At 58.2% G+C, this 68,225-nt stretch overlaps 3 protein-coding genes across 4 annotated transcripts in view; all 3 read left to right on the plus strand.

Annotated features, from left to right (window-relative positions):
• Window positions 1-23,047: 23,047 nt before the first annotated feature.
• ELN (elastin) lies at window positions 23,048-45,656 on the plus strand (the record flags this gene model as incomplete). The annotated part of the gene is made up of 34 exons (XM_080629914.1): window positions 23,048-23,709; window positions 29,569-29,658; window positions 30,259-30,291; window positions 31,670-31,714; window positions 32,272-32,358; window positions 32,750-32,809; window positions 32,924-32,989; window positions 33,079-33,126; window positions 34,184-34,255; window positions 34,498-34,524; window positions 34,721-34,792; window positions 37,832-37,858; window positions 38,319-38,387; window positions 38,664-38,708; window positions 38,837-38,920; window positions 39,002-39,061; window positions 39,917-40,009; window positions 40,099-40,149; window positions 41,288-41,476; window positions 41,557-41,620; window positions 41,679-41,947; window positions 42,071-42,112; window positions 42,555-42,677; window positions 42,862-42,915; window positions 43,085-43,219; window positions 43,403-43,450; window positions 43,865-43,906; window positions 44,086-44,145; window positions 44,572-44,613; window positions 44,727-44,753; window positions 45,024-45,065; window positions 45,278-45,307; window positions 45,426-45,476; window positions 45,607-45,656. The coding sequence occupies exons 1-34, from the start codon at window positions 23,631-23,633 to the stop codon at window positions 45,654-45,656; spliced, it is 2,376 nt and encodes a 791-aa protein (XP_080486040.1). The 5' UTR covers window positions 23,048-23,630.
• Window positions 45,657-46,965: 1,309 nt separating this feature from the next.
• LIMK1 (LIM domain kinase 1) lies at window positions 46,966-55,726 on the plus strand. Of its 2 annotated transcripts, XM_080629941.1 has the most exons (16): window positions 46,966-47,164; window positions 48,939-49,035; window positions 50,779-50,917; window positions 51,279-51,388; window positions 51,472-51,663; window positions 52,586-52,691; window positions 52,767-52,951; window positions 53,036-53,219; window positions 53,338-53,424; window positions 53,644-53,775; window positions 53,883-53,942; window positions 54,025-54,090; window positions 54,189-54,345; window positions 54,463-54,518; window positions 54,637-54,794; window positions 54,897-55,726. In XM_080629941.1, exons 1-16 carry the CDS (start codon window positions 47,107-47,109, stop codon window positions 55,045-55,047), a joined length of 1,938 nt encoding a protein of 645 aa, XP_080486067.1. In that variant the 5' UTR covers window positions 46,966-47,106; the 3' UTR covers window positions 55,048-55,726. The 2 variants fall into 2 exon arrangements, with proteins under 2 accessions (XP_080486067.1, XP_080486068.1); XM_080629942.1 differs by lacking the exon at window positions 53,644-53,775.
• Window positions 55,727-64,255: 8,529 nt separating this feature from the next.
• LOC308227399 (septin-5-like) overlaps window positions 64,256-68,225 on the plus strand; it is a gene marked incomplete at both ends in the record, with an annotated part of 8,670 nt that continues 4,700 nt past the window's right edge. The window contains 4 exons of the mRNA XM_080629955.1: window positions 64,256-64,291; window positions 66,069-66,362; window positions 66,591-66,684; window positions 66,814-66,900. Of these exons, the coding sequence (XP_080486081.1) occupies window positions 64,256-64,291; window positions 66,069-66,362; window positions 66,591-66,684; window positions 66,814-66,900 (511 nt within the window). The remainder of the gene's footprint in view (window positions 64,292-66,068; window positions 66,363-66,590; window positions 66,685-66,813; window positions 66,901-68,225) is intronic.

Genomic DNA, 68,225 nt, shown 5'->3' on the forward strand with positions numbered 1-68,225 from the left:
CTGCCCCGGGGCCAGGCAAGGTGGCTTGAACCACCCTTGAAGCCATGCAGCCAGGGCACTGCCAGGGGAAGGTCGCAGCTGGGGACAGGCAAGTTGCGCACTATGGGCCATCTCGGGGGGTGGCAAGGGCACAGCCCTGCCCCAGCAGTACCCGCTTCTCCTACAAAAGCTTCAGCCTTGCTCCTGGGTCAAGATCCCACCCTGTCCTGTCACCTCAGATATCAGTGGTCTGTGCGCTGGGGATGTGAAGAGCAGTAGTGCGCAGTGCTTGCTTTTGTGCATGCTCGAGGTCTGTGCCATCCCCTGCCATGGCTCTTCCCTGGGACACGGCAGCTCCTGTCCCCACATGCCCTGAGATCGGGCACAGGGGCCACGATCTGCTGGTGCTCACACCTCTTTAACCTGTCAGTGCCCAGGCTGTGCATGCAGCACCTCTCTGCTCAGAGAAGTTGTCTGGCTGCTTGATGCCAACCCACTTTTGTTGTGTGCTAAGACGCAAAATATTTTAGTCCACATTTCTCTTTCGTGTTTCTTTCCTTTCCCATGCTAGATTCCTAGAAGACAGGGAATTTATGGTGTGAGTCTGCTCCAGCCGCACAGGAGCCTCAGCCAAGGTCAACACCACGAGACAGGCAGCTCCTGCCAAGGGGGGAAAGAGCGATCGCTTAGTGCTTGGCCAAGGAGGAAATCAAACCAAAACCCTTCCAAAAAAATCTAGATATAAAACACCCCCCACCCAAAACCCTATGGTGGAAAAAGACCAAAAGCCGTAAGGACTGTGCCTGCACTGTTTCCCCACCTGGCCCTGGCCTGGCCCTGCTTCGCCTCTGCCCCAGCCCTGTGCCCTGTCCCTGGGAGGGCAGTGAGTGGGAACGCAGCCAGTGGCACAGGGTTGTCCCTGCCACCATGCCCAGCTCCATCACTTGTCTGGAGGTCATGTCTGACCAGGCTACCTAGGCCAGCTTGTTGATACCCAGTTTCCAGGCTACCTTTTTTATTTAGGGGCCATTCCTGTGTGGCTGTTTGGTTTAGCATCGCTTGCCATCATCCTTCCCCTCTGCCTGGCACTGAGAGACGCTGCTCTGACACCCGCCCTGTTCACGAGGACCAGAGATTTTGACTTCTCATGGCATGTATGTTCCCAACCTGGTACTGGCAGCCGTAGGGAATTCAAGCCATTTCATCACATTGGATAAGGTGCTTTGTGGTGTTCTCCAGCAAATGATCTCTGTGCTCTTCCTGGTGTATTTGTGTGTCTGTGAGCACCCATGCCAGGCTCTGCCACACAGACCTGTGCACACATCTGTAGGGCTGCAGGCAGGACAGATGCCAGGGCACTGCCCACTGGTGAGGAAGAGAGGGAACAGAGCATCCGTCCATGGCATGAGTGGCGCTGGGGATTAGGATGGGGCTTGCAAAGCCTTGGCAAAGCAGACGTGCTGGTCCTTTTAAAGACGTAAAGCAACTACAGAGAAGAAGGGAACAATCTGTTCATCTCGCTCGTGGCAGGCAGGACATCAAATGGGCTTAAGTTTTATAGTGGGGGAAATTCAGGGTAAACACTGGGAAAAGCTATCTGAGCAAAGCAACCAGTGCACATCTGCCAGCGTGGAAGTGGCCAGCCCTGGAGCTGGGGCAGAGCATGCAGGAGCCCTCCCAGACTCTGTGTCATCTCTCTCAGATCCCATGGGCAACCCTGGGCACTAGCTCTGCCCACATCCCAACCCGGGCCAGGCTCTCTGCTCCCCCTCTATCTCTGCTCTGCCCACGTTTTTACTCTGTCAACCCTTCCCCTCATCCCAGGAGCTGGGATGGGGTCCCTATCCGAGCCAGGGAGCTGCTGGAGATGCCGTTTCAAAGGGGAGGTGACAGGGTGTGGGACGAGGTGGGCTGGGGAAACAGAGAAGTCCCATGGCCAGACAAGCGGTGGCTGATCCCATGTGGTGAGTGAGGGTCACTGCTGGCATCACACGCTCCTCCCAGCTCCCCTGCCTGCCTGCCTTTACCCCTTTGCTGATGTCAAACCCTGGATTTCCATCCTGGTTTTAGGCATCACCTGCGCAGTGGCCTGAAGCCACTCTTCATCTCTCATATCTTCATTGTTGGGAAGGCAAAGCCTTGCTGAGGCAGGGCCAGCCCCAGCTCAGCTCCACAGGGAGTGGAGCCTTAGACATTTCTGTGCCTTCCACATCTGCTTGCTCAGGGCCCTTGTCACAACCAGGAGGAACTCAGTCAGGTGGAGCCCACACCTTGGTGACCCCCTGAGTGCCCCCAGCCCCTGGAGGGGATTCCTGTCCAGGACAGGGGGCTCTGGTGAGATCCCCCTGCAATCCTGATCCAGCTCGGGGGCAACAGCACAAGAGGGATGTGGAGCGAGTCCAGAGGTGGCCATGGAGCTGCTGCAAGGGCTGGAGCAGCTCTGCTCTGGAGCCAGGCTGAGAGAGCTGGGCTGGGTCAGCCTGGAGAAGAGAAGGCTCCTGAAGGGGAGACCTGAGAGCAGCTCCAGCGCCTAAAGGGGCTACAGGAAACCTGGAGAGGGGCTTTGGGCAAGGGCCTGTAGGGACAGGACAAGGAGAATGGCTTTAACCTGCCAGAGGGGAGACTGAGATGAGCTCTTAGGCAGAAGCTCTTCCGTGTGAGGGTGCTGAGGCGCTGGCACAGGGTTCCCAGAGAAGCTGTGGCTGCCCCATCCCTGGCAGTGTTCAAGGCCAGGTTGGACACAGGGGCTTGGAGCAAGCTGCTCTAGTGGAAGGTGTCCCTGCTCGTGGCAGGGATTGGAGCTGGGTGAGCTTTAAGGTTCGTTCCAAAGCAAATCATTCTGTAATTCTATGATTCTGAGAGCCCTGGGTTACCCAGACTCTTAGTGTGAAAGCTACACCAAACTAATGACCAGTGGTGGAACTGTCCTCTGGCCATGGGTCTGCTGGGAATAGAAGGGATGCTGCAGGGACATCTGGGCAGATCTCAGCAGACAAAGGTGCAGCAGATGAGCAAAACCATGGTCTGGGTACAACATGCCACTTGTAGGTCTGCTCTGCACCCAGGGATACCCTGTGCTCAGGACAGCCTGTACCCACCGGCTGGTGCCAGCTTGTCCTCTGCACCTCATCCAGAGGAAAAGGTGTTTCCTGTGGGTGTCCTGCCCTTCGGCTGCCGGCCGCCACAGTGACTTACGCAGCCGGTTTCCTCTCCCAGCCCCTTGCACCTCTCCCTCCTGCTTCCACCTTTCCTTGCCAGGGAAGGGTGTGAAATACCCAGCTTATCGCGGCCCCATTCACCAGTGATTGCTGTGCTTCTTGTGTGCAGGCACCTCCCTGCTTCTCACTACCCACGCCACAGGGCTGGCAGGACCAAGGTCATGGGTCTCCAGCCAGGTCACAGCCCTCCTGCTGTTCCCTGAGCAGTACCTGAGCACCCTCAGTAGCCTGAGCACAGGCATCCACTGACAGAGAATGGCCTCCAGAAATTCTCAAACCTAGAGTTTGCCTTGGCCATCTTCTTAGGGAAAGCACCATGGCACAACCCCACCACCTCGAGATGCCCCATGTCTGTGGGGTGGGGATGATGACTGACCCCCCCCAGCTGACAGCTCAGCACAAAAGGGCAGGTATGGTGGCATCCATACACCACCCATCTGTGGCCCCTTGTCCCAGGAGCTACCATTGGTAGTCTTGTGGTAACTGCTCATCATCATCATGACTGCCCAGCAACTGCATCAGGGCAGCCAAGGAGGGGAAGGCAGAAATTTCCAGCAGCAAGATTCATGCAGTCTTGAAACAATTCATTAAGGGAAAAAGGAGTTTGTGGTTAAAAGTTTGGTGTCTAAGACACTGGCTTCTGTTCCCGCCTCTGCCACGCTTCAGTCCCAAGCAAGTCACACGAAATCCTAGGGGAAGCTCTGGAGCAAATGTTGTGGAGCAAACTGCTCCCCACTGCTTTGGCCTGCAACGGGGCTGGTTAGACCAGTGCTGTCCAAGCTACTTGGCCATTTGGGGTGACAAAGTCCCCTTACACTTGTCCTAGACCGAGAAAGGGACTATTGCCTGTGTTTACTCTGTTTGACTTCTGAAGCTGACTGATGTCTCCCTGTTTAAGGCCCCCTCAGCTTGGCTCCATTTAAGGGGCTTAGGAAGAATTGAACATTGCTGGAATTCTTCTCTTGCTAACTTTAAACATTCATTACTTTAAATTCTAATCCCCTGAGATTATCCCATTGGAGAAAGCAATGTAAAGCAACGGGGGAGAGAACAGCATGTCTTCTTGCCCATTGCACTAGTCGATGGGTCTTTTTGGGGGGGGAAGTATGAAAATGCCAATACAAGCTTCTCCAAACCTAGCTTGATTTTTACACCTTGGCGTGGACTCTCAAACAAGCCAAGTCTGAAGTCTCTTGCTCCAGCTGGTTTTGAGTTGTACATGTCCAAAGTGTCTCCGTGGAGCACGAGGGGAAATGTGTATTTTTCCATGTGTGTGACTCAGAAATGACTGAACCCAGTTGGTTCCAATTTCTTGAAAAATCTACTTTGGCTTGAGCCCAAGAATGGAAAATTTCAACCAAAAAAGTGTTGATTTGAGCTCTAAATAACATTTAAAAAGGTTTAGAAGGGAAACTGGATTTCAACCATCACTAGGGCAATCACTTCTCACAGCCTTCTGGCAGCAACAGCAGAGCAAGTAGTGAAAGTAATTCCCAAGGAAAATTCACTAGGATCCCATGGGCAGATCGGGATTCAGCTGCAGACGCTTTGTACCAGCCGTTCACTAGCAGGAGGGAGATCAGCCCTTGGAACAGCAAAGAAACAGAAGTGCTCACATCCAAAATGCATGGATGATGAAGGTCAGCCTCAGGCCTTGGCACTGACCAAGAGCAGGGCAAGTGCTTTCAGACAAAGACACCACTCTACCCAGGGAGATATTTCTCTCTCCTCCCTGAGTTGTGCCTTTGCTGCAATCCGCTTTGTTCAGTTGGGCAAGATTTATTCCCTGAGAAGTGCCTGAATAATTTGAAGCCACAATTAATTAAAGACCGCTGCAGTCTGCTTGCAAACAGGAAGCGAGGCAGAGAAAATGGCATAATCTCTAGAAAACTGATGTGTTGTGAATTAGCTCTAATCAGACTAACAATGATGGATGCACTCCCTCAGTGGCTTTCATCTGAAAGCTTATTACGCTGATCATTGTGAGGGCCCTGCGCTGGATTAGGATGAGATGGACCGGGTTTCTCCTGCATTTCGAGGATGCTGGATCTCATCACAGAGATGCTGTCCAACTTGGCCCTAGTCACACTAGTAAATCAATGGCCGGGTTATAACCGGCAATGTGGCTCCCTGGCTCTGATGAAGAGAGGCCGGCAGGTTTTCCTGAACAGAGCAGGCTGTTTATAATTGTGGAAAAAAGCTCCATTAATTGGAAAGAAAGCTGAAACTGTGCATTGCTCACTAAAGTGCTGAGGACATTGTAGTATGGCACAGAGCTGCAGGCTGGGAGGGATCACTGGTGCCTTGAATCCAGCCTCCTCCTCAGAGCAGGGCTAGCTCCAAGAAGAGACCAGGTGGCTTTGAGCTTTGTCCAGGCTATTTGTGAACATCTCCAAAGAGGATTTTCACCCTCGCTGTGAAAATCTTTTTCTTCATGTCACTCTGGATTTTCCTTTGCCGCAACTCATTCCTGTTTCCCCTGGATCCTTCGTCACACACCTCTGACAGGAGTCTGGTTTTGCCTTCATAACTCATTAGGTGTTTGAAGACAAAACCACCATTAGGTTATGAAAGCAAAACTATAAATTTTATAGTCCCTTGCCTGAAAAAACCCATTTCCCTCAGCCTTCCCTCATGCATCAAGTGCTCCAGCCCCTTATGATTTTTGTGACCACTGGACTCACTCCAGCATGTCACTTTTTTATAGTCACCCCAATGCAAATGCAACACTAGGTCCCACCAAGATCTAATCTGGCCCAAATCAGTGAAGGTTCAAACCACTGTGACTCTACCCCACCAGTGTCACCGCCTGATGTTCACAGGTTTCTGCTCACAGCAAATGTTATCAACCAAGGCCACAGCTCAAGGGGAGGAAAGGCTGGGCAGGTGTTAAGGAGAGGACAATGCTGTGCTCATTAAGCCATATGCCTGAGGGCAAAGCTATGGAGACATGTGCTGTGTGGCAGGAGCCCACATAGCTCATCACAGGACATACGTTATGGGATGTGGCTGTGGTGAAGGGTGCACACAGGGGATGATGAGTGAGAGGTATGGGATGACCACTGTGATGGGAAGGGCCATGCAGAAACCTAACCTATCAGTGTGGATATGCCAGAAACCTGCTTAGATGAAAGGGCTTTGAGGGTCGATGCAGTTGAGTTTTGACTGACTTTGGCTGCAGGCTCTGCTTTGGGAGGAGAAATATCTCCAGGACTCTGTAGAGAAACAGGCACCTCCAGAGCACTGTGCTGCTTCCAGAGTGGGAACTGCAGTTTATAAAAAGCTGTCTGTGGACTGAAGCATTGCATGGTCGTGGTGGTGCTCAAGTATTTCTGGGTCAACTCAGAGGTTTCTTGTGCTGGAGTCACTGCAGCTACCACGGAGGAGATGTGACAGGCAGGATGGGGTGTTTGTCTCCATCCCCTGGGGACCTGTTGCAGAGGTACCCTGTGGATAAGCTGGGCTTCTCCTAACACGAGCCTGTGGAGCAGAACCGCAGTGTGGCCTGGGGTTTACTCACTTCAGTGGTACTCAAGTCCTTTTTAGGCACCAGAGCAACCAGTCTGGATATGTTCCTTAATCACAACTGCACATAAATCTTGCTGTCACAGTGGGAGCCTTTCACTTCCAGATATAGATTGGAGAGCAAGTGCTACCAACTATTCTGGGATGTGGCAGCTGATAAATGGCTCCAGAATTTACTATTTTAGACTTGGTCTTTGCTGTTGGGGAGACACGATAGAAAAGTCAGTTGCAGAATGTGCACGTTGACCACATAGGCTTCATCTAAAACAAACTGAAGAATAACCTCTGCCAGATTAGTGTTGCGGGTGGAATATTTCTCTTTCCTGTATTGGGAGAAATTTAGGGATCCAGCCGCTGAGCTCATCAGAACTGAAGAGCTCAGAAGCTGAATGTGCCAGAGGACAGCAGAGACCCTTTGCAATAGTGGCTTGCCCACCAAAAATCATAGTGAGGATGAACAGCTTAAAGAGACCAGACAGATCTTCAGCGAAAAGTGGGTCTGAGGACCTGGAAGTGCCAGGCATAAATGAGAATTGCCAGAAGTCAAGCTGAGCTGGACCTTGCAAAGGCAGATCAAACAAACAGCAAAAGACTCTCTATCTAAGTCAATAAAGAGAAAGGGTCAGAATGCAGGAAGAGGAATGGAGATTAATCTCAGGATGGCCCCCATCCTAAATGCATTGCATTTCTGGTGACGTCAGCGGTGCATCCTCTATGAGGTGGCTTATGGAGATGTCTCCAGGAAACCAAACCCAGTGGTGGTATCAGCCCAGGCAAACACACCTACCCCAGTCCTACAGGAATTGGCTGCAACTCAAAGCAGCTCCCATGGGGATAGGTCAGTGTGGACTGGGGAGGGCCAGCAAGGTTGAGGGGGCTCATCAGCCACCCCCAGCTCTGGAACAGGTCTCCCTGGAGCTCTAGGAGCCTCCTGTCACCGTGAGAAGCTTTCTCAGGGCAGCACCTTCTGCGGGTGGTGCAAAGGGCACCACTGTGTGGTGCAAAGTGCAGAATTCTTACTGGGAGACCAGCAGGGAGGATTTTTAACGTATTTTATCAGTTGAGAAAGGCAATTACGGGAAAAGGCGGGGCAGGGGAGCAGCACAGTGGGATGTTGGCTAATTGCACATGACAGCAGCAGGTACAGGAAGAGTCAGGGCAGAGGGAAAAAGCAGTGAATTGTATCAGGGGTTTGTGTGGAGCTGTTCCGGAAGGTGTGATGTCCGACTTAAGACAACAGCTCTGCACTCCATCAGACATGGATGGGGCCACCAAGAAAGAGATTGCTCCCCCCAAAGACTTGGGAGACTGGAGGATGATGGCTTATTGCAGAGGATAGGGGAGATCAGACTCTGGTCTGATCACAGCAGCAGGCAGGCGGGCTCTGCAGCAGCTGGAGGATGCTGGTGGAAGCGGCGGAGAATGGTTGAAGTTGGTGAAGGTCACCTATCTGCTGCCTCAGGACTAGGGCCAAGGAGTGGAACAGACCTTCCAGGAGAGTGGTGGGAATAGGGAGGACCATAAGATGGAGTGAGCTTGGTTTATGAGATACTGATGCTGCTGGGAGGCAGCAAGGTCTGGGCCGTGAGACTGTGGTCCTTATAGTGTGAATACTAAATCCACAGGTGCTACAGCTTTTAGAGGTTTTAGTAGTGTGGATCTGCCCTGTAGGACACATGGAGGATGTGGAAACACTGACCTGGAGGAGCCATTCTGAAGGAGCCAGCCAGTAATGAATTTTAACTGTTAAGGCAATAAACAGGGATACTTGCACGTCCTCGGGAAATTCAGGCATTGCCAGGAGCAATGTACATGCTGGGAGGAGGAAATCTCTTTTCAGTGTGCAGCAGGAGGCTGAATCCTGGCTCTAGGTGTAAAGGAGGAGGACCAGGAGGTGCAATCTGCCCCTTCTCCTCTTGGACCAGGCTCAGCTTAGCTCTGTCCTCAGCTCTTAGCTCTGTCCTTCCAGCACCCCAGCAGGGCTTTTCAGTTCAGCAAGACCCTCACTGCTCTCCCACCACAGCTCTGCTGTGGGACTCGGCCCTGAAGTCTTCAGCCCTTAGCAGAGCAGAGCTTGCACCAGGGTCCAGGCTTAGTCCCATGTGGCCCTGTGCACATGCACATTGCCTCCAAGGAATGTGCTTGCTGAGTGGAAACTGTGTCATCGGAGAACTATTCCATATTTTTGTTCATTCGCATTCCCCAAATGAAAAATGAATCGTAATGTCTCATAAATAAGGGGCCAAGTTTCTCATTTACATATTTCTGTGGTTGTTGGAGCAGGGGTGGCTGTGGCCCTGCCAACCATGTCCTAAGCCTTCCCCTCATGCACCTTCACTCCTGCTGGCAGCTGCCTGCGCTGCCTGGAACACGGTGCCCTGAGACCTGTGTGCTCAGATGGGCTCTGCATCTTTTAGGTCACCCTGACTCCTGCCAAGCACCTTGTGCAGCCACAGGCTGCTGGCACAAGCATGATGGGGAAAGCATGGGTATGAGGGAGCCTCAGAGGAATCCCAGCCCCAAGAAGGTTTTGAGGATTCAAAGAGGGGTTTGCAGAGGCCTGGAAGGTGTGATGGAGAGGGGAAACCCCACAGCCTGACTCTGGTGACAGGGCACTGGGGTGATAACAGACAGCAGTTATGGAAGGGGTGGCTGGAGAAGCACAAGTGGAAGAGGGGAGGGAAGAAGGAGGTGAGTGAAGGGAAAAGGGAAGATGGGACGGGCAGGCACAGCCCAAAGCAGGAGGCAGATGAGCACAGGCTGATGTTGCTTTGCCGTTGCACTGGAAACATATGGCTGTCCCATGGCTCCTTCCTGGGGCACAGCCAGCCGCTCTGCCCTTGCTCACTATGCCCAGCTGCACCACCTCTCCATCTTTACCCCTCACACTGACCCTCCTTCCATGCTCCATGGCCAGGACCAATTTACAATTTGTCTTCTCCTTCCTACTTGCCCTCCCAGTGGGGACTTTTCACCCTTAGGGTCGGATGTGGCACCCTTGCCGAGTGCCTTGTCTGAGGTCCAGCACTTGACATGAGCAGGGTGGAGAGAGGAGCAGGGTTTTTGGGCATCCCTTGTGGATCTCCCAAAAGTGTTCATAGCCAGGTGTGTTGGGACTTATATTGGGGGCATGTTTTCCTTCCAGTTCCTTCAAAGAGATCTGTAGGTTCTCAAGGGGGTCCAGCTGGTGCAGGGCAGCAGGACCCCTTCTGGGTGCACAGTGGGACCATCCCAGGGCATGCCAGGGCTGAGAGCCCTTCTGGACTGGGAAATGCATCTCCCCTTTGGGATGCTGCTGGCAGCAAGCTGTGCACTCCAGTGACCTGACCTTGTCCTGGTGCACACCTGGGCTTGGGCATGGATGGGTTTGATAGGTGGAGCTGCTGCACAGATGCCAGCTGTGGCCACAGCTGTCTTCTGGACCTGGTTTGGAGTTTCAGGTGGGACACTGTCTCCCTTCGGGGGGTCTGGTTTGTGCCACCCAAGGGTTAATGGCTATAAACTGTGCTGCTAAAGCCATCTTCTGGTTTCAATTTAACTTTGCATTTGCGTGTGGATTAGTCTCAAGGATGCTCATGTTCACTTAATAATCTCTTCACTTAGGCACTGCAGAGACGAGCTCTTAGCTGCCAGAGCCAGGGGAGGAAGTGGAATGTTTTACACTTGTCTCCCTGAAGGTGACCCCACTTTCCCAGGCCTCAGCAAGCAAAGACTGCCAGACACCTGGCTATGAAGCCATTAACAGTGATCGAGGGGCAGACATGGGCTTGGCAGACCCCTTATGCAAGAGTTCGGGAGAGATGCACCCTTGAGCTCTCCATCTTACTCTTCTAAGGGTGCATCAAGAGTAAGGGACATGGGGCGGCCACAGTCTCCCTGTCCTCCTACAGACCTCCATCCAGCAGATCATGATAGGATTCCCTGAGCCCTGGCAATGCCATGTGCGAGGTGGTTATTATCCACCCAAATCCACTGGGAGAGGATCAAGCCAACCGAGGGCAGCCCAGCTCCAGCATTACTTACGCTGTCTGCCTGGCCCAGGCACACAGAGCCCAGGACTTTGCTTTGGCTTCTGGCTGCTCCTCTCTTGTCAGGCTTCAGAGTTGTGCTGAAAAAAGATGTTTTTGGAGAGGGAGCAAGTGTGTCCTGCAAAGTTGTCTAAACATAGCACAGGGAAACAGGAATGCAGGGCAAGGCTCTGAGCACAGCAAAAAAGCCACGGGGCTCACTGCTCACAGCTCAGCATCCTTGCCTTCTCTGCAGCCAGCTCGCAGGGATGCTGAGAAGGCAGAGCAAGCCAGGGCTGTCCTGGAGCCAGAAAGCATGCCAGGTGCCCAAAAGGGCAGGATCATAGTGTACAACTTTCCCCAAGCCTCCTCTGCCATGCTGGGGCTGAGGACACCACTGGCCCTGGGGATTCGGAAATCCACATCAAAAGGGTTTGCAATGACATCAGGAATGTGATGAGGCTCTGCTTGGCTCCTTGTCTCTCTGTACATCTTCCCAGCAGGACTGATGCTGCCACTGACCCTGTCTTTGGAGGAGGGCAACTGGTAAAACCCCTTGTCCAGAGTCCTCCCCAGCAGACCAGTACTAGGGACGTTCTTGTAGACACCGATCACGGTCGTCATGCCACATCAGAGGGAAGTCTTGGTGCCAGAGGATGTTGTCCTGGCCTTTCTGAAGTATCCCATGATACAGCTCCTCTCCACTATCCATCTTAGCATTGGAACCTGGACATTTTCCAAGTCATGGACACAGAACAATGGACACGGTCTGTGGGCAACTTCCTCTAGGTGAGACCTTACTTAAGCAGGAGGTTGGACAAGAATCATAGAATGGTTTGGGTTTGAAGAGAACTTAAAGATCATCTTTGTTCCCAAATGAAGCCTGGAGAATGGCTGGGCAAATCTGATGTGGAAGGAGAGCAGGACATGCTCCTCACTGGGACTCTTCATAGACTCACGAGTGGTTTTTGTTGGAAAGGACCTTAAAGCTCATCCAGTTCCAACCCCTGCCACGGGCAGGGACACCTTCCACTAGAGCAGCTTGCTCCAAGCCCCTGTGTCCAACCTGGCCTTGAACACTGCCAGGGATGGGGCAGCCACAGCTTCTCTGGGCACCCTGTGCCAGCGCCTCAGCACCCTCAAAGGGAAGAAGCTATGACCTATAGAGGTCCCTGCAACCTCAACCAGCCTGTGATTCAGTGACTTTCCCTCTCTTCAGCTATTGAACATGATCTTCTTGGCTCTATCTCCATCATTCAAGACCAAATTCCTGAGAGGACACAGGGACTATGTGGCCTGTGGTGGACCCTTGCCAAGGTAGCCCTGCTGTTCACCCCAGCATAATACTGGTGAATATCCACAAGTCTGGGCTTCTTGGAGCAGCACATTGGCTTTCAGGATGCTGCAGGGTCTCCTTCTGCAGCCCCATAGCTCTCCTGCTCATTACTCAGGCACAACCCCATGGCTCCTTGCCAAGGGCTGTGCTCCATCTCATGTTCAAATTTGGGCTTGATGGCAGCCTGGATACACCCTGTGCCAAAAGGCACCTGATCAGATTAGGTGGTCCTCACTGGAGCAGATAGAGTCCTCACCTCCCTGTCTGAGACTCTTCAAAGAAAGTGAAAAGAAGAAAAAGGGAGCTTTTAACATAAAATGTCTGGCATGTTATTCTGTCTTGCACATTAGGATGGGAAAGAAACATGTTCTCCAGGCAGAAGGGAGGAAAGAGATCTCTGGGTATATGCAGTGACTGGTACAAGAGCAGCTGAACCCGCCATCTCCAAGTGGTCACTGCCCCGTGCTCCCGCATTCCCCCAGGATGTGGTCAAAGCCACAGCTCAGGGGCTTGCCCTGCACCTCACATGTCCCAGGGAAGGGCAGGCTGCAGGGTTCACAGCCATCTGGAAGAGCCTGAAACCATCTGAAGACCAAAACCAGGGACAGACCTCCTCACCACTACCATGAGCCAACATCAGGCAAGGTCCCAAATTTCCTTTGGGAGATGGAAACTTAGTACCTGGAGAAGGTGAGAGCCAGGAGTGTTAAACAGGGACAGGCAGGCTGTAGGAGCGTGTTAGAGAACAAGCCATGGCTGAGAGAGTGCTGTAAAATACTTGGGAGTCTGTCAAGCAGGCTGGCAAGAAAGTGATTTTAACATCGCTTCCACCTGGTCTGAGCACAGTGCAGAAGAGCAAGGAAGCATTTGGAGCTGAGCTGAGATCAGAGCCTCACGGTGACCCAGACCAATGCTCCCATTTATCACCTGGCTTTAAACACCCACTTTTATGATGTGTGAGGAAGGGGAATCTGGTTTTCTAATTAACTCAGGAGTGATGAGTTGTGAAGTGCTGCAAGAAAAAGCAGCTACCACAGAGATAGCAGAGTGCACCGTGCCAGCACAGCCCGCTCCCGCTGCTAGGCAGCTCTCCTCAGCTTGGAGGCAAGATGCCTTCGTCTGAGGGCACTGCCTGCTCCGGCACTGCCTGCTCTGGGCACTGCCTGCTCCAGTACTGCCTGCCCTGGGCACTGCCTGCTGCAGCACTGCCTGCTCCACCTCTGGGCACTGCCTGCTCTGGGCACTGCCTGCTCCAGCACTGCCTGCTCCGGCTCTGGGCACTGCTTGCTCTGGGCACTGCCTGCTCCAGCACTGCCTGCTTTGGGCACTGCCTGCTGAAGCGCTGCCTGCTTGTGCACTGCTTGCTCCAGCACTGCCTGCTCCAGCACTGCCTGCTCCGGCTCTGGGCAGTGCCTGCTGGGGCACTGCCTGCTCTGGGCACTGCCTGCTGCTGGCAGTTTGTGTCTGGAGGGTCTCAGCCAGCCATTCCCCAAGTGAAATATTTGCCTTCAAATGTACCACCAGAAAACCTCTGTCTGATGAAGATGGTTGGGGTTGGAGCAATCCCAGGCACTGCTACAGGTTGGGCAGAGAAGAGATTCAGAGCTTCACTGCAAAGGATTTGAGGGTGTTGGTTGATGAGAAACTTAACATGACCTGGCTTCAGTGTGCGCTCGCAGCCCAGAAAGCAACCGTATCCTGGGCTGCATCAAGAGGAGCGTGAGCAGCAGGTCGAAGGAGGTGATCCTGCCCCTCTACTCTGCTCTCGTGAGACCTCACTTGGAGCATTGTGTGCAGTTCTGGTGTCCTCAACATAAAAAGGACATGGAACTGTTGGAACAAGTCCAGAGGAGGCCACGAGGATGATCAGGGGCTGGAGCACCTCCTGTATGGAGCCAGGCTGAGAAAGTTGGGGCTGTTCAGCCTGGAGAAGAGAAGGCTGCGTGGAGATCTCAGAGCAGCTTCCAGTGTCTGAAGGGGTCTACAAGGATGCTGGGGAGAGACTCTTCATCAGGGCCTGTAGGGACAGGACAAGAGGTGATGGGTTTAAACTGAAACAGGGGAAGTTTAGCTTAGATATAAGGAAGAAATTCTTCCCTGTGAGGGTGCTGAGGTGCTGGCACAGGGTGTCCAAAAAAGCGGTAAATGCTCCATTCCTGGCAGTGTTCAAGGCCAGGCTGGACAGAGCCTTGGGTGACATGGTTTAGTGTGAGGAGTCCCTGCCCATGTCAGGGGGTTTGGAACTTGATGATCGTAAGGTCCCTTCCTAACCATTCTATGATTCTATGATGTTGACACAGAGGATGTCCTAACACAGTAGTGCCCTGGGAATTTCACAGTGTGGCTGTTTCTTTGTCTCATTTTGCTGGGACTTTGCTCTTCCCTTTTGCATTTGGATGCTCTTTTGGATTTGCGTGACCTTGTTAACACGCGACAGCAGTGCCGTGACCTTGGCCCTGTGGCATCTGCTCTGGTGGCCTCTCACTCATCACATCAGCAGGCATGGTGCTGGTGGGCACCTTTCTGAACCCACTGCAGAATTCACCTGCTCATGCTGGGGCTCCCCATACCAGGCACTGGGGCACCTCGGGGACTGGAAAACACCTTTGGTGTTTCAAACAGAGCTAAAAGCCTGATGTTAATCTGTTTTACCTAAAGACGATACTTCTGTGCTTTCTATTCCTGCAATCAAAACTAAACCCCTAATGAGTTTGGATTCAAAGCGACATGCCTGTTTCAGTCCGAAACGTGATGTCTGGGTTTGCTTTGTACGTTCAGCCATGAAATATAACCCAGTCCCATGCTAGAGTGAAAAATGCTCCAAATTTTGCATTGAAGTTGTGAAAGATTTGTCAATGTTCTCTTTGAAACCTCTTCAGTGAGCAGCTCACGTGGCCCAAAGCAATGTAGAACCATAGAATGGTTAGGGTTGGAAAGGAGCTTAAGATCATCCAGTTCCAACCCCCTGCCATGGCAGGGACGTTAATTAAATTGAAGTGTTAGCCAAGTGCTGGTTACAAATGTTATCTTAACTGGCCAAGTTAAGCTAGAGCATTACTATGAGCAGTGGGATCTGGGTGGCAGAGCAGAAATAATCTTAAAAGCCATTCAAGAGCTTCAACAATGTACATCCCTGAGGCAGATGGCCCCTGTTTTTGGCATGTGGCTGATGCTTGGGCAGTGGTGCCATGGGGAGCGAGTGTATCAATCAGCTGTCAGGAGCACATGGCAGGAAGAATTGTCTCTGTTCAGACCCTGCTCCTGGGAATAAAAGAGATGAAGACAGTGAAGCCTCTGTTGGCTTAGTGGAAGTAAAAGACTTGAAGAATGAAGCCACCAATGCTTGAAGTGACAGGTGAAACTTTGAGGCTGGGAGGAAAATTTAGTGATGTGACCCCGAGCAGAGGGAGTGATGAGAACTAACGGATTATTTGTAGCTGAAAGTGAGGAAATTTTTGGCACTAGAGTAAAGCCCCAAACCCCAGGGGCTTCTGATGGAAGCTGGTGAAGGACCAAGCCAGAGATCCCAAAACCTGGAGGAGGAGATGAGCCACATGGCCAGCACCAGGACCCACTGGCATCAGTTCCCACTCATGTTTGGTGAGGGTTATCACTGGCATCGTCCAGCTGCCGAATCCAGCCCAGTGCCCTTCGTTACCCCTCTTCCCCTGCACTGCCTGCGCTGCAGGCTCCTCTCATGTCCTCATCTGACTCCTTTTAGCCAGCCTGCCGGGAGGAAACAGCGTGCGTTGGTGGAGGGCCAGCGCTCCGCTTGTGCTGGAGCTCGCTGCCAGACTGCAGCGATCGGCTGATCCCCCTGGGGGGCTGCGCTCTGGGGCTCACTCCTCAGCCCAGACAGGCTGATGTGAACCAAAAGATGTTGAGACCTGCCAGGTCTGGGCAGCAGCTCATAGGGCTTTCAGGAGGGGAGCCAAACCCCAACAGTCAGACAAAATCATGGCTTCCCCTGTAGTGGGGCTTGTTGGAAAGAGAGAAGCAATTCATTCAAACAGCCCCAAAAATGCAATGCGTGCTGCCCAAGCTGCCCATCACTCCAAACCAGGGGTCTAGCAGTGTTTCTCACCATCACCTCCAGGAGAAGGTATCAAGAGGAAGCTCTAGATTATCCTTCACACGTCCCTGGGAGAGATTCAGGGGCAGCACCTCAACGTGATCCCTCCCAGGTGTGCCAGGCATCAGTGGTGGTCTGGAGACATGGGGGTCTGCAGGTTGATGGTAAACTGGCTGGGCTCCCCCTTCCCATCCCAGAACTCAGAGGGAAACATGGGGTGGGGACCTCTGGGAAGGAATGTTTCCAGCATGGTCACTGGCTGGAGAAGAGTGGAACCATTGCACAGCAATGGGAAATGGCAGCCAGGATGGGCTGCATAGAGCCTGTCTGCAGGAGGATCTGGTTACTGCTGCTGCTGCTCAGAAAGACTGAAGAATAGTGTCGAATGGGCCAGAGAATGGCCAGGAATGCTCTAGAAGAGTCTTACAGGGATGTAGTTCTGGAGAAGTCACAGGGGAGAAGCCCTCACACCTTCCCAGGAGGTGTGAGGAAGTCCTGGCTGGTGCTGGATTGAAGCATGCCCCTGGTCCCAGCACTGACTTCCATACCTCCTCTGCCCTGTCACAGCTCCTATCCCTGATATCTCTAACCCCAGCTCAGCTCTTGCAGGAACTTCTGGGCCCCTTTCCAACCTTCACCTCAGCCTTGGTGTCACCAGCCGTCGCTCAGACCCTGACCCTACTGCTGTCTCTGGCACCTTGCCTCCTTATGGCAAGGTCTCAGCCCTTCTCGCTCCCCCCAGAGCTGGACCCTTTCATCCTGCATGGTGTTTGACCTCTCCTCTTCACCCTTCACATCTTGGGCCAGACCCCTATCTCCTCCTTGGCCACTGCTCTGCCACACTGGACCACACATCCCTCTTGTCATCCCTCCATAGTGCTCTCCATCTTTCCCCTAATTTTGGCCCCTGGTTCCCCTCAGACACCTTCTCAGCCCACTCATTGGTCCCCTCTGTCCTCTCCTCTTGCCTCCACAGCTACATCGCTGTGGAATCCCCCCAGCATGACTGTCCCATAGACCCATGGCCTTCTCCATCACTTCCCCAGGTTGCTCAGCATGTTATTTTGGTAGAGCCATCAAACCCCAGACACATTTCCAGTTGCCCAGGCAGAGCTGGCCCAGCTGTGGGTGACCACCCTGCACAGCAGCAGGAGCTTTCCAAAGGGACTTATGATGGGAAATCCTCCATGGGGGAGCCACAGATCCTTGGGCAGCCCAGAGAGGGTGGCAGAGGGACCGAGTCACCAGCCTGCACATACAGAGCCAGATGCAGCCCTGCTGGAAAGCACACTTTTAGCTTTTTGGAGGATGTCTGTAATTTCCCAGCAAGGAGATCACAAAATGCCAGATCTCAGGATGGCAGGGCTTTTAATCACACATGTGGAGCCTCTTTGGGAGTCAGACAAGAAGGCTGGAGATTACTGCTGAACCAAATCCACCCCCTTGCCAAGTGTTTTGGCATGGGGAACTTATCTCAAGGTCACCCCACAGCTGAGCTCGTCTGTCCCAGCGCCCTGGTCACCTCGAAGCAGGACAGGCCGGTGTCATCCAGCCTCTGTGGGGAGGTACAGTTCCCTTCAAGGGGACATTCTTGGAAAGGACATCCCCAGGCGCTGACTCTGTGGATCCATCAGCAAATGCATCACTCACCTTGCAGGTTTTTTAATTCCCACCTCCCAGAGATATGAGCCTGAGGGATACTCAGATTTCACTGTGCTAAAATGAAAATGCTAAGCCCTTCTGGCTGCATGGAAACGCTGGAGGCGTAAACCTCATGGTTTAAAAAGCAGCACACAATAAACTATACCCAGTATGTGCTTTTTTCTTTTTAATAATTCCTAATTTGAAGCTCTGCTCTTGATTTTTGGGCTCTGACTCATGCTCAGGATTATCAGGGCTCTGGGAGCCATGGACTGGCATTTGCAGGGTGCATTGGGAGGGGAGGGATACAGCCCAGCCCTGCCTGCTATACATTTCCCCTCAACACCACAAGTATCTGGCTGCGAGATAATAGAGCTCCACCGCCTTTTCCTTAGGGCCCCTCTGTGCTACAGACACAAAGTGGAGCACAGGCAGTGTCTAAAGTTCATGTTCTGGCTGAGTGTTACCAGCTACACCTCTCTGCTCAGTTGCCCACAACTTGCTTCAGTTTTCCCCTCTCTGGGTTGATATTTTCCAGCCACAGTCTTTGCACAAAGGCGATTTGAAAGTCTCTTTGAACACGCTTTGGCCATTTCAGAGTACACAGGCAGTGAAAAGCAATATCTCCATAATAAACATACTCTTTTTTTTTTAGTTTGAAGAATACAAAACAATCTTCCAATTTTTAAGCAGCTCTACTGCTGAAACTGCTGGGGGTCAGAGCTGACATCTGGCAGGGAATCAGTCCTGACCGAAAACAACCGTGGTGCATTCCAGTAAACACTGAGCTTCAGTTGCTGAAAGCTATGTCCACCCAGGCACAGCACGTTTTGCAGTGACGGTACCTTTTAATGAACACTTGGAATGCTCGCAAGCAGTCTGGAGGACAAAACCAGACTCTTGAATGATGTGACTGAAGGTCGAAGGCAGTGGGGATGGACAGATGGATGCAGGCAGAGGACAGGTTTCACAACCAAGGTGGGAGTGGGACAACAGCACAGCCTGGAGTTACCTATGGGCAGCAGATGAGCAGCTGTCCTTGAGAAGAGCAACATGAATGAGATGTATGCTGCCAGGACCACTAAATCCCTCCTTGGCCAGCATCAGGCTATAATGATTCAATGATACATCACTGAAGGCTTCCCAGAACTACATAAATCCCAAAGAGAATTTGATATAAATTATAGAAGGGTTTAGGTTGGGAGGGATGTCTGTAGGTGTCCAGATCAGCCCCTGAGCAAGTTAGCACTCCAGAGCTGGGTCAAGCTGCTCAGGGCCTTGTCCAGACATGTTCTGAACATGTCCAAGGATGGAGATCCCACCATTGCTGTCCCAGGGCTGTGCCAACAATGCAATACAAGCCTCACAGATGCTGCACATCCATGTATCCTCAACACAAGGAAAGCTGGTTATCTGCAGAGGAAGGAAAGAGAAGAGGATGAGAAAGAAAGGCAAAGCCTGCAGAGAAGACACCATCACAAACATCACCTGGCTCATGCATGGCAGAAACCAGAAAACTGGGTTGGGTGTCCATAAACTAGGGGCTGGGGATGGTGTCACCCCTTCTGTCTCTGAAGGGACTCCAGTGACAAATATTCCCCAGAGATCTTGAGGTCCCTCTGTGGCCATGGGACAATGACACTGTTTCTGTCAGTCATGCCAAAGAAGAGCATTCCACCCCTGCATGTGGCTGCAGCTCCAGCACTGGTCCCACTGAACAGCATCCTTGTGTTGGCAAAACCTTTTCCCGTAACAACCAGGAGAAGTGACTGCCAGAGAAGGAAGAGCTGATGGAAAGTTAAGATTGGGAGGGGGTACAGCTGGGGTCACAATCAAACCCAACAGACACACGTACAATGAGACCTGACAGTGCTCTGTGGCTGGCCAGGAGAGGCTGCCTAAGCCCCTGTGGTCTCCAAAGAGTCCCTGCAATGCTGCCAACCCCTCTCCTGCTTCGAGAAACGTCCCAGCACCAAGTGTACAGAGACAGCTGAGAAGATCCTGATCATGATGCTGAGTCGGGTTTCTGTGGTGGCTTCCAGCCTCGTGCCAGGGACAGAATGGCTGCCTCGGCTGCCAGAGGGATGACCTGTGGAGCTGTGGCATGGACTGCAAGCAGGGTGGTTCAGTGTTTCTCCAAGGAAATGTGCATGGCTGGAGCAATGGGATGCATGGATGGTCTGCCGACCATGCACAGAGGACCCAGCAGTCCTCAAAATCCCTTTCAATGTTTTAGCAGCCACCCATCCGGCCCTGTCTCAAAACCAAAGCTGTGACTCTTGTGTGGTTGCTGTGAGCAGGCGGTTGATGCTCCCCAAGCACATGGTCTGGCCTGGACTCCCACTGATGCCCTCCTGTTGGGCTGTCCAAGGGATTGTCCAGAGTTTTGGCAAGAAAACACCAGAGCTACAGCCGCAGCCACATGCTGGGGTGTTGGCTGGTCACCTCGCTGCTACCCACTGCTTGGACCTGGCTGCAGATGTCAGAGCTGGCTCAGCAGGGAGCCATGGAAACAACTGAGAGCTGCTGAAAATGCCTCGAATGCAGGAGTTGACAAGCCTGAAGGTTTTGCTTGCAAAAAGTAAAACTGAGAAGAGACTTGACTTGATTCCCAGGTACTATGAGCCCCATCTGTGCCTCATAACCTACCTCTCCCCCACTCGATGCCCTGGAAGGCATTTATCTGGGATGCTGTAGCAGGCAGACCTACAGAGGTCTCTATTTCAGGCAATCTCTTCAGTGCTTTTTTTTTGCAGCATCTACAGGGATGATAATGTGTCAGTTAACAATGAACTGCTGGTGAACCAAGGCAGGAAAACATAAGGATGTTCAACCATGGGAAGGAGCAGCTTCCCTGTCCCTTGGTGCTTTAGATGAAGACTGTGAGCCTATCTGGAAGACACACCGTAGCCAAACATGAGGCACTTGCCCAGCAGGTGACATGAGAAGTTTAGCTCACATGCTGCCCGGTCAGGCTGGCTGCACCAACCCCCCAGAGCAGACTCAGCTTCCCTGAGACCATGACAAGTCCGCGCCCTCCCTGCGACCTGCCCCTCACACATACCTTTCTTCTGAGCCCATGCCGCACAGGTGCCGTTAACGCCCCATCACACTCCATTAGCGTTGGTCTCCTATGACAACGCTGTCAACAGCACATGGGGCAGGGTTGGGGTCCCAGCCTGGGATATGTAGCTATAGCAAAGGGGTGTTTACTTGCGTGTTTTGTGTGTGAGCGATACCCCTGGGTCAGCTCTGTGTGTGTGTGTGGCACAGGGGGTACGCATTTGGCATCTCCCCCAGCAACTATGTCAGCATTGAGGGGAACTGTGTGCGACCTGCATCTGCCAGTCACCACAACAGGAGCTGTGCTGGGGACCGGCTGCAGGGACCCTCCTCCATGGAGCTGCCACAGCCTCCAGGAAAGTCCCCAGGTCCTTCATCCTCTGCACCAGTGCTGGATGTAGTCCCTGGTGCTCTCGCTCCTGCCCTCATGGTGGGTTTCCTCACCTTGGTATTGCACTGTGCAGCAAACACATATGGCTCTCCATTTTCTACCTTCTTCCTTTCTTGTCAGGCCTTACCCAGATCCGTGCCTTCCCAGCACCGGCCAAATAGCACAGCTTTTCCCCAACACTTTGCAAACTCAAGGGAACGCTTCCAGCCCTTTCCCATGGGCAGCTCATGAACAGCTTGGCTCTGCCCTGGCCAAATCACAAAGGGCTTGGATCCCGTTCCCCGTCACAAGTGCCAGGGGTGGGGAGATCTTGCCTCACATATATTCTTTCTAGATACAAAACATGCGTTCAAAAGTCGGAGCCATTTCTGTGGCAAGGGGCAGAAGCTGCTAGAGACAGTCAGCTGTCCATTATGATTCCCAGCAAGGCCATTTTCCCAGCCCTGCCCTCTGCATGTTTTGCAGACACACACATTGAGGATGCATCGCCTGGACACCCAGCCAGACCTGACTGGGGGTCTGCATCCCACGAGCCACAGCATGGCCCTGAGGCCGCTGGAACTGCTGCAAAGCTGCTGGAGCCCTCATCCGCCCGATCCCACGTCGCTCCTCTCAAGCACAGAGCTCGTGTTTAATGACCGCGTGTGGTTTTGCTCAAGCATTACATCATTCAGCAATGCCGGCTGGGCAGATGGGCCAGCTCGGCTGCTCTGCCATGATGATGCTCACCCCCTCTCCACACTCAGAGGTGCTCTGTGCCCCACAGCCCTCAGGCTTTTGCAAGGATGCAGGTGAACAGAAAATCAGCATCCACGCAAAAAGCTGACTGAGGAGCTTGGTGCCTCCTCCATCTCTTTGACATGTCCCAGCGCTGGGTGTAGAGGGCAAAACTCTCTGTAATTTTCACCTCCCAGATTTCCTGCTCTCTAGCCATTGACACCTTTCCTAAAATAAAGTGGGAGCTGAGATAAGCCAGACAGCCAGGCTCCAAAAGGACTGTCCTGAGCATGGATTTAGCTCACACTTCTTTAACTGGGCGCTCGGGTTTGGGACTTTGCACCTCTCGCAGACAGCGCGGAACTGACTGGGTGGATTTGTGGATAATCTACTGCCAATTTCTGTAGCCACGGAAGGAGCATGGGGGGAGCTGCTCACGGGAAGCGGGTTCAGACAGTGCATGTCCTTGCACGTGATCTGATTCCTTGGGCAGTGGACTGGGGCTCACAGGAATAGAGCGCTGGGATGAGCACTGACTTGGTGCCCGGCAGAGTGGAACCCCTCATGTCAGACCTGAAGTGATGGGCTGCAGTGCCGGAGCATGGCCAGTGCTGCAGTGAGAAGGGTATTTTTGTTCTTGCTTCTCCTTTCCACACACCCTACTCCCCACCCCCTTACCTCCCCCGTTTAACGCGCTGCCTGCTCCAGCAGCTCACCGACATTTGTCCAGAGACACCCGGTGGGAAGGGGGACGAGGTGGCCTGTGGGGACGCACGGAGCCCATGTTTGCACCAGCATCTGGTTCTGCACTCAGAGCTGACAGGGGGTTGGAGCCCCTGCGGCTCCAAATGAACCGGGGCTGGAAAGAGAGGAACAGCCCAGCTCGGCTGCAGGAAAGGCCCCGGGCTCTGGAGGTGGCCGGGGGACGCGGTGGCCGGGCGCTGCGTGTCCCCAGGACACCCCAGAGCCGGGGCCGGGACGCGGACGCACGCTCCCGGGCCCCAGCAGCAGATTATCCTGCGGACCGGCCGGCTCTCGCACTGCGCACCCCGCTCCCGCCACCTAACGGCCGCCGCCGGTGGTGCCCTGCCGCGTCGGGCACCGGCACCGGGAGCGGGACCGTTCCCTCCCCGCGCTCCCCGCGGGTGGAGCGGCTCCCCCTCGGCACCCGCCTGCACTCCGGACACCCCCATTCCTTCACCCCCTTCCGCCCGGTGCCACCAGGGATGCGACCCCCGGGTGTGGGACACACACCCGCAGCACTACCTCCCCGGTACCACCCGGGAGGGGGTGTCCCATCGGGGTGGGCGCAGCGCTCCATTCCCACTCCCCGGCCCCGCCCCCCGCAAGCTGCCTTGGCAGCTCCCCCCATTCCAGATTTTTTGGCAGAGGCGAGCTCAGATTGGAGAAAGAGGAATTAAACGAGGGGAAAAAAAAAAAAAAAGGAAAAAGGGAAAAAAACCCTCAGCCAGTCCAATCGGCTGGAGAGGCTGGTGTGTGTTTGCCCTTTCCTCATGACGTAGTGTCCTGTGCCTCTCTCCCCCTTTCTCCCTCTCCTTTTCCCCTCCCTCCTTACACACCCCCTCCCCTTCCCTTCCCCTCGCATCCTTGGAAGCAACAATTAAGCAGCTCTGGGATAAAACACACAGCCTGCGGGAGCACGGGGGCATTGCTTCAAGAGATGGCAAGGCAGGCAGCTGCACCCCTCCTTCCCGGAGTCCTCCTCCTCTTCTCCATCCTCCCGGCTTCTCAGCAAGGAGGTAAGGAAAGAAAAGGCTCCTTTCCCTTTCCCCGGCTCCCGCTTTACTCTTCCTCTGCACGGACCCTCCTCGGCTGCTGCCTCCTACAGCCTCCTCAGGCAGCCCCCGCCTGCCCCGGGTGCGTGTCCCCAGGCAGGGACAAGTGCCCCCTGCCCTGCCCTGGGCACCTCCCCGGAGGACTTTCTGCCCCCCAACCTACCCCGGTGGGGCAGAATGTCCCCAGGGATGGTGGCAGGGCAGCCTAGGAACGGCATCACTGTGCAAAGCTCTCCCAACTCCTTGTTGGGAGAAGGCTGGGAGGTGCTATGTCCTAGTGAGAGGCCCTGGGAACACGAGAGGCTCGGGGATACAGGAAACTCAGAGACCCATGCGGCTCAGGGACCCCCAGGCAGGGCGCAGAGTAGGGCAGCCAAGGGTGTCCTCTAAGCGCCCATGGAGCTTACAAGTGCAAGGGGCCCGGGGGAGCTGGCACCAGTCACCACCCGGTGTGATGTCGATGTGAGCTGGAGGGGCAGGGGGGGTCAGCATGTTGCATCCCGCAGCCGGTGCATGCGAGCTGCTGCACAGTGTGTGGCTGCTGCACAGCTGGCTGGGCTGGTGCAGCTGCAGAGGGCTCAGTCTGCCTGAACACAGGCTCTGGGTGCCTGAGGTGTCCCTTTGCATTGTATCACCAGCATTGGCTCCATCCACCCGTGCATCGCACTCGCTGGCTGGTGCCTTGGTTGAACAGGGGCTGTGCAACACCCCAGCACATGCGCATGCATGTGCAGCAAACACGCTGCCGGCACAGAGAGGCAAAGCCCACGCGGACTGCGTGTCCCACTGCACTGTGGGATGCATCTGGAGCTGCCAGCGCAGCAGGTGCTGGATGGATGGACGGACACTTGTGTCTCGTGGTCAGGCCATGACATGCACAGCGAGTAGCTCTGAGCACCGAGTTCCAGCCCGCTGCGATGGCCAGACTGGGCAAAGGGCTGCGAGGCAGGAACAGCCTCGTTAGGTACGGGACAGCCCCCTCTGGAGACCTCTCCTGTGTCGCACTGTGGAGACCGTGTGATGGGCAGAGCCACCATCAGCGATGGTGTCAGTGCCAAAGCTGTTGCATGAGGCTTCTCGACCAGAGAGGACTGAGGAGAGGAGAGGGCAGGACCCGGTGGGCAAGGGAGGGCAGTGCCAGGGCTGAGTATGGCACTGGGCAGCTGCAGCCTGGGCTACCCCTCGCCACAGGCAGAGCACTTAGGGATCTGCAGGCAGCAGCTCCATCTGCCAGAGCCCTGCAGCTCCCTGCTCTGCCCTGGTTTGGTGGTGGACTCCAGCCACGGGCTGATCTGCCTCTGGCTGTGCAGGGAGCAAGGACCAGAGAGGTGCCCAGCCATATAGCACCTGTAAAGCCAAGCCACTGTCAGTGCCTGATCCTGGGTAACTGCTGCTCAGGGTCAAGGTGCTTGATGGGATGCAGCTCAGTAGTGGGCACTCTCCAACACCAGCAGTGATGCTCCATGCTGCTTGCTGCTACAGTGGCTTTGTGTCCCCGGTCTCAAGCAGTGGCCAGCTGGGACTGTCTCTGGAGGACATTGGTCCCTTGGTGAGATCCTGCAGCAGTTTCTGAGCAGTTTGTGACTGTTACTCTGCCTCAATCTCCAGAGGTGTCTGCTGATTTGGGAAGTAGCTCATAGAGGAGATAGCCATGGCCCAGTGCTGATGGGGACACCGAAGGATGCTTCCCCATAGAGGAACGAGCAGTGTCTCTGCAACCTGGTGTGCAGTGTGGCACCAGGCAGGTTCAGCCATACTGTTTGCCCTGCCAGCCCTTGTGGACTGTACTGGGACAGAGGCACAGCCAGTGGCATGGTGTGGGAGGGCTACCAACCAGCAGCATCCTCCAGCACCCACTGCCAGTGTGGCTCCAAACCAGCCTGGCAGGAGAGGGACACTTCAGAGATCCCAGGGTCAAGGGGAAAAGGGGAAGCCCCCTCTACACACAAAGCAGTGCTGAGGAGCTGAGCCACAGGCTTGCACCAGATGGTGGTACTTGGGAAACTCCCAGCAGCAGATTGGAATCACCCCCTGCTGCTCTGCGCCCTGACAGCAGAGTTGTACTGGGCACCGTGGGGAGGTGTATGGCTGGACCCCATGGGGAACCTGCTGTGTGTTTCCCTAAAGTTGCCAAGTGCAGCATGTCCCAGCATTTGGAGTGAGGTATCTGTCCCACAGTGCTTCCATCCATCCATCCACCCATCCATCCATCCCTCCCTCCCTCCCTCCCTCCCTCCCTTAGTGCTTCCCATGGTGGAGTACAGGGCAGAAGGAACCAGGAGGGCTCCCAGCCCTGCAGTTCTCTGGGACCGCAGGGGGAAGTTTGGGTCGGTGCAGAGTACTGGCATCCCAGCCTGTGTACCATGGGGACACCCAAGGACACCCAAAGTCCCCAGGGTGCCCCAGGGCCAGCTGTGGGACTGAGGTGGTATTTCTCCCTCCCAGCCAGGTACCTCCCCGAGGCACCATCCTGCTGGGGCTACTCCCTCTGCAAACAACTTGCAGGGTGCAGCTTGTCCGCCAGCGCTCTGAGATGAAAGCTGGAGTCTCAGGGGGCTGCAGAGGAGCTAGGCTGTTGGCAGCAGCCTCCCTGCTCTTCCCAAGCTGCTACCAGCAAGCTGGGGCCAGGATGTAGTGCAGCTTCAACGTTGCTTGGACACTGAATATTTCCAAAACCCATTTTCCCAAGAAAAAGCAAGCAGTGGTGTGAGGGAAGAGGGGAAATGCTATGGAAATTCTATGAAATATCAGTGGAGGTTATGTGCTGGGCCTGCCCCAGGAGCCCGCAGGCACGGGGAGGGTGGCGAGGTACAAGGTTTGGCTGCGCAGTGAGGGTGTGAGCTCGTGTCCTGTGGTGGATGCTCCAGCCTAGTCTTGGTCATGAAAGCTGTAGAATAGAGAAAACATCTGTACTTCTGGCTTGTAAAGAAAACTGCAGTCAGTGGTGCAGGTAGAAATGGTACAGATGACACTGGCTTGAGAACATATCCGTGGGATGGGTGCTGGGGGACAGCCCAGTGCTCTGCAGGCTTACAACCAGCCTCGGCTCAGAGACAAGCTGCGAGATAGGAGAAACCCCCCTTCCTGGAGTCCCACCAGGCTGAGACCAGGGGCAAAGGCAGCACAGAGCTCCACCTGTACTGAGGGGATAGTGACTCAGTTTGCTCTTCCCAATGTGCCAGAGGAATGCAGGATGGAGAGGTCAAAGAGGGGCACGCTATGCCAGGGATCAGACCCCAGGCTGGGTTATGGGCACTGACTTACCACTGGAATGAGCCCAGCTCTGCCAGCATCAAGACAGTACAGAAAAGAGCTTCAAGAGAAGTGCAGAGCGGGCTGTGTTTGGCACCAGAGTGGTCAGAGAGAGCATCCAAGGGGGAGCAGCCTCCTGCAATGCTCCTGAGTGAAAGCCTTGGCTCCCCAAAGTCTCATGGCATCCCCATTTCTGCCATTCTTCTGCCCCTAGCCATCCAGGATCCTGCCAGGACTGGCTGACATCCTCCACCTACTGATGTGGGCATGGAGAGGGTTGATAAACTGGCAATTCCCTGTAATCCTCCAGAAGGTGCAGCCCCATTGTGAGGCACTGAGATGAGCACAGTGCCTTGGCCATGGTATGGTGTCTGGAGGAAGCAGGACCCCCCTTTCAGGGTCCACAGGAGGGTGACAATGCTGAAGGGTGGAGAATAGCAGCATGGCTGTGGGCAGGGGTCTCCAAGCACCGCAGGAAGGCTGTGAGCCATCCAGCCTTGTCCCAGCTTTCCCAGGGGTAGGAGAGCTCAGCCCAGGTCTCCGGGTGCCTGGCGTCACCCAGCACCAGGGACCTTGCCTTGGCCATGGGGTCTGAGGCTGGGGATCACCCTGGAGCTGAGCACTGCAGGGAGCCCCCTGCTTGATGGGGGATGGTCACTAGCCCCAGGCATGGGGGTACCCAGATGAGTCTTGGCTGGATCCCACTGGCTCTCGCTCCCAGCAGGGCAGGGGGCAGGGGAGGCCAGGCGATGTGTGGATGCTTGGAGTCTGTTTAGAAACAGGCAAGAAGTTGGGATTTATTTTTCCAAGCTGGGGGGGGGGAGGTGTTATGGGTAGAGGAGTGTGCTGGGAAAGGAGCCGCTCCATAAACCCCTGGCTGGCAGCTGGGCTGGGCTGTGCCATGCCAGAGGGGTGAGCGATGGCCCAATGCATGTCCCCACCATTCCAAGGGACATCAGCTGCTTCAGGGCCAGATTTGTTCCGCAGCCCCAGCAGGGCCCTGAGGGTGGTTTTGAGGGGCACAGCACTGTGTGACAGGACTTGGCACAGGTCCTCTGTGTGTGTCGCAATGGGTTGGTAGGTGCATGTCTGCCGGCGCGTGTGTCCTGACATCTCCTGCATGTGCACAGTCTGGCACCCTCTTGCACGCGTGTGTGTCCTGACACACGTGTGGGTGCATCCCAGTGCCTGCTCTCTCTGTGTGGCTGGGCTGAGGTGTCTGTCCTACATGCCCTAGGGACATGTGAGCAGGGTTAAGGGGACGCTCTCATCCCTGCCCGCAGCAGGCAGCTGTTGGAGTGAAGCAGGGGGCACAGTGAGGGGGGACCCCCAGAGTTTGCACCTCATCTGAAGTGGAGATGTACAGCACAGTGTACCTTTCATCATGGCTGCCAGCTCTGCCTGACACCTGCCTGTGCTGTCCCTGGGCACTGTGCAGCTTGTGGTGCATGCACCCAGCTCCTGGGGGTGCTTGGGAGGCCACTGCAGCCTTGGAGCAGGACAGCAGGTCCTCAGGTTCCAGCCATGCCACTGCAGGGTCCACAGTGCCATCCAGCTTGAACTCCATCCACTCTGCCCAGAGCTGAGTGCAGCTTTGCCGCAGGGATGCTGGACATGGCAGCCCTGCTGTTGCCTCCAGCAACCCCCAGATCCTCCTGCCAGCCACAGTGCAAATCCCACTGCAAACCCCATGGCAGCTGCCCCAGTGCCAAAAACATGCTCCAGCCAAAAGCGGAGCATCCCCCTGCACTGCAACCTCCCTGTGCCACCAACCCACCTGCAGGCCCAAGCCATGGCCCTGATGGAGCAGGGTGACCACCCATGGGCCGGCTGCCTGGCGGTCTGCAGGGCACAGCCCTTTGCCAGAGTCCAAACCAGACGGACAGCACCGCGGGGTTGTCTGAGCACGGGCTCCACGTGCCCTGGAAAGTGATGGGATCTGGGTGGTTAAACGCTCAGCTCAGCTTCACAGAGGTGGGCACAGGGGTGCAGGTGGTTTCAGTGGATCTTGCCACTGTCCCCCCCAGGTCCAGCACCTCAGTACTGTGCCTGAGCTGGCTCTCCCACTGGTAGCAAGGCAGGGCAAGGCAGGGCAGGCAGCGTGGGCATGCAGCAGCCACAGCCAGGCTTGGCTGGGATCAGCATGGCCTGCAGAGTTGAACAGGGACAGCCCCACCCCACCATGACATGGCTGGACAGGTACTCCAGAGCCATGTGGAGCCAGAGATGATGGAGACAGCACTGGCTGTGGTACAGAACAGCAGAGCTGGACACCAACCAGAACCGCTTCACATCATCCCCATGTCCTTCCTTCTCATGCAGGACCTGCTGCCACCTCCACCAACATGCCCTCCCTGGCTCCTGGCTGGGGTACCTCCAAGCCCTGTCACCACTGTCACAGTGGGGAAACTGAGGTGTACAAGGACAGGCGGGGCCTGCCCCAGGGCTCTGCTTCCCACCTCATCTGCAAGGAGCATCTCCCCATCCAAGGAGATGCTCCCCCTCCCCTACCCCCCCCCAGACAGACTTGGATCCCTGGGGGGATTTTAATGAGGGTCTCTTCTCCTGCAGGGGTCCCTGGTGCTATCCCAGGAGGGGGAGTTCCCGGAGGAGGCTTTTTTCCAGGTAAGGGGGTCCAGGCGGGAGGGGGGGGTTATCCCCGTGCTTGCAGGGATAGGGCAGGTGCCTGGGGAGCCCCTCATGCCTATGAGCCAGCACAGAGGGCTGGGGACCTGCCAACTGGGAGCAGGGGACATGGGGACAAGCCCTGGGTGGCTTCCTCAGTGCCAGCCTCACAGCGTAGGGATGGGACAGGGTGGCAGTGTCCACCGTCCAGGACTGGCACTTACAGCCTGCCCAACCCCTGGCCGCAGGAGTTGCTCAGAGGTCACAGCCTGTCCCCATTGTTTCTTCCAAAAGCCTGGGGACATCCCAGGGGGGATGCCCCATCCCCTGGCACCCTTGTGACCCTCTTTGTTTCCCCATGGACACCCTAGGTAGCCTGGCATGGGTGGGTGGTGAGTGGTGGGTGGTCACCAGGATGGGTGCTAAGACTGTTTGTTGCTGTTTGCAGGTGCTGGGGTTGGAGGTTTGGGAGCAGGTGAGTGCTGGCACCACTTTGTCTATGGGGGTGCTGGGATGGGGACCCCCAGCAAAGCTGCTTGTGAGGGGAAGAGCATCCTCATCCTGCACCATATCCCCCCTTTGGGGAATGCTTGGAGAAAGGATGGCTCTGATCCCTCTCCGCTCACTCTCCCCTAGGACTCGGAGCTGCAGGAAAACCTCTCAAACCAGGTAAGAAGCCTTTCCCTGATGCTCTTGCCATTGCCAGCCATGCCAAGGGACAGGATATTTCCTGACCCCTGTTGCCTGCATATTTATTTCACATAGCCAAGGGACCCTCTGACCCTGGGCACCCCCATGGCCAAGTCACGCAGTACTTTCTGCCCTGCCCTGGCACACTGACGCTCGCCAAGTCCCAATAGCTGCAAGGAAGCCTTCGTCCTTGTACCCTGCTTTGGCACACTACTCTGTACCCTCTAGACTCCCCAGACCAACCTTTCAGGGTGCTTGCTGCTTGCAAACCTGTGCCAAAGCTCCTCGGGATGACGCCAGCTAAAGCTTGCCTGGCCCTGCCAGGCGCAGTGCCAGTGGGAAGCTGGCAGCTCTGCTGTTTGTGGCCAAGTAGCTTTTGCTGAGCCTCCTGCAGCCCATGCTGGGGTTTGACTGGGCCAGAAATAACGGGGTGAGAGGGTGCGTCACTAGGAGAGTGACCAGAGGAGGCAGGAGGATGCACAGTCTGAGGGCACAGAGCCTGAGGCATGGTGAGGAAGTGCTGGGGCAACAGGTCCTGAATGTGCAGGGGCAAAGCTGGTGCCAATGGAGATGGCCGGTGCTCATCGAGGCCCAGGGAGAGATCACAATATCATAGAATCCCAGACTGGTTTGGGTTGGAAGGGACCTTAAAGCTCATCCAGTTCCAACCCCTGCCACGGGCAGGGACACCTTCCACTGGAGCAGCTTGCTCCAAGCCCCTGTGTCCAACCTGGCCTTGAACACTGCCAGGGATGGGGCAGCCACAGCTTCTCCGGGCACCCTGTGCCAGCGCCTCACCCACCAAAGCTCTGCCTGCCCAGGCAGGGGTGCGCAGGGGCACACCGAGCCCCCGGCTCCTGCGCTGGCCCGTCTGCACGGTGGGAGCGCCAGCCCGAGGCGGGGGCCACAACCTCCGTTTGCTCAGATTTCAGCGCGTGGAAAGAAAAACAAGGCCTTTTATTTCGGCATAATTAAAACCAAATGTGGGGCGGCCGCGAAGACCCAGCCCCAGCCGCGCAGTGTCCGCGCCCCGAGCCAAAGGCACTGGAATTTGCGCCTAGAGGGAGCGAGGGCTTGATTAGCCCCAGATGTTGGAAGGCAGCGCCGGCCGCAGACCGGAGACGGAGGGACTCATTCCTCAGCCATCAACATTTCAGCTCCCGGTGGCCCGGTGGGGTGGGGGCAGGCAAGGCAGAAAGTGATGGGACGGGGAGCCCGGATACTGGCAGCACATTTGCCACCTGTCCTTGTGCCTGTCCCCGGGGCACGCTCTCATCCCATGGGGATGTGGCAATGGGATGTTTCTGCTTCTCTGGCCCTGGCCGTTCCCCACAGCTCACCCCACTTCTCTTCCCAGGGGTCGGAGGCCTAGGGGGACTTGGCCCACTCGGCCTACAACCAGGTGAGCACTGACCACTGGCCACACTTCTCCAGACTGTCCCTGGGTGATGTTCCCAGAGACCCACCCTGGAGACAGCAAGGGGCTTTGCCCCATCCAGTGCACTCCCTAGGCTCCCTGGTGGGTCTTGTCTGGGCTGGGTGCTCTGCTCAAACCTGGCAGCCACTAAGAGGCATCCCTGTGGTCCCACAGCATCATGGCATTGATCCATGGCAGGGTGACCCCAAGCAGTGATAGCTGAGGAAGGATCTGCAGCAGGGGACCCTGGTGTGTGCAGCAGCCAGTGACACTGCCATGTGCCCTGGGTGGCTGGCAGAGCTGGTGATGGGTGGGATGCAGGTGGGAGCATGTGTTTGGGGGGGGATGCAGGGAGAAGCTGGTGCAGGACAGGGCACTGCTTGCTAACCACCACCTTGCCCAGCCTCATTTCAGCCCCTGGCATCACCCCGCAGCCCCACATGGCTCACCACCTCCTGTACCCACTGCGGCCAGCATGGAGGGCAGGACCAGGACACTTCCCTGCTTTCTGGGGATGCTCATGCTGGTTATTATCCCTACAGGTGCTGCAGGTGTCTTCCCCGGAGGTGCCTTCCCTGGGGCAGCCTTCCCTGGTGCTGCTGCTGCACTCAAGGCAGCTGCGAAAGCTGGTGAGTGTTGCAGGTGCCCAACAATGCCAGGCAAGGCAATGCTGGAGCTCCTGGTATCCCCTGAGATCCTGGGTTGGAAAAGCTTCTCCTGTGGAGCTGGTGGGATGTAAGCAGGAGGTGCTGGTCTTGTGGGGATCACTGACAGTTCAGAGGCACCCTGTACATGTTGGTGTGCTGGCAAAGGGGTATTGGTCAAACCCAAGCCCCAAGGAGCAGAGACCACCGAGCCACTGGGTCCCTGTGCCCAGCTCTAGGGGACTCATCCCTGGTACTGCCTTAGGGTGTCCCTTTTGTCTCCCAAGAGCTGTCTTGCACTTGTCCTTTCCTCCGGCCACCCCTAGCCCAGCAGTGGCATCTCACACTGGTTCATTCCTTTTCCCAATGCCCCCAGGTGCTGGCATTGGTGGCGTGGCTGGAGTTGGTGTTCCTGGTGGCCTCGGGGTCTCTCCAGGTAAGGAAATACCCCTCATCCCAAGCATAGCTGAGCCTGGGGCAGACCCATCCCCATGCCTGCCACAGTGTGCAGGAGCTGATGAGGGGCTCAGGGGATGTCTGCTGCCTGCAGGTGCAGTGGTACCTGGTGTGGTGCAGCCCGGGGTTGGCGCAGCAGTGAAACCCCCGAAAGTGCCAGGTAGGTGCATGGCCCCAGAGCTGGGGGCCGGGGAGGTGGGGGAATGGCTCCTGCTGGGTGCTCATCATTGCCTTTCTCTTGCCTGGCAGGCGCTGGGATTCCTGGAGCTTTCCCAGGCGGTGTGCTTCCTGGCGCAGGTGAGCTGGGGATCCCCAACCTACCAGCAGCACCCCAACCCCCGAGGGGGTCCCCACCCAGTGCCAGCATTCCTGTTTGAGTCTACAGCCTTGTGGCTAGGTGGCCATTGCAGCACATCCCCTGCCTGCCCGGCAGCAGGCTTCCTGCAGCCCCTTGCTGCATGCCTGCTGAACTCCCTGCCTGCACCATCACTGCTGCCTGTACTTTCCAAACCCTTTCGCTGGGGCCATAGTGACATTTCCACCGTGCCAAAGGCGGGGAAACCCAGTGTCTCCGGGGGTTTCGTGTCAAGCTCCATGGGAGCAGGCGGCATCAGCACCGGGAGAGGAGCTGGCACAGGCCATGCCAGGACTGGCTTGCCCAGCCAAAGACTGTGTGGAAAGAAGGGGGAAGTAGGGGGAGGAGAAGGAGGAATTCTTTACTGAAAAGTAATTTGGGGAAGGAAAACTTGTGAAAACAAGATGTTTCGACATTGTCAGAAGTGTGTTGCTGGTCAGGAATGTCTTTTCCATGTCTGAAAATGCATGAGTTACAATGAAAGACATTTGTGAAAGGGGGGAAAAAACCCAACAACAACAAAAAACCCAAACCCCAAAGCCCAAACCCCAACCCAAGTGACTGCAAGGCCAAAGCGCTGCCTGTTGCCCTTGGAGGGCTGGGGCTTCCCGCTCCCCAGAGAGCCCCAGCTTGCATGAAGGCACTGCACATCACTGGGCAGTGAGCAATGCCCAGGCTTGGCTATACCACGGCATGGGCTGGTGCTTTGCTGTCATGGGTGGGACCTACTCACAGGTGCCATGTACCCTGCAGGCACCTTGAGCTCCTGCCCAGGCAGCCTGGCCCCACAAAGGAAAGGCAACACCAGGGCTAGAGCAAACCCTCCCGTGGCAGCTCTGCCCTGGGGCTGGCACTGGGGGGGTGGCAAGCCCTTAGTGTATGGGGGTGCCCTGTCTCAGGGTACAAGGGTTGGTGCTGAGCCAGGGATGGGTGACAAGGGTTTGGGAGGTGGGTGCAGGGGTCTTGGGTACAAGCAATGCTCTTTGGTCTCTGTCACAGGCGTCCGCTTCCCTGGCGTTGGGGTGCTGCCCGGAGTACCCACTGGTGCTGGAGTCAAGCCAAAAGGTCCAGGTAAGTTCCCTAGATCACCTGGGGACACTGGGGTGGAGGGTGGGTGCAGGGCTGGCTCCAGCTCTGCCTTCATCCTCATCCTACCAGGGCTGGCTCCAGCCCATCATTTGGGTCGCAGCCCCACAGGGCACATGGGCAAGTGAAGCCAACCTTTGGCTGAGCCTATGTAACCCATGCAGACTAGTTTGGACCACAAGGAATAGCTCAGATGCTCACATGGGTGCTTTTGTGTTTCTGCCTAGGAGCAGGAGCCTTTGCAGGAATCCCTGGTGAGTGTCCCATCTGTCTCGCCTATCCTTCTCTTCCTTCCCAAGCCTGTTCATCACAGCCATGGCCTCTCCACGCCAGAAGATGCCTCAGGGCTTCCTGAGCCACTCGCTCTCCTCTCCCAGGGTGCCCCGGGGCACTCCCCTCTTGCAGTGACTGGTGCGGGCTCCAGGTGAGAGTCTGCTGTTGGCTTTGCAGGACTAGGAGGTTTTGGAGGTCAGCAGCCCGGTGTCCCCCTGGGGTATCCCATCAAAGCTCCTAAGCTCCCAGGTAAGCTGCCACAGCCAAAGGGGCTAGGGGCGATAGACCCCCAGCAGTGCCAGGAGGACCCGCCGTTCCCCAGGGCTGAGCCCGGTGCCTCGAGGTCCCCTGGACCTGCTGCTGGTGGTGGCTCTGGGACAGCAGGATAGAGCAAGGGGCAGGTGAGTCCAGCAGCAGCCCCTGCCTGTGAGCAGCTGCTTGGATCCTGCCGCTAGTCTTGCCGCAGCCCATGAGGATGATGCTGTGCCTCTCTGTGGTTGTTATAAGGTAGGAAAGAGCATGTTCTGGGGATGTGCTTTGGGGTAGACCACCCCAGCCTGTCCTTGGCATGAGACACAGCCCTTGCAGGAACTGTCTGCTTTCTGTGGCTCCTGGGGTTGCGCCAGGTATCACTGAGCATTCACCTGGGCTGAATATCCTGGCTTGAGGAGCTCTAGCCAAGGCCACCAGCAGCAGGCAGGTGGTGGAGATGGAGCTCCAGGACGGTCTCACCCCCCACTGCCCACCCAGATGAGGCTCAGCTCCAGCACAGGGAAACCTGTGGGTGCTCAGCACCCCATCCCCATGTGGGGCTGCTCCAGGAACCTTCAACTCCCAGCCCTGGGCTGGGTGCCAGCTCTGCCTGTCCCCAGCCAACCATGCCCAGGCAAGGACAGCGGAGCACAGGCAGTGCCAGGCAGCCAGAATCAGCTGCTGTGCCCCCCAAGGGCCATGCTGCCAGCTCACTGGTCCCAAGATCATCGCCAGGGAGGGGATGATCTTGGGACCAGTAAGATGGCAGCATGGCCCCTGGAGGGCACAACACCCAGTGCTGGCTGGAACCAGTAAGCATAAGATCTGGGCAGCCAGATCTGGGCAGGCACCTGCATTGCTGGGGTGCTTGGTAGATCCATGGCCATTTTCCCACTGGCCAAAACAAGTTGGTGCAGGGAGGAAAGCCTTGGTGGGGGGAGCCCATCCGTGGGGAGCAGGTCCCATCGTGGCTCGGGTGCCAGCCCCAGCAGCTCTGCCGACTTCCCCCTGCAGGGGCCCATCACCGCAAATGGCAGCAGAAATACTTGGCCTGCTCTGGCTTCCTCCTGCGGAGGCAGAGTTACTCTCCTTGGGGCGACTCGGCCTTGCTGCCATTGGATATCGCCTGGCTGTGGCCGCAGCCCGGCCCAGACTGCCTTTCATGGGGTGCCTGGTGTGGAGAGCAAACCGCCGGTGCATGGCGCAGCCGTGCCTGGCTCCATCCTGCTGCAGCCCTGCCAGGGGCCTGCAGCCCAGCCTGATGCAGCTGCAGGCTGACCCGCTTTATGGGGAGCCTTTGTGAAATAAAGCAGGGGAGATCACTCATTCCCCTGGCCAGGGAGCCCCATTGGTGCATCACATCTCTCACAGGGACCAACAGGACAGTGGTGGTGGTTTCCCCAGCTGTGGTTTCAGCTGCTGGGCGCTACCTGGTGCCCCAGTCCTTCCCAGGACACTGGGGGATGCCAGTTTGTCACCTCTGAGGGCTCAGGACTGACAGCATGGGGACACTGGGCTGGCTGGCACCCTTTCATGGTGCAGACAGATGCAGGGCCTGACACACATCCCCATGTCCCCTGTGCTGTGTCCCAGCTGAGTTGAGATGGGATGAGGGGACAATGGGGAAAACAACATTTTCAGCAGATAGTCTCCTTTTTGGATTATTTGCTACAAATGCCCTAGCTAGCTCCTGCCCTGTGCTGTCCCCACTTAACAGGCAGCCCCAGGGCCAGCCTCTCACTGGGGGCTCAGCCTGAAGCTGTGGCTGAAATCAGGGTCCCACCTCATTCCATAGGGTTGGGGACTGCTCCCCACTACCCAGCCATGCTGGGATGGTATTGATTAGTGCAAAGCCCTTTTCACGCCAGCCAGTGTGCCCATTAACCCTGAGTCCCCCCAGCAGTGCTGGTAGCATCCTCATGCTGGTGCAGGAAGGGTGCAGACAGCCCTGGGGTGGGCGCTGCTCTCACATTTGGCTGGGGGTGGTGGGGAACTGAACTTGGACCCAGCAAAACCCTTGGAGGCTCTTGAACCTTGGAGACACCTCCACATGTGTCACCCAGTGCTGGACCTTTCTGCAGCTTTGGGGTGAGTGAGGCACTTATGAGGATGGCATAAGGGAGGTAGCCAAGGTGGGGGACACCCAGCACAACTCACAGCTACTACAGCCTGGAATGCAATCTGCCCCTGTGCTGGCATGGGACATGATGGGACAGCCTGGCAAGATGGAGGGAAATCTGGTCCCCACATGCTTGCTGGCGGTAGGGGACAGTGTCCCACACTCAAAGAGACACTGCCGTGAGCAGTACTGTCCTGGCTGCAGACAGCTGCATCCCTCCTATCCCACAAACCCCTCAGCAGGAAGACTTTGTGTGTGAGACACCCTCCACCCTATGTGCTGCTCGAGGTGTCCCCAGCGGGGATGTGGCAGCCCATCGCCCCTCCTCAGGCCACTGCCAGCTGTAACGGGAGCTTGGTGCTGCCCATCCCAAGCACACGTTCCCCACTGAGTCATGGGCATCCCTGTGCCATCCTGAGCAGTGGGATCATGCTCTTTCACAGGGAGACATTTCCCTGGCTGCAACATTGCTGCTCATAATCCCTCCCTGTCCCTTCACACTGACCTCCTAAAGAGGTCACATTTCAGCAGAGGCTCCCAAACCATCATTCCGATTAAACCCTTTCATTTGGAGCTGGCCATGGTGCAGGTGGCTGGGTACGGCTCTTGCTGCAGGCTCTCGGGACACCCCCTGCCGAAGTGGGATCATAGCAAAACTGGCTCTGGGTGCCACAGCCTTGGCCCCTGACAGTGAGTGGCTGTTTTTAGAGATGCTGCTTCCAAGGTGATGGAGAAAAACATCTCCTGGTCTGGCTTCATCATGAGAGTTGTATCCTGGAGGATTTACTATCCTGATGGAAGGCTCCCCAAGGGCTGGTGCTGCACAGCTGGCTGGCAGAGAGGGGCTACACTGTGGGGCAGAGGGGTCACAGCCACAGGCATACAAGTGCTAACCTGCCACCTTCTCTCCTCTCCAGGTGGTTATGGATTGCCCTACAGTACTGGTAAGCTGCCCTATGGTGAGTGCTTGTAGCCCTCACTCCGCGGTCATAGTTCTTCGAAGGCCCACTGGCTGCCACCATGGCTTTGTGGCCACCAACCCTCTGGGTGGTATGAGGAGCATCCTGCACCCAGGGTGAGGTGATCCCTCCGGGGACCTGTGCCTTGCCCTGCTGTGCTACCTGTGGACCCAGCTGGGAGCAGCCCGGCTCTCCTGGCATTCCATGGCATGGGGGACAAGGGCAGTGGTCAGCTGGCTCTGCCAGATACGTCCTGAGCTGCAGCCAGCTCCAGGCAGGGATGTTAGAACTGGCATCTCAGCTGCAGTGGAGCAGGCTCCAGCACACCATCCACATCCCTGGGTGCCAAAGGTGGGGAGATCCTTTGGGCTGAGGGAGCTGCCTCATCGCCCTCTTCCTAGGGCCAGTGCCTGACTCAGCTTTGCCTTTCTGTTTGTGATTGCAGGCTTCGGGCCAGGTGGGATAGGAGCCGGCATCGGGGCAGGAGGAAAGGCAGGGTACCCCACCGGGACAGGTATGCTTCCTTTCCAGGCATCCCTGGGGTGGGGGGCTGGCATGGCCATGGTGGGGGGACTGGGCACTCGAGTCACTTTGCTGGTCCTTAGACAGGGCGTTGGGCTCTGCCAGTGACAGTGTCACCCCAGGCACAGCCTGGAGGGATCCATCACCTCCCAGAGGAGAGCAGGCTGGGTGCTAACAGGAGGAGCTAGTCCCCAGGGTCCCTGTGGGGTGGGGGAGCTGAGGTGGGAATGGTCTTGGGACCTTAGTGGCTGCCCATGTCCTTCCCCAGGAGTCGGAGCACAGGCAGCAGCAGCAAAAGCAGCAGCAAAATACGGTGAGTCACTCTCCGAGGGCACATCCATCACCCATCTCCCCAGTGGAGCTCCCTCCCTCCCAGGCCTGGGGTATGCTGGTGGTGTCCCTGCATCATCAAGCTGACAGTCCCCTTATCCCCTGCGGCAGGAGCTGGTGTCCTGCCTGGGGCTGGCGTCATCCCAGGAGTCGGCGGATTGGTACCGGGTGCTGGTGTTGTCCCAGGGGTTGGAGGTGAGGCAGTGCAGGTTCTGGGGCTCTCTGGGTCACCTCCACCCATCCCACACCCCTGACTCTCTCCCACTACCCTGGCAGTTGGGGGTCCGGCAGCGGCGGCGGCAGCGGCGAAGGCAGCAGCAAAGGCAGGAGCTTTTGGTGAGTTCCCCACTGTCAGGGACAGATCTTTCTGCTGCCTGTGGGGCCATGCACTGGCGCCAGGGCTGCATGGATTCACAGCCAGCCCCACCACCCCCTCTGCCATCTCCTGGGACGCTCTCCCAGGCCCAGACCCCTGCCATGGCTCCAGGGCTGCTTGTTAGACCTCAGGCGAGGTGAAGCCACTCTGCTGAGCTTCTGCTGGTGGAAGACAAAAGCTGGTGAAGCCTCCCCCAAGGCTGCAGAGAGGCTTGACCCCTTTGGGGGCAGGCTCCAGCAGCCTATTGGGAGAGCACGGCTTAGGCATCGAAAAGCCTGGATTACAAAACACAGCTTTTCCTGCTGCCCGAAACGGTGCAGTGTGTCCCCATCAGTCATGGCTTCTCCATAAGAGATGTGGTTTTGCTGTGCCAGGCTCTGACACGGTGTCGGGACAGGCGGAGTCTGTAATGAGCCACTAATTGTGAGCAGAGGAACATACCTGGTGATGCAGAGCTCATGTTCACTGCTTGCCTTGTTGGCTGCTTTGTGGGGGGAAACTGAGTAGTAATCAACTGCTCATTCCAATGCATCCAGAAGAAACATGTCAGCCCTGAGAGCAGCTGGGATTTATAACCATGGCCATGGGGGACCCCGGAGGTCTCCAAGCTCCTGAGTGGTCTTGTGGGCTCCAGACCCCTGGGTTGGGTGGAGGAAGCTGGGAATCCCAATCCTGGGCACATCCCAGGTCCCCTGAGCAGCTGAGGTGCTCAAAGCCAGGTGTCATGGAGCCTCCTGTGACACTGGGAGAGACCACATCCACACCAGTGGCAGGGGGTGTTTTGGGGGGTGTCTGACAGCTCTGCTTCCCTCCAGGTCCAGGGGTTGGTGGTGTCCCTGGTCTTGTACCTGGCGTTGGTGGTGTCCCCGGCTTGGTGCCTGGCGTTGGAGGTGTCCCCGGGGTGGCAGGTGACTGTCTCTAGGAGCCCTGTACCCATCACCCGGCTCTGCGGGTTGTGGGGGCTGGTGGCTGAGGGTCCTTCTCTCCCTTATTCCAGGAGTCGGGGGGCCGGCAGCAGCAGCAGCAGCAGCAAAGGCAGCTAAGTACGGTACGTGATGCATGGTGCAGGGAGCTCCCAGGTGCTTGCCGGGGACCCTGCTGACCCTCTCCACTCTGGCTCTCTGGGTCAGTCTGGTGCCTGCAGGCTCAGCCTCGCTGCCTGGGTGGGCAGACATCCCAGGGTCACCACCTTCCAAAAACCTGGTGAGATCTAGCAAATGCATCCAACCTGGCTAGCAAAACCCAGCTACTCAGCAGTTATAACCTCTCCCAAGGGAGCTCCAGTGAGCAGGAGCCCAGAGGGGATGAGGGATGTGGCAAAGCAACAGAGAAGCTGTGAGTCCAGGCACAGAGTGGAAGCAAAGCAGCCCCAAGGCTCCACATAGTGGTGGGGGATCCCTATGCTGCTCCAAAAGGCAGTGCCAGAGGTCACATGGCTGGGTCCCAGGACCTTCTCCTGCATCATCACTGCAGAGCCCTGTGAGTCCCCTTGGAGCAGCCAAGCTCAATGGCAGCTTTCATAGAATCATAGGTTAGTTTGTGTTGGAAGGAACCTTAAAAATCATCAGGTTCCATTGCTGGTCATTGCTTCCATTTTTCTTCTGCATCATGTAGAAAAAAATCCTGCCATGTGCCCAGCGAAAGATGGGATTTAGGGAGATGCTTGGCAGTGACAATTTAATGGGAATGTGTTCTGCACTGGGTGCCAGGCATGGGCCGAGCAGGAGCCCACAACACCAGCCCCTCTATCAGCCCTTCCAGAAGCGAAGCATTGCCTGTCCCTGTGGCAGTAACGAGTGCCAGCGACTCAGGACTGTCACTGCCCTGGGAGGCTTCCCAGTCTGGCCCGTGTGCAGGGCACCCAGCCCTTCCCAGCAGCTACTGGGGACTACCAGCCACATCTCCTATGCGGCTTGTTTGGCTGCAAGGCTTGATGTCCCCATGATGAGGACCATCAGGAGACCCCCTTAATGATGGATCATCATAGTCCCCTGTGCTGGTGACTTCCCAGCCACTCTTTTACAACAGCAGATTTACCATCCTCACTGGGGCCTCTTGGGACAAATGGGACCAGTCCCTTCCTTACAGCACTGTGGATGAGGTGGTGGGGTGCTCTTCCCACTACAGCATGACAATAAGAGCACACCTATGACAAGGTCCCACCTTTCAACTGTTGCTGCAATGAGATCTAACTCCCCCTCTCTCATTGCCTGCAGGAGCTGGCGTCGGCGTTCCCGGCATTGGTGGTGTTCCTGGCGTTCCTGGCGTTCCTGGCGTTCCTGGTGTCCCTGGCGTCCCTGGCGTCCCTGGTGTGCCCGGCGTGCCCGGCGTGCCCGGTGTGGCTGGGGTTCCTGGCGTGGTGCCTGGTGTCGGAGGTGAGCAGATGGGCTGGCACTAGCTGATGGGTGGTGCTGGCTTCGCTGGTCCCATGACTTTCTTCCTTCTCTCAATGCAGTGGGTGGCCCAGAAGCTGCTGCGGCCGCAGCGAAGGCTGCAGCAAAAGCCGCAGCGTTCGGTAAGTGACCATCATCCTTCCCGAGGGACAGAGGAGTAACAAGGGGTGCTCACAATGAGCAGAGTGGGGAGCACCTCCAGCACTGTGGGTGGCAGGAGGCCAGTGCATACAGAGCCTGCTCAGCCACATCCTGAACCTCTCTCTGCAGGAGCAGGGCGCGTGCCCGGTGTCGGTGTCCCTGGTGTCGGTGTCCCTGGTGTCGGCGTGCCCGGTGTCGGCGTGCCCGGTGTCGGCGTGCCCGGTGTCGGGGTGCCTGGTGTTGGTGTGCCCGGAGTTGGCGTGCCTGGAGTTGGTGTGCCCGGTCTGGTGCCTGGGGTTGGAGGCATACCAGGTGAGCTGGTGTCTAAGGGATGCTTGGCAAGTCTCCAGAGGCTGAGGGGTGCTGGTGTGGCCACCACGGCCCATCACTGCTCCTCACGCTTCCCCTCTCCCCCAGGAGTTGGAGCCCCAGCAGCTGCCGCTGCTGCCAAAGCAGCCGCCAAAGCAGCCAAGTATGGTAAGATGGGATCTCTCCAGGGTTATCCCACATGTCCTGTCTCCTGGCACTTCCTCACCCCAGGTTACTGCCTTTGTTGTGGCTGAGGCCCAGCACTGAACAGGGTCCCTGTGGGTCAGGATAAGGGATGAGCTCTCCTCAGGGACGAGGAATGAGGACGTGGGATGAGGTCCTGGCTGTGTCAGGGGGTGCTCTGACAGAGAGCTGGTCTGCATGAAGGTTCCTAGGTTCACCATCCTTACACCTCTTACATTAGTCCATCCACCCTCCCTTTACTCACCCATCCACACCACCAGCCAGCCAGCCAGCCACCTCAGTATCCTTCTGTCTATTCATCTGTCCATCCATGTGCGCAGCCCAGCCTGCCATGGCTTTTCAGCCAGCTCCTTCCACCACTTCTCTTCTTGAGCTAAAGACCCATTCCTTCCCTCTCTCCTTGCAGGAGCAGGTGGTCTGGCTCCTGGTGTGGGTGGACTTGCTCCTGGTGTGGGTGGACTTGCTCCTGGTGTAGGTGGACTGGCTCCTGGAGTTGGTGGCCTGGTCCCCGGTGTTGGAGGTGTCCCAGGTGAGGAGAAAGATGGCAGGTGATGGTGGCAGCCTGGCTGCTAGGTCTGGGGAGGAGAGGCACAAGGAGGGCCTCGGTGGTCTCCATCAACTCATGGCCACTCCTTGGAGGGATGGGCTCTGCCCAGCATTGCTGGAGAGGACGCCCCCAGGGACACTAATGCCCTCTTGATGTCTCTGTTCAGGGGTTGGAGTTCCAGCTGCAGCAGCCAAAGCAGCAGCAAAGGCAGCCAAATTCGGTGAGTCGGCCAGAGGAGCCCATCGCTGGCAGCTCTCCTCACGTGGTGGGCACAGCCTGGGCCAGGGGGAGCCGGGAGGCTTCTGGGTGGGCACCGCATGTTGAGCAGACCATGGGAGCATGGGGATCACACGGTGACCTCCCCATGCCACCTCACCCCCTCTCTGCAGGTGCCGGCGTTGGAGGGGTGCCTGGCGCAGTGCCTGGTGTTGCTGGGGTGCCAGGAGTGACGCCTGGTGTCGGTGGTGTGCCTGGGCTAGTGCCGGGTGTGGGGGTACCTGGTACTGGCATTCTCCCTGGGGCAGGTACGTGCTTCCTCACACCCCCATGGGGACCTGCCTGGGGGCAGGGGTGGCCAGGGACACTAAAAGCCACCAAGTCACATTGCAGGGTGGCTGGGGGGGATGCAGGCAGAATGGGGGATGGTGGCATGTGGGAGGGGGGCAGAGGTGACTGCCCTAACTGTAGTGTCCTCATTTGCTTTGCAGGCATCCCCCAATTAGGGGTGCAGCCTGGTGCTAAACCTCCGAAATTGGGTAGGTATCTCTGCCACCCTGCCCCAAGGTCCACCCCAGATGGTCACTGGGCACCCTTCTCATGTGGCTGTTCAGGGTGCTGTCCTCACTTTGTGCACCCTGGTGCCGCAGTGGAAGGTGGCCCAGGCATGGGAATTGGCATGCTGTCATCTATGGGTGCAACGTGCCCTCTGTGCCCCCTTCCCTAGGCTCACTAGGGACATTTTCCCCCCTCCTCTGCACTGCTTGCAGCGATGCATTACACAGGGTTGAAACCCCTCCAGGTCTTCTTGCTCTGGGTACTGTGATGTGGGTGTTGGGGACACCTAGGATGGGTGTTAGGGCCATCTCAGTGGGTTTAGCACTGTCTGAGGTGCCCAGAGCTGTGAGTGCCAGGCTGTGGGGGGACAGGAGTTAATGGTGTCTTTCTGGCAGGTGTTCCAGGGGTTGGAGTCCCAGGGATCAGCGGTGTCCCAGGTAGGTGCTAGCAGGAGCTGAACACAGGCAGTGAGGATGTGGAGGCAGGGGGATGCCCCCCCAGAGGGATAACAGTGGAGGGATGCTTCCCTAGCGCATGGGTGGCTGTCTGATGAAGCACAGGCACACGTCAGGCTGGGCCTGTCCCTGCTGGCACTCACACAGGGTCCCCATCATAGGTGGCCTTGGAGTTGGTGGCCTTGGAGTCGGTGGCCTTGGAGTTGGTGGGCTTGGTGCTGGTGAGTGATGCTGGCCCCTGGCGTCAGGGCTTTTCGGGGCTGGGGCGCAGGGAGAGGAGCAGCAGCAGCACACTGGCAGAGTGCTAGAAAGCGAAGGGTTTGTATGGGATGCAGGGCTTGCAGGGTCACTTTTGTCCCCTCTGGCTCCCACCACAAACATTCACTTTGCCCTGTGCCCCATCTTGTGTCTGCTGCCTGCCCTGCTCCCGGGCATCAGAAAGGAATGCTATCACCAAGCAGGTACCAAGGGCCATACCACCAGCATTGCCATTCCACGGGGACAGGGGCTGGTACTGCACCATGTCCTCAATATGCAGAGATGCAGGTCCCTGCCCGGCAACCTTCTGGTCTCATAGCAGGGTTTGGCTACACCATAGCTGCAGGGAGCCCCAGTGAGGGCTGCACTGATGCCCTTCTCTGACACAGGGCTCTTGTATCCAGGAGCTGCTGGGAAACCTCCCAAGCCAGGTAAGGAACAGGAGCTGCTCTGGCCAGGGGGGTTGAAAGTGTGACCCTCATCTCTGTCCCCACACCCTCATCCCTACACTCCCCACCCTCACCAGGGTTCTCTCATCCCACAGGTTTTGGTGTTGGGGGGCTGCAGCCAGGTGAGTGCCCACGTTTGGGGCTGGGGTGGGAGTATGTCCCCTGCCACATCACACTTGTCCCCACTTGCTGTCCTCACCTGCTGCCATCCCCTGCTGGGCACAATACTGCCTGGGAGAGCACCCCAAACCCAGACAGGTGCCATGGTGGGGATAGGGGCTTTTGTAGCAGCTTCCGTCCCTCCAACCGACCCCAGCCAGAGTGCCCCAGGCAGGCAAGGTTGGGGTGGCACTGCTGTCATATCCTGTCACTGGCTATTGCTTTTTCCCCAGGAGTTGGAGTTCCCGGCTTTGGTGTGTCACCGATACTTCCAGGTACCATCCCCAGCTCTGTGCCTCGGCACCTCCCAGGGCACATTTTGGTGACGGCTCACAGGGACACGCACAGCCCATGGAGCAGGGGGACATGGCCACGGCCTGGGGAGGGATGCAGGGTGCTGGTTTGAGCTGGGGGCGCTTGGCTGGGGGGTGTGGGGCAGAGCAATAGCGGTGCCCGGTGACTGCTGAGGGCTTCACTCTCATTTCAGGTGGGGTTGCCGGTCAGCTGGGATTCGGTGGTGAGTGTCCAATCCCCATATGGGGTATTTTTAGGGTGGAGGGGGTGTGTCTATCCCCTGCACCCAGCGGCCGAGCTGGGTGGAGGTCCCACTCACCCCATTCTGCTCCTCCCTGCAGGGAAGCCCCCCAAGACCTATGGAGGAGCCCTCGGTGCCCTGGGCTTTAGAGGTGAGCGCTGCCGCTGGTGATCCCCACCACGATGGGGCCGGCTCCTGCACCCGTGTCCTTCCCCCCCCCCCCCGCAGTTGAAGGGTGCAGAGGAAACCTCACCCTGCGTGCATCCCCTCACCCCCCCCAGGCGGCGTGGGCTGCGCACAAGGGAAGTACTGCGGGAGGAAGCGGAAGTAACCGCACGTCGTCACCCATGACCTCATGAACTTTGGTGCTACTGCATGGTCCAGAATGTAAATCCCAAGCAAAGCTGAGAACCGCCCCACGAAACCCCGAACTCAACGTTCCCAGGAGGGGCCCCATGCCTCCGGCAGCGCTTGTCCCCCCCTAGCCCCTCCATCCCGGCGGGGAGCGCGGAATAAACTGCGGCGAGCAGCCGTCCCCCTTGGTGCTATTGCTCCCCGCGGGATTTGGGGGGTCTTGGGGTGTCACCACCCTACCAGCCTCAGACCTGACCCCGGAGGGGGGAGGGCAGAATGAGGGGCACCTCACATTGGAGGGAGGGAGGGAGTGAAGGGGGTCCCAGCAGCTGGGAGCTGCTCGGGGACGGACGTCCCTGACGGCCCTGGGCTCCCCCCGGTCCCCGCGCTCCAGGAGGGCCGCGGGCAGGAGGGGCTCTGTCCCTTCATGTTACTCACTTTGCTATAACCGGGTGGGACGCCCTATGCAGAGGGACTCACTTCCGACAGACTAATAAAGGACAAGTTTTTAAATGACTGGCTCTGTCCCGTGTCGTAGTTCCCCTCCCTGTGGTGGTGGCAGTGACGGGTGTCACTGCCTCATCTCTGTGCCCATGGCTCTGCCTAAGCCTGGAGACAAGCTGAGTCCGTGGTCGGGGGGTGTCGTGTGCCCCACTCTGTGGTCACAGACCTGGGGCACAGCGGGTAGGCGAGGGGAGAGCCTGGGGACCCAGGGGTGTGCCCATGTCCCAGCGGTGACAGCCTGGGGATGGGGGGACATCCATGCCCTGTACTACAGTGACATCCCCAGGGATGATGGATGCTCTGCCCCGTGGTGACAGGTGAGGGATGCAGGGACATGTCCATGCCCCGTCCCATGTGGACAGCCTGAGGACCAAGGGGTATATCCATGCCCCTTGGTGACAGCCCAGGGGACGAGGAACACATCCGTGCACTACGCCATGGTGACAGCCCGGGGAATAAAGGGTACACCCGTGCCCTCCCCATGGTGACGTCCACAGGGAAGATGGGGACATCCTCGCCCTGTCCTGCAGTGGCAGCCGGGGTCCCAGGCCTGCGCCCCGCGGCACGCTGACAGCCGGACCAGCGCCGCGCGCTCCCGCGGTGCCCGCCGCAGCAGCGGGGACTGGACGGGACCCACGTCCTCGGCAGAGCGCGGCGCTCGCCGGCCCCGCCCCTCTGGGGCCACACCCTCCTGGCCACGCCCCGCCCCCCTTTGCGCCCCCCGACCACGCCCCTCCCGCTGGCGCGCAGGCGCCGTGCTCCCGCCCGGCCGTCCCCGCCCGCCGGAGCCGCAGCGGCAGCGGAGGGCCGGGGCCCAACCGGGCCGGGACCGGGCCGGGGCGGAACCGGACCGGACCCGACCCGACCCGACCCGGGGTGAGGGCGAGGGCAGGGCCTGGCACGGCGCCCTGCAGCGCGGCTGCATGAGGTTGATGCTGCTGTGCTGCACCTGGAGGGACGAGCCTATGGGAGAGGACGAAGGTGCGTGACCCCCCGCGCCCCCCTCCCCCGCCTGACTCAGCGCTTCCGCCGCCACTTGGGGCCTGCGACCCAGCCCCGGCCAGCCTTCGGCCCTGCGCACCCCTCTACACCCCCTGCCCAGGCTGCACCCTCTTCTGCACTCCCCAGCCAGCTTGCATCCCCCCCTCCTTCCGCAGTCTTCAGCCAGCCAGCGTCCCCCTGCACCCCCCATCCAGCCCGCATTGCACCCTGCCCTCCCCCCTGCACCCCTTTTCTAGCCTGCATCTGTCTTGCCCCCCTACATCTCCCATGCACCCCCTGTTCAGCCTGCACCTCTCCCCTGTGCTACCTATCTAGCCTGCATCCCACCTGCACCTCCACATCCTCCTTGCACCCCGCATCCAGTCCGCGTTGCCCCCTGCATCCCCCTTGCACCCCCTTTTCAGCCTGAATCCTCAAATCTCCTCCTGCACTCCCTATTCAGCCTGGTTCCCCCCTGCATCCCTACCTACACCCTTTTGTCAACCTGCATCTGCCCTGCACCCTCAAATCTCCCCCTGCACTTCAGCCTTCATCCCCCATGTACTCCCCGATCTCCTTCTGTACCCCTTCTTTAGCCTGTATCCCTACTGCATCCCTGCCCACACCCCTTATCCAGCCTGCATCCCTCCCTACACCACAACATCCCCCTATTGCGTCCCATTCAGCTGACACCTCTTCTGCATCCCCAAACCCTGCACCCCCCACATCCTCTCCAGCCTGCATCCCTCCCTGCAGCCTACAAACACCTTGCACCTTCATTCCTGCACCCCAATATCCCCACCCCTCTATGCCTCATGCCTCCTTCACTGCACCCCCACATCCCTGCTGTGCCTCCCATCTACTCTGTACCCCTAGCACCTCTCATCCCTCCTCGCACCCTGAGGATCTCTGCAGCCGCCCACCGTCTCTCACCTCTTTCCATCCTGCAGACCCCCCCAGCACCCATCCTGCACCCCTTGGTGCCTCTGCACTGCTCCTATACCCCATCCATGCTGCATCCCTCTCTGCCACCCCGGCACCCATCCTGAACACCTCTGTTGTCCCCCCGCACACCGTGCATCCACAGCACACATCCTGCACCCCTCTGTGTCCCCCCATGCACTTCATGTCCCACTGGATCCCTCCTTCACATCCCTTCCATTGTGGCAGTCTATCTCCCCTGACACCCATCCTTCATCCCTCCTCCACCCCGTTCCTGCACCCTGTCATCCCTCCTGCACCCATCCTGCATCTCAGTATGTGCTCTTGTTCCCATCCCACCCCTCCTGCATGTCCAACCACAAGCACTAAGTACCCTTCCCTCCATCCGCTATGTCTCAGTGCACCCCAAGCATCTGTCCTTCTGTCCCCAGCCCACCATCACCCCTGCACCCCCCTACTTGCCTATCCCCTGTGATGGCTGAGCCCTTGCCTCCCCTTCAGCAACTCTGTGGCACATCCCTAGATACCAAATGCTACCCCCTGCCCCTCAACCACTCTGTGTCTCCCCGTCCTATGGGCACCCACGATTAGGTCCCCGGGGTACAAGGGTGGCCTGGTACAGTGGGACCTGACCCTGCCCTGTCCCCAGCTCTGGGGACATCATCACCACGACCTTGTCCCCATTAAGAGATCGATGGGTGGGGGCCGGGGGGTGTGAAATTCATCACCCTGAATGGAGTGACAAGGACAGAGGGACAATCCTGGGGGATGTGCCTGCGGGTAGCTGTCAGGGTGACAGCCGTGTCCCCCTTATGTTTCCCCCTCCACGCAGGGACCGACCTGCCGGTGTGTGCGAGCTGTGGGCAGGGCATCTATGATGGGCAGTACCTGCAGGCGCTGAACGCGGATTGGCATGCCGACTGCTTCCGGTAGGAGCGCGAGGTGCAGCCAGGACAGCAGCGGGGACACCGGGATGCTGCCGCGGACAGGGACAGCAAATCCCACTCCTGCCTTGGCAGCCACACACAGGAGGCTGTCACGCACCCGGATGCTGGCAGGAGCACAGCTGCAGGGTGCAGGCAGGGCTGGCTGGGGGATGCAAAGCCTGGCAGAGGGCCCCACTGCCTTCACCCCATTGCCTGCACCCCGCTGCCTGCACCCCACTGCTGTCCCTTCCTGCCCAATGACCGATGATGGGGCATGTGGGGCTGATGTCACCTGGCCCCCTCCTTTCCTCTCTGTTTCCTCTTTCACTCCCGGCAGCTCGAGCTGTGGGAGCTCTGCAGAGGGCGAGGAGGAAGGTCCCAGGGTTGGGGGGCACTGGGAGTGGCTGGGACCTTGCAGGTTTCCCAGTGGGGGTGGGGGTGTTGAGCACAGCAGGGCACGGGGGTGGTCCCCTCCATCACATCCCATGGGGGATGCTGGTGGCAGCACTGAGGAAGAGCCACATCCTGAGCTCCGGAGCCAAGTGAGTGGGTCGGGATGGATGCTGCACCCCCATGGCCCTCTGGGGGATGCCTGAGTCCACCCTCTGTGGGCTGTCAGTGCAGTGAAACTGCTGTGGGGCCACAGCTGTATCCAGCACCCCACAACTCCCTGGCTGCCCCATGGGAGACCAGCTTCCGGCAGCACGGGGCTCACTGATGCAAAACCCTTTCTCCGCTCCTCTCCTCCTCCTGTTCCCCCCACCCCGTGGAAGGCAGCGTGGGCCCCAGCCTCGTGTCACTCATCGTGGGGGGGATGCGGCTCCCCATCGGGGCACTCGGCAGCGCGGAGGTTCGGAGGGCGGGGCCAAACAACCGCACCGCTCCCCCGTGGCCCCCCTGCTCCGAGCCTGGCCGGGGGAGGCCTGGATCAGGCGGTGGAGTCCTCTTGCGGTGATGTCATGGGGTGGGGAAATTCCGTGTCCTGACGTCACGCCTGGTTGGTTGGATTCCGCCTGCGCGCGGCGCCCACCCCCGGCTGCGGCAGGCCCCGTGCACCCCCCCCGCACCCCCCGCCAGCCCCCCCTGCAACCCCTGTGCAACCCCTGTGCCCCCCCCCCGACAGCCCCCCCCCCCCACCTCCCCTCTGCACCCCCCAGCTCCTCTAGTCCCCCCGCAAATCCCCTTGGGCACCCCCTTGCACCCCCTGATGCAACACAGCACTCCTGCACCTGCCTGTGCCCCCCCAAAGCTCACAGCCCCCTCTGCATGCCTGGATGCACCCTCCCATCGCACAGCCCCGAGCACTCCCCCTGCACCCCCAAATTGTGGCCCCAGAGCAGCTTCTGCATCCTCACTGTGCATCCCCCTCCACCATGCTAGTAGCACTCAGAGTGCTGCACCCCCAAGGCTGGCACGTCCCTCTGTCTGTGACCAGGGTGGCACATCCCTCTGCGTGGCAATGAGCAGGCTGACACTTTGTTGCAGGGCTGGCATCTCCCCCCACACACATGTTCCTGCCCCACATCCTCTATCCTGGTCAACCCTGTGTCCCTGCATTGCCAGTCTGCACTGCTAGTGGCACGTGGATGTGGTGGCCCTGCAGCAGGGAAAGAAGTGGGGGAAACAGCTTGCCCAGGGAGCTGTAGGGCCAGCAGGCAGGGGGACACTGGCTTCTCCCTGGGGTGACAATGGGGATATGGTGACAAGGGGAACATGGTGATGGGGGGTCCTTGTCCATTGCCACAGGTGCTGTGAGTGTGGGGCCTCCCTGTCCCACCAGTACTATGAGAAGGATGGGCGCCTGTACTGTAAGAAGGATTATTGGGTGCGCTTTGGGGAGCTCTGCCACGGCTGCTCTGAACAGATCACCAAGGGGCTTGTCATGGTGAGCATCAGTGGGGACATCGGGTGGACAGACACAGAGCCCTGACCCACAACTCAGCTCCAGGAAGGGGGTGAGGTGGGAAGGGTGTGCAGGTTTAGGGGGACCCTGGGGGGTGTGCCACCATGTTGGGGCTGTGGGATGCAGGGTGGAAGGCTCACAGGTGGTGAGGAGATGTCCTTGTAGCTGTCCCCAGCCTGGTGGCATAGCCATCCCCAACCTGGTGGTACAGTTGTCCTCCCCACTCCACGGCTCAGCCTGCCCTTCCCTTGGTATGGGTGCTCCTAGCACTATCTGAGCCCCGGCACCCACACTGGGTGCCCCAGATACCTGGCATGCTGGGGCTGATGGTGTCTGCTCTCAGGTGGCCGGGGAGCAAAAGTACCACCCCGAGTGCTTCAGCTGCCTCAACTGCCACATATTCATCGGTGATGGGGACACCTATGCGCTGGTGGAGCGCTCCAAGCTCTACTGGTATGTCCCAGCCTGGGAGAGTGGCTTGGGGGACACATGTCCTCTGGCATCCCCCACCCACTGGCCTCTTCTTGGCCCCACAGTGGGCACTGCTACTACCAGATGGTGGTGACACCGGTCATCGAGCAGATCCTGCCGGATTCGCCGGCTTCCCGCATCCCACACACCGTCACGCTCGTCTCCATCCCTGCCTGCTCTGACGGCAAACGTGGATTCTCCGTCTCCATCGACCAAGGCTGCGGCACTGAGCACCCCTGCACTGTCCGCGTCCGAGAGTGCGTCTGTGTCCCCTCTGCCACTGTCCCCTTCCAAGGGCTGGGGGTGTCCCGTGCCCCTTCTGCTGGTGGGATCCACCCTGCAGAGATCTGTTGGGGTTGGAGGGTGAGAGATGGTGCTGGAGTGTCCCCATTGGCCAGGGGTGGCCAGTGGGGACCATGGCGGCATGTCCCCAGCTGCTGGGCTTGGTTTGTGGGGACTGTGCTGGCATGTCCCTGGTGATCAGGGTGGCTTTGGGGTGATGTGCCAGCATTGCTCCATCTACCAAGGTGACTGTGGGTAGAGGGGTGGCACATCCTTGGGATGGCTTGGAGGTGCTCCTGGAGGAGTAGCTCATGGACATCATGCCTGCAAGTCCCCATAGAATCAACCAGGCTGGAAAAGACCTTTAGGATCATCAAGTCCAGCCATTAGCCAGCAATGCCAAGGCCACCACTAAACCATGTCACTAATGGCCTCATCTACTACTGCCCATCTTGCAGGGGTGACTTGTGGGTGCCGTGACTGTGTGTCCCAATCCCAGAGGGGTGACACATGGGTACTGTGACAGCATGACCCAATCAAGCCAGGGTGGTTTGTGGACAGCGTGCCTGTGTGTCCCTTTTTAGCAGGGGTGGCTCGTGAGTACTGTGACAGCGATGAATCATAAAATCAGACTGATTTGGGCTGAAGGGACTTTAAAGCTCATCCAGCTCCAGCCCCTGCCACGGACAGGGACACCTTCCACTAGAGCAGGTTGATCCAAGCCCCATCCAGCCTGCCTTGAATGCTGCCGGAAGCGTTCACATCTCGCAGAAGTGACTTGCAGAGGATGTGGCAGCCTGTCCCCATTGCCTGGGGGTGGCTCATGGGCTGTGTCCCAGCACATCCCCACCCATGACAGTGTTGAGGGCTGACCCCTGCTGCCTGTTGGCCCTGCAGGGTGGATCCAGACTGCATCAGCCCTGACATGAAGAACTCCATCCACGTGGGCGACCGTATCCTGGAGATCAACGGCACTCCCATTGGCCATGTCCCCCTGGATGAGGTATGCTTTCCCTTGCCCCCAGCCAGTCCCCCTCCCAGGTGCGAAACCACCACTGCCATCATTCTGTGCCCCCAGATCGACCTGCTGATCCAGGAGACCACCCGCTTGCTCCAGCTGACCATTGAGCACGACCCCCATGAGCCTCCTGCCCGCGAGCCAGGGCTTGCCTGCAGCCCCCTGCCTGCCCCATGCAGCCCCCTGCGCTCCCTGGTCCCCCCAGCCTGCGGGGAGCCTGGTGCCATGCGCCAGCGGGCTGTCATGTAAGGCCATCAGCTTGCCCGCCTCTCCTGTTGGGGTCTGTCCTTGAGGTTCACCCTCTGACCGTCTGTCCATCCATCCTGCAGGAGGAGCTGCAGCACAGACAAGTCTCCAGGCTCTGGCTCCGTGGGTTCACCAGCATCCCAGCACAAGGACATCAGTCGCTCTGAGTCATTGCGCGTCGTCTCCCGCACCCATCGCATCTTCCGCCCTTCTGACCTGATCCATGGCGAGGTGCTGGGCAAGGGCTGCTTTGGCCAGGCCATCAAGGTGGGGCTGGATGGCCAGAAGTGTCATGAGCATGAGGGTCTCGGCTCCCCAGGGATGGAGGGGAGGTATCTTCTCCTCCAGGGTTTCCCCAGTGACTCAGCCCCTGTGCACTCTTCAGGTGACTCATCGAGAGACGGGCGAAGTGATGGTCATGAAGGAGCTGATCCGCTTCGATGAGGAGACGCAAAGGACCTTCCTCAAAGAGGTGAGTGTTCCCTTTGTTTGATCCCCCTAGTTTAGAGGCGGACACGGGGGATGAGGCTGTCCCGGGCTCTCACCCACCCTGACATAGGATGCTGGACCCACGACCTGAAGCAGGGGTAGCCAGGCACAACGAGCCCTGCCTGTTCAATGGAAAACATGTGAGCAGTGGGTCTGTCTGGGCGGGTGCTCGGGGTGTCACAGGATTGGGGTGATCCTGCAGGTGAAGGTGATGCGCTGCCTGGAGCACCCAAACGTCCTCAAGTTCATTGGGGTGCTGTACAAGGAGAAGAGGCTCAACTTTATCACAGAGTACATCAAGGGGGGCACCTTGAGGGGCCTCATTAAGAGCATGGTGAGCACTGTGGGGGCAGGTCAGCCCACCACCGCCCCACAGCCCCAGTGGGGCTTGGGGACTCCTCTCCTTTCTCTTCTTTGGCAAATTCTCCCTCTTGCCCCCAGGACAGCCACTACCCCTGGAGCCAGCGGGTCAGCTTCGCCAAGGACATTGCTGCTGGCATGGTGGGTGCCACAAGGGATGGGTGGGTGGGTGGGGGAACACAGGGTGGGGATGCGCCCCACTCTCAGCCCATCTTTTCCACAGGCCTACCTCCACTCCATGAACATCATCCACCGTGACCTCAACTCTCACAACTGCCTTGTGCGGGAGGTGAGCCTCACCTCAGCAGTGTCATCCCCAGGCCCAGGTGGGGGTCTCGGCCCCAAATGTGTGCTCCCCCCGTGCCTCACCCCTCTCCTTCCACCCAGAACAAGAGTGTGGTGGTGGCTGATTTTGGGCTGGCGCGGCTGATGGTGGATGAGAAGAACCAGCCTGAGCATCTCAAGAACCTGAAGAAACCGGACCGTAAGAAGAGGTATACAGTGGTGGGGAACCCATACTGGATGGCCCCGGAGATGATCAATGGTGAGTCTGGCAACATGAGGGGACATATGGCCAGCCAGGGCTCTGCCCCCAAGTAGGGGACACTTGGTGGGGCAGGGACAGGACAATACAGCATGGCCTGATCCATCTCCCCAACAGGGAGGAGCTACGATGAGAAGGTGGACATCTTCTCTTTTGGCATCGTTCTGTGTGAGGCAAGTACCCCTGGGGTTGGGTTCATCCCTTGGGTTGGGAGCCTTATTATGTTTGGGGTCCTTCCCTTCTTGGGGTTGGGGTCCCCTCCTTGTGGCTGAGCCAGCTCCTCTTCCCCAGATCATTGGCCGGGTGAGCGCTGACCCTGACTACCTGCCCCGCACCACTGACTTTGGCCTCAATGTCAGGGGCTTCCTGGACCGCTACTGTCCCCCAGCTTGTCCCCCCAGTTTCTTCCCCATCGCTGTCTGCTGCTGCGACCTGGACCCTGAGAAGCGGTGAGTCCTTGAGGACCTCCCCTGGGGGACCCCTGGGGCTAGTGGAGGGTGGGAAACAGACACGGATAGCGCAGCTGTGATGTGTCGCCTCTTCTTGCTCAGGCCATCTTTCAGCAAGCTGGAGCAGTGGCTGGAAACCCTCCATATGCATCTGGAGATCCACCTTCCGCTGAGCTCCCAGCTGGAGCAGCTGGACCGAGCCTTCGGGGAGACGCATCGGCGGGGCGAGGGCGGGCTGCCTGCACCCCCCTGATAGACCCCTGCATCCCCTCTGGAACCACAGGACAAGGAGCTGTGCCCGCTGCCAGCATCTCCTCTGGCTGTCACCATCCCCAGGGCTGGATCCCTGGGGCTCCCTGGATGAGCCCCCCAAGCCCATCTCCTCTGCACGGGCTGCCTGCTGCTGCCCACACTGTCCCTGGGAGCTGGCTCTCCCCGGGGCTGCATGGCCCCTGCACGCTGTAGCTGATGCCCCTGGAGAAGCCTGGCCACACCGTGGGGACCATCCTCGTGTCCCCCTGGCTCGCTTCGCCTTCACCCCACGGGGCTGCGTGGCCATTGGCCCCACACATGCCCTGCGGGCTGCCCCGTACAGAGCCGCGGCCTCGCGGTGGTGCCTTGGCTTTCCGTGAACTTGCACTGCAACACAGGAGGGGACCTCCAAAGGGTTTCTTTGGCGGGGGTACATGGCCCCTTTCCCCCCAGGCTCGTAGCAATGCCCTTGTCCTCGGCCAGCCTCTCTAACGCTGCTGCTGCTGGCACCTGAGGCTTGAGGGAATGCCAGCACCCCTGGCTGAGCAAGGGACCCATGGGGGATGGGGACCACCCATCTGGTCCCTAATGCCCTCATGTCCCTGCTACCCCTGCTAATCCATGACTGCGCATCTCTGGGGACAGCACCAAGTGGTCCAGAGGGATGCAGGGATGTGGATGCCCTTGACCTGGTGTGGTTGGCGGGGGGGGACGGGGGGGGATTGTGCCATGCGGTGCTTTTCATGCTCTTTATTCAGGTTCATTTTTCTGTAAGATATTTAAAGAGAAGAGTTCGTATTATTTTTTCATACGATGTAGCGTTTGCCATTTGTCACTGCCTCGGTTCTGCTTTCCCAAAGGGATGAAACTGTGAAGCCTCTCCGTGCACTTTTGCCCGGGAAGTCAAAGGCGATGTCCTCTCCAGAGGCGGGAAGGGAGCTCAAACTGTGATGTACCCCGAGCCATGAATCAATAAATCCTTCCCCGCTCGCTGCCCAGCCTGCTTGGGAATCGCTCGCCTCCCTGGGGGGCTGGGAGCTCTTGGGGACGTTGAGGCAGGAGAGGATGGTCCCTCTGCTTGGGCTGGTGCAGTGGTACTGGTCTTGGTGGTATGCCCCAGCTTCGTCATCTCTGTGCTGGCAACACTGTTGTCCCCCTTCATGCTTTTCCCACCCCTTTGTGGGTCACCTCAAAACCCTGGGGCTGATGCCATCCCCACCTGGCTGGGCCCCCCCCAGGCCCCAAAGCTCTGTGTCCCCTCCCTAGGCCCTATGCGGCCATGCTGATTGTCACCCCACGCGATGGCAGAGCCTATGGTGGCAACTGGGAGGTTATGGAGCTGCGTAACTGTGGAAGCAGCTTTGCCATTGATGTAAAAGAAGCCCCAGGGAACAGTGGTGGCCCATGGCTGTGCCGTGCTGTCCCTCCACCCTTCTCACCTTCCTAAACCAAATTAGGGTCCACAGGGTGGGGGATGTCCATTCTTGGGGTGGGGGAGGGAGATGGTGGTGGAGGGGATTGAGCTTCAGGTAGAAAAACTTGGACCCCAAGGAGCTCATGGAGGGGGTGGCATGGAAAGGACTGGGAGTTGTCCCTGAGGATGTCCCTAGGGATGCTGCAGCTAAGAGAGGAAAGGGGGAGACTGCAGCCCAAAGGGGTTCCAAGGTCTGGGGAACTCTCATGGTTTATTGCTCTGGGGATGCTTGGTCTCAGTGCAGGAGGGGCCAGGACAGGGGGAGGTTGTTTTGAGGAGGTGACAGTGGCTTCATTCCCACCTCAGGGTGGCCCCTTTGCCTGTTCCATGTTACTCGGGTGAAGGGACAAGGGCAAACACCCTGCCAGCGTCACAGTGCTGCCAATGTGCCCTTGGTGACACCATGCCACACTGGGTCTGGACACTGTTGCTCTCCAGAACACCAGGGCAGTGGGAGTCCACCTGTAGCCGTTATCCCTTGGATCATCATGGACCCCACATCTTGGCAGGGTGGGCACCGGTACTGTGGGGTCCCTCCCTGGGTGACAGCAGCTGCCTGCAGGCAGGGACCCGACGAGGAACAGCCAAGGCTTAGTGAGGTCCCTGGAAAACCTCAGCTTCTAATGGGAAAACTGGCTCCAGTGCAACCCTTTCCCAGAGAGGCTCCAGAGAAGATGTTCAGCAATGGGCTGGGGCTGTGTGGTGGGAGCTCAGGGAGACACTGGGAAGCTTCTAATTCCCCAGTTCCACCAGGTCCCCAGGCTTGGCACTGAAGATGGGCAGCACGGGCTGGTGGATCCTTTGTAAATGGTTTGGAGGGGGCTGGTGACATGTGATGAGTTGTGAGACAGCTCAGCTGGGGGGGTCAGTGGACACAGGCAGGGGGCCTGTGAGGGCTTAGGGTGGGACCACCTGGGCTTGTGCGTTTGGATGGCTGTGACTCTGTTCCCACTGATGTGCCACCCTCCCATCTCCTAGGGGCTGGCACCAGCCAGACATGGAGACTGTGGCCCCTCACAGTTCCCAGACCTCCCCTACCCTGACCAGGGACCAGAGCTGCCTGCAGAGACCCAGCACAAGGATGAGGAGACTCTGGACATGGGTTTGGGGTTGCTGGGAGACCCTGGTGAGTGGATTTAGGATTTGGGAGACTCCAGCACATGAGTTTGGGGGCTATTTTCTGCCCTGAAGGGGTCAAGCACAGGCCCCGACCCAGGTGTGGGCAGCCTGTAAGGCTCTGATCAAGGGAAAGAAATAAAAGGAGTTAAAGCCCAGGTTTTTGGGGTGCATCTTGAGAACAGCCCCTCAGCCCACCTTGACCCCATGCTCAAGAGGGATGGAGCAGAACTCAGGGGGCGCTGTGAGTGTGCAGGATGTGGCTCATTCTCTCTATGAAAACTTGATTTAATTTCCAGCTTCGGGGCTGTTGGGCTGCTTCACAGACTGGGAAGTGCAACCTCCCTGCCTGACTGTCGCCTCTGCGTGTCCTTTGGGGTGACTTTTGTGATCGACCCTTCAGGGCTTTCTCCCTGGGACATGTATGTGGAGCAGCAGTGAGGTGCTTCCCTCTGGCTGGCATTCCTTGGCCCAGCCACTGCACTGGGAAGGACCCAAAACTGGACCCATTGCAACTGAAATAGCTAAAAATAAGCAGTTTCTCACATTGATGCAGAAAAGCATTCAAACATGTGGCATCTGAACTCCCAGCAGCTGAGGACAGGACTGACCCCCAGCCCCATCCCATGTCTGGCAGACACTCTGCGACCTCTATAACCCCAAATCTTCCCCTACTGAACCTCCCCTTTGAAGGTGCCCTGGTGCAAGCAAAGCCACAAGGACCACCTTGATGCTGGGGTGATGCTGGCTGCAGGCTGGGGGTGCAGGCAACCCCCTGCTGTGGGCAGCAAGGACGCAAAGGGTTAACCTTCCCCCATCCGGATGCAGCATCCTGGGCTGGGTTCTTTCCATCTTGTTTTGGTTTGGAGGAATAACAGCTTTGGCAGCAGCATAGTGGCTTCTCAAAATAACTCAGCCTCCAATGGTAATTATAGAGCTCTGGTCCCTGGTAGTGGATTGTGGTAGCTTTCCGGCCCGTCCATGCTGTGCTGGGACCCTCTAACGTTGCTGCCAGCCAGGGTGAGGGAGACTGGGGTGCCTTGGGGACCTTGGGACCTCTCAAGCAGCACCAGCCTCCCTCAGTGTCATCACTGCTCCCCATGTGTTATCCCCTGGCCAAGGAAATGCAGCCCCTTGCATTCCCCCCTCCCGCTCCACAGCTCATCCCTTCAGCCTTTAATGCTCTAAAGCCTGGGTTGCAGCTTGCCAGCCTCAATGTGACTGTGCTAGTGGAGCAAGGCCATGGCAAGCTGGGGGCAGCTCCAGGTTTTGCTGCTGGCATGGCTGAGAACGCCCACAGCTCATCACAGCGGTGTTCAGCCTGCCCTGTGGGGCTCAGCGCTGCTTTTGAAGGGCAGGGAAAGATGGGACTGAGCACCTGAGCCTTTAATCCCTAATAATCCCAGAGGAAAGTGCTCTCTGTGGTGATCGGAGATGCAAACAGCCACCTCCCCTGCCTGCCCCTGGCCGGCAGCGGGTGAGGGAGGGCTGCCAGGAGAGCAGGCTTGCTGCCTGGCCACCCCAGATGGATGGGGTCTGGGTGGCCACTGGGACTTCTCCGTGTTCTGCTAATCCTGCATTGGTTGTTTATGGGAATGAAGGGAACACGAAGCCATCTGGCAGCACCCTGACCCCATAGCAGGGCGGGGAACAAGGCCCTGGGCAGTGACAAAGTTGGAGATCACACTGAGATGGTCACTGTGGAGCCACCCAGCCTTGGTGGGAATCTTAGATTTGGCTTTTCCTGCTGGGAAGTTACCACCAGCTTTGTTTTAGGGGTAAGGAAACTGAGGCAGGAAGAGCTGCCCATGAGAGGAATGCTCTGGGAGTGCTTGTGGCCTTGTCACCTCCCCAGCATGGGGTGTGATGGGGGGAATGAGGGCAGCCCCAGTGGGCAGCTGAAACAGGAGGCTGAAATTTGGGGATGGCTAAGCCTCTGCCAGCTACACACCACAGGAACAGCCACCACTGGCCAGTGCTCCCCCAGCCCCTTTCATGGCCAGGAACACAAGCACCCCATGTTGCCCCAGCCACTGTGCCAGCGTCCTCTCCTGCCCTTGCTGGGAACAAGGGGCTACAGCCACTTGCCACTGGCACTCACTGCTTGTGAAAGCATGGGCCTGGGGCCAGGGCATCCTGGGAAGGGGCTGAAATCCCTGGCATGGGATAGGGATGGGGGCAGGGTGACAGCCTGTGGGGTTCCCTCTGCCAGATTTCCAGCCTACCAGTGGGTCACAACCAAGCCAAGGCAGGGCCACTGGCAGAATTGCCTGACATCAGCCCTGGGAAAGGCTCAGAAGGCTGGGATTTTGCAGGGAGACCACGGGGGGAAGGCTAGGATCTGGTGCCTCATGCCCAGTGCAGGGCCTGGTACCCAATATGTGATGTGCACTGCCAGTGTGTTTCCTTGGTGCTCAGTGCCTGGCACACTGTTCCCAGTACCCAACACCGTTAAAGGGTACCCAGTGCTCTGCATACCCCGTGGCTGGTGTGCAGCATCTGGTGCCTCCTGGTACCCACTGTGCAGTGCCAGGGGCTGCTGCTCACTGCCCAGGAGTTGCTCACTGCCCGGGAGTCACTCCCTGCTGCCCTGGGTACAAGGGTGGTCAAAACCAGGAGCTGAAGCCTTGTACCTGCTCCAGGATCCTGCCCCTAGTGCACAGTGCACCGCGCAGGTACCCGGGGCCAATGCGCTGTCTCCAGTGCCCTGTCCCTGCTGCAGATCCCAGCACCCAGAGCTCTGCACCAAGGCCCTGGTGCTGGTGCCTCGGCGCTGCTGCCTTGTCCCAGCGCGTCATCCCCGCCGGGCAGTGCCCGGTGCCGGTGGTGCCGAGCGCCCCGCCCCGCCCCGCCCCGGGCCGCCCCCGCCCCCGCCGGCTTCTATTTCTGCTAATCCCGGCGGCGGGGCCCGGCCGCTCGGCAGCCGCGTTCGGACGGTGCCCGGCTCCGCAGCCATGGTAAGGCCGGAAGGCGGGGAGAGGGGGGGCCAAGCCGGGCTGCCCGGCACCTCACCGCCCCGCACCGCCCCAGGGAGCTGGGCCCGCTCACGCATCCCGGTGCCCTCTGTGAAGGTGAAGTTGCGGCGTGCGCGGAGCGGGCCGGGGCCGCCGGTGCCGCAGATGGGCAGAGGGGGGGTGGTGTCCGTGCGGGCAGCGAGGCAGCACCTGCCCGCAACCGGCCACGGGGAAAGATGAAAGAGGAGCCGAGAGCGCCTACTGACACCGTCCCTCACCGTGGCATCGCCGCGGGCGTTGTCCCCCCGCCCTCCCCCCCCCCGGAAAGGCGGTGCTGCTTCGGCACCTGCAAGTATCCCCGAGACCTGTGAGTGTCCCTGCGCAGAGGCGGGGGCTGTCCTCGGGTGGCTCCGAGCGCGGCAGCGGTCACACAGCCGTAGCTTTGCCAGGTCCCCGGGCTGCGGTCCCAGCCGTGGTGCCAGACTGGACCGGCCCTGCTGTGGGGACTGTCACACACCCGGGGCCCAACTGCACGTTGGAGCCGTTGCTGCAGGTACCTGCAAGGTCCGGAGCCGCCTCCAGCCTTTCCCCCTTGGCAGGAGCATCACTTGTCCTACCTCGATTGTGGCAGGTCCCCAGGAACTGCTTGCTGGGGCCACATCCTCACGGGGACCTTGAGGCATTGGTCATGCCCAGGGTGAATGGTGATGGAGTGTTGTGGCTGTGGTTCACGTGGCACTGGGGTTGTGGCCACTGGGACAGATGCCCTTGTTGGGGACCATCCCGGCCATCCTTCCCCAGCAGCTGCTGTGGGAGTGGGACCAGCACATTCCTCTGGAGTGGAGCAGGATGCAGTGAAATCAGATAGGAGGGTGGCTGGCGGTGTGTGTTGTGTCGCAACTGGCTCCCTTGAGCGCCTTCCCAAAAGGCTTCAAACCATGGCTTTGGGGATAGATGGATCTAGGCTTGGAAACATCTGTTGGGAGAGTACAACAGCCACAGCCAGGTTTGGAAGGGGAGCTGAACTCCCTTCTCCATTCACGTCGGGTTTGCTGGGGCTGGGGATGGGTATGGATACATCCAGAATGACTGGTGGAGATGAAGCTGTTGCCCCTGACACCAGTGCCGCATCCTTCTGTCCCCAAAGCAGTCCACAGATTATCCAGAGAAGTGGAATGAGCAGCAGTCCCCCTCAGCCTCTGCTCCTGGCTTTTAGTGGGATAGATCTTCTTGCCTGTTCCCATGTGACCCTATTTCCAGCATGGGCAGGCCCTGCTGTCACTTCCCAGCTGTGAAAAGCCGCTGTGGATTGTTCCATACCAGGGTCCCTGTGCAAGTGCTCGGAGGTCTTTCAAGCTGGAGGATTCTCTCCAGGATTGGATCTGGAGCTGCTGTGCAGAGGGATGTGTTGGGAAGGCTCTTGTCCCACATGCTTGCCTACTTGGTGCTGCCACCCTGCCTAGCCTGAGGACCTGCGCTGCTGACTGGCCCTGCCTTCTTTGGGTGCCCAGTACCTTGCTACTGTTAAAGCTGTTGGTAGACTCAGTTTCTCAATTGGGATGCTTCTGATGGGGCGGGAGGGGAGAGCTGTGGGTGAGAAACTCTGATTGTAGCATGTTGGCATGAGCATCCCATGCATTTGGGGGCAGGTTGGAGCAGGAACAGCCCTGGGGAAGAGCTGGGCTCCCCAGGCTGATCCTGGCAGAGTTGGGCTTTGGTGAGGGCCACTGTGCCCTTGACCCATATGGAGTTTGTTCCTTTGGGATAGGGTGTTTGTGCTTGGTTTGCCCAGCCGTTACACTACAGTAGAGCCACACTGTATTGTGGGTGGCACATCTAGACAGAATCACAGAATGATTTGGGTTGGAAAGGAACTTAAAGACCATGTAGTTCCAGCCCTCCTGCCAAGGATGTCACCTTTAAGTGGGTTTGGGGATGCCTCAGCCAGCCTAACTGCAAGAACAGCCCCTCTCTGGGATGTTCCCTTCATTTCCCCGTAGAAACAGGCTGAGAAAACCCATCCCATGGGAATGTGGTGCCAGGCAGAAAGATGCTAAAGGAGAGCCAGTCGCTTTCCTAGCTCAGACTTCTCCTGCTGCCCCTTGCTGCCTCTGCCACAGCCCTGGGGCTGGCACTGTGTGAGAAGGTGTGATGCAGTGTGACAAGGCAGCGTGTGTCACCTCACTGGAGCTGCCGGGCTGGTGGCAGCTGAGTGCCAGCTTGAATGCAGCCGGGCGCATAATCTGCTTATGGGGGCACCAGCGCAGCCCCAGGCTCCCGCTGTGGTAAATCCCCACTGCAGGGAGCGTGGAGTGGGATGGTTGGAGAATGGTGGGTGTTGTAGGGGAGCTGTGCGACACCAGGCAGGGGGAATTGGAGGGGCACTGCTGATGGGGTGCAGAGCCTGGCCAGGCTGGTGGGATTATGGTGGGGTGGTGCAGACTGTGATGGGTGGGGAAAGGGGCTGCAAGGCCCTGGGGAAGCTCCTTAGGGAGGTGCAGGATCAGCTGGGAATGGTGGCCTTGCTCCCCTGGGACTAGGCTGCACAGGGACAGCTGAGGCTGGTGGGAACAGCATAGTCTCCATTGCTGGTGTTGAGTGGCCTCAAAGCTGGGTGAGAGGAGACCTAGCACTGGGGTGAGGAGCTTAGCTGGGACCTAGGGATGCTGGGGATGGACACAGAAGGATCCAGGCCCCTCTCCCTGCCTGGTAGGCCTGTGGTTCATTGCACCTGTCCCAGCAGCAGCCGATGCTTCAGTGCTCTTTAGTGCTCTCCTGGCAAATGCAGCCCTTCCACAGCTGAGCAGCCGCATTTCTGTGCCTGAGCTGCTCTGATTCATTTTGACATACATCAAGGTGAATTACCATTCCTGGTGAGCCCCGACATCAAGAGCTGGGGACTCTGCTGCCACCCGAAGCTCCTCTCGAGGCACTGTTAACCCTTTTCCTCCCTAAAGATGAGCTGGGGAGGCCAAGGCAGGACTGCTGGAGCTTCTGCCAGATATCCTGTGGTGGGCCTCATCCTTGCTTCTCCCAGCCCAGGGCTGGGCCCTTCCCAGCCAGACCCATCATGCCCAGCCAAAACAACAACACGGAGCCGTGCAGGGAAGCTTTGATTGTGAGGTGCAAAAGTGTTTTGCTTTCGAAGAGCGTTTCATGGAAAACTGGGTTTCTCCTGTCAAAGAGGCTGTGGAGCCCTGCTGGGGTGGCTGTAGGGTAGGAAGCAGGAGAGGACTGGTGTGCACTGGAATGAAGGAGGTTTTTGTCCTAGGATGGAGGTGTTTCCATGGGCTGAACATCCCTCTGGGCTGCAGCCAAGCTCTGCCCAGGGGGGCGGCTGGTGGTGATGATAATGGTCATGGTGATGCAGCCCTCCAAGGACTTCCCTTGCCATCTCCTTGGCTAATGATGCTTGGCTGGTCCTTGACATCTTGACAACTTGCCAGAAGCTGGACTTGGCTGTGCCCTGCGGATCCCTCTCCCCTCCTTTGTCCCCCCTCTCTGGTCCCGCCCCCAGCACCTACAGGGGCTGTGCCTGGGTGCTGTGGGCGCCCCAGCCGTGGTGCCTGCCCAGGGTGGAGTTATGCTAATGCTACTCGCCATCCCTCTGCACAGCTGGTGCCACTCAGCATCCTCTCCTGGACACGGGTGACACCAGCTCTGCCATGGCCACCTGCCCGGAGCTGCAGCCTGGGCAAGAGGTACGGAGGCAGCGTCCTCTTTACAGCGGAGCGAGGGGGCACGTGGGGATGGGGGACCCAGAGCACCCAGAATTATGGGAAGGTGCCACAGCAATGCTCCATTCCTGGGACAGCCTTCCTGGGGGATGCACTTGCTGCAGGACTCCCGAGGATGTGGTGCAAATGCTGTCCATGCCACAGCATTGCCAAGGTCATCGGTTTCTCTGGGAGTGGGGGACAAGGGACAGCCCCGAAAGGCTGGAGCACTGAGGGATGGAGCAAGAGCAGGGCTGGGAGTGCTTGGTAGTGATGGTGGCATTATCTCCCATCTCTGTGTGGCCCGTGGCTGGGCTGTGCTGTGGTGGGGGCTGGTGCTGAGCCCACCAGGTCAAAGTCAGTGAGAAAGAGGATGCTGTGATCACAGAGACCCACTGCCACTATCAACCTGCTAAGGGAGAGGAGGGCATGGGGGCACCAGTTGCCCCCCAAGCCTGGCCTCATGGCCTCTGTGCGGGGGGGGTGCACCAGAGGAGGGGGGGGCAGGCATGTGAGCACACAGCCCCTGCAGTGCTCTGACCTTGTTTCCAGTCCAGTAATTCAGCGCATCTTGCCTTGCCGCTGGCACTGCTGCCTGCCCCACCAATGGAGTGGGGACATGGAACAGGAGAGGACGTGTCCCCATGGAGAGCTCTTACTTTGAGGCGCTGACTGATGGGGCACTGGCACCTGGGCATGAGCCTGCAGCGTTGTGGCCCTCCCCGACTCTGTGTGCCCCCCATTTGAGGATCTCCCTGCTCATGAGGCTGGGGTTTCCTGGCAGTTGCTGTGGTGGGGTGTTGGGGACCCTGTTGCCTACTGGCAGGAGGGCTTGTTCCCACAGGAGCTGCTGCCAGGCATGTCTCCTCCTGCCAGCACTTGTAAACAGGATGTGGAGCTGTCCCAGTCCCAGCATCCCTGTCCCTTATCCCAGCCCCACCACCTCATGGGGCCACCAGCTCCGGCACCGCTGTGCCCAGCCCCTGCCTGGCTTTGCTGCTGACACCAGCTGCAGCATGGGCAGAGCTGGGTCAAGGGGGTGTTGGCATCCTGGTGCGTGCAAGGACACAGCCTGAGTGGGTGTCCTGGGTTTAGCTGTAGCAGTCATTTTTTTCCTTCTTAGTAGCTGGCGCAGTGCTATGGTTTTGACTTTAGCCTGAGAACAACGCTGTTTCATAGTCCCTTTGCACAACAGGTTGTGCTGTCCCAACCCTTTTGAACATGGGCTTGGTGACAGCCGTGGGTCAGGTCCCCTGCCCTGGCTATCTCCTGGGATTCAGGGATGGGAGCCCCTTGTGCCATTACCTGTACTGAGTGGGCAGGCAGGGGGCACAGGCAGACCCCTGCCCTCCATCTCCTCAGCCACCACTGTTCATCTCTTCTTGGTGTCTCTTCCTCCTCCCTGTCCTCCCGGCAGGCCATGGGGTGTGCAGGGGGCCTGGTTACCCCAGAAGACCCTAAGGAGCAGCAGGGTGCTCAGGGGGAATGCCCCCATCCCTGTTCCCAGAAGTGCCAGGAGCTGGCTGCTGTCCCGGTGCCACAAGCTGTAAGCACCTAGGTGCATGAGAACATGGCTGTCGTCACTGCCATCCCCGTGGCTGTCCCCAGGGTGGTGACCATGTCCCCATTCTCCTCCTATCCCTTTCATTCTTAGGTGCATGTGTATGGCTGCTGCAGCCTGGGGGTTCATGTTGCCAAGTTGGGTGATGCCACCTCGGGCTGGCAATGCCACCCCAGCGTCACCTGCTCTCTTGGTCCACAGATAAAGCGTTTCCTGAAGGAGGGCTCTGAGGAGGCTGAGCTGAGCCAGCTCCTGCAGGATTGCCCACCGGTTGACAGCCCCAGGAAGGTGGAGCCTCCAGAGAGCTGGCAGGAGCCTGGCCACCCCCTCTGCGGCATGGGCAGGCTCCCCCCTGACATCGACGAGAGGGATGCCAGGATCTTCTTCCGATCTCAGCCCCTGGATGTCCAGCAGCACATCACAGCTCCCGCACCCACCAGCCCCAACCGGCCCCGGAGCCCTTGGGGGCAGCTTGACCCCTATGACTCCTCTGAGGTGCAGGACACATCGGTGGGGAGGGGGGGACACAGGGTTGCAGGAGTCACAGCGGAGGACATCCTCACTCTTCACAGCCAAAGGGTTTGGGCAGGAATGGCCTCATCCCATGGTGCTCCAACCCTGGAGGCCCCCCTGGGGAGACAGGAGGAAGGGAGTGTCCTGTTGGGGTTGGGAAGAGGGGGTAGGATGGTGGTATCCCCTGTATCACGTCCCCTCTGCCTGCAGGATGACAAGGAGTACGTGGGCTTTGCCACACTGCCCAATCAGGTTCATCGGAAGTCAGTGAAGAAGGGATTTGACTTCACCCTCATGGTGGCAGGTATAGGGGGCAGGGGGTGTCCAAGCCTGAAAGCTGACCCTACTCTGCATCCCAAAAGCCATGGAGTGGGTGGGAGGGAGTGTGGGGGTGTACCGACTGCCCCCCCTTACCCTTGTCCCTCTTTCCCAGGGGAATCTGGGCTGGGCAAGTCCACCCTAATCAACAGCCTCTTCCTGATGGACATATACAAAGACCGCAAGCTGCTAAATGCTGAAGGTGAGAATGGGAACAGTCCCAGGGACGGGGTATTCTGGGTGTCTGGGGGGGCGGCAGAGCCCTGTGCCAGTCCTGGGGGGCTGCTGCCCCTCCCCCTGCCCAGCGGGGCTCCTCCAGGTCTCCAATGCTGCCTGTGACGCGCTGACGGCTGCCCATCGATGCTGGGGATGGCTCCATGGCAGCAGGGACCCCCCCTGCCTGGCACAGGCACCCCCACGGGGGCTTTGTCCTCAGTGGGGAAACAAGCACCAGCTTCTATGGACTGGTTGGAAGTGCAGTAAATCCAGGAGCTGGGGACAGTCGGGGTCCAGGGCACAGGGCCATTTCAGCTGCAGCCAGTATCTGACGTAAAATCGCCCAAACTTGCCCAAATCCACAGGGGTTCGAGAGGGTTGTTTGATTTGTTCCCATTGCTTGGAGTGAAAACCAGAATGCATGTGGCTACAAAATGCAACAGCAACATCCCTGGGGACGCAGAGACATGGAAGGGTCCTGGGTGTAGAGGGGCATAGAATCATAGAATCTCTCAGTTTGGAAAAGACCTTTAAGATCATCGAGTCCAACCATTAACCCAGCACTGCCAAGTCCACCACTAAACCGTGTCCCCTAAGTGCCACACAGAATCAATGGATCATAGAATCAGACTGCTTTGGGTTGGAAGGGACCCTAAAGCTAATCCGGTTCTAACCCCTTCCACGGGCAGGAACACCTTCCACTGGAGCAGCTTGCTCCAAGCCCCTGTGTCCAACCTGGCCTTGAACACTGCCAGGGATGGGGCAGCCACAGCTTCTCTGGGCACCCTGTGCCAGCGCCTCAGCACCCTCACAGGGAAGAGCTTCTGCCTAAGAGCTCATCTCAGTCTCCCCTCTGGCAGGTTAAAGCCATTCCCCTTGTCCTGTCCCTACAGGCCCTTGTCCCAAGCCCCTCTCCAGGTTTCCTGCAGCCCCTTTAGGCACTGGAGCTGCTCTCAGGTCTCCCCTTCAGGAGCCTTCTCTTCTCCAGGCTGAAGCAGCCCAGCTCTCTCAGCCTGGCTCCAGAGCAGAGCTGCTCCAGCCCTTGCAGCTTCTCCGTGGCCTCCTCTGACCTTGCACCAGCAGCTCCACATCCCTCTTGTGTTGGGGGCCCATTTACACATCTTTTAAATACATCCAGGGACAGTGACTCCACCACTGCCCTGGACAGCCTGTTCCAATGCTATGCGCAGTTCTGGAGTTGTGGGGTCATGCATAGGGGTTACAGGGAGCTAAAAATGCTCCCACAGTGATGCCTGGACCCAGCAGACTCTTTTGCTTCTGGAACTGAGGTGTCAAGGGATGGCACAGCCA

The sequence above is a fragment of the Psittacula echo genome (assembly GCF_963264785.1).
Source record: "Psittacula echo genome assembly, chromosome: 15".
NCBI lineage: Eukaryota > Metazoa > Chordata > Aves > Psittaciformes > Psittacidae > Psittacula > Psittacula echo.

What these genes read in the sequence shown, in the direction of transcription:
- LIMK1 (XM_080629941.1), top strand. Translation starts at nt 47,107, where the DNA reads ATGAGGTTGATGCTGCTGTGCTGCACCTGGAGGGACGAGCCTATGGGA. An exon ending in ATGCGCCAGCGGGCTGTCAT is followed by an intron (nt 52,952 to 53,035) that starts GTAAGGCCATCA and finishes TCCATCCTGCAG; the next exon opens with GAGGAGCTGCAGCACAGACA. An exon ending in GGGGCCTCATTAAGAGCATG is followed by an intron (nt 53,776 to 53,882) that starts GTGAGCACTGTG and finishes TCTTGCCCCCAG; the next exon opens with GACAGCCACTACCCCTGGAG.